Consider the following 72,089-nt stretch of genomic DNA (forward strand, 5'->3'; position numbering starts at 1 on the left):
AAAATTAACTAAACATCTTTCTTTCGATTCCCACATGTATACATCTTATCATCTTAAATGCGATATATAATATCCTTAGTTTGAGGAGGTTCGGGGGTTTCTGCCCCGGGAAAATTTTTGAAAACTAGACATAAAATTCTGCTTTTTGAGACCTTATAAAGCATAATTCAAACTACAAAATATCAGGAAAAAAATAGGCAAACCAAAACTTTTTATAAGTTTCACAATCAGTCAGTAAATGAATAAAATGCAAAATAGGAATTTTTCTTTTGTTCAACACATCGTCGACATTGATCCACAGAGAGATGAGAAAATACAAAGCATCGTTACTTGCTTACATCGGCTTTTGGTAAGATTGATTTTTGATGATCTCCCAAACTCAAAGACAAACAAATTGATTACTAGTAGAAAAAATGCATTGAATTTTTAAAAGAAAAGGTGTGGAGATTTAGAAGATAGGTAACGAGAGAGTAACATCCCTATCACTCAAACAATTTACTGTTAACACTAGATAAGAAATTTAATTGAAGCACTTTTTAAGTAGATAGTAGACTCAAAGACTTACCGCATTTTCCTGCGTATAATCCGCGGATTATCTGTTAAAAAAGGCAACATTTATGAGGGGCGGATTATACGCTGCCGCAGATTATCTGTGATTTCTTTTTTTGTTAACACCAATGCATTGAACCTCAATATATATAGTAGGGTTCACACCGATAGAGACCGTACGCCGACTGAATGATGTTTATTTTACAAAGCTTGCATGTTCCTTCTCGCTGCCTGCCTGTATGTTGGTTATTTTACGTTGCTTGAATGCTCCTCTTACCCGATTCAGGTCATGTAAAATAAACAAAAATACAATGAATTAGGAAGCCATTTGCACGAGATTAGACCGTTTGCTCCTTTGTTTTGACTCTGTTTTTCAAGTAATTAGCGTACTATAATCATGAATTCAAGAAGAAATCATTATATTTTAGATTATTTTAAAGCATTTCATTTGCACTTTCAAGTCTCTAACATTTTAATACTTGATCGTATCGTTGTACCGAATTTTTCTAAACTGGTGGTAAGAAACTTCTGTTTTAAGTTTATTTTTTTTCTCAAATACTCTAGATTTTTCCTTACAACAAAATTTTTCGAATACAAGTAGTGTGGAAAAAGAATCGAGGTAGAGTAATATTTTTTTCTTGTGCTGAACAGATTAACAGTGTGCAATAGAAGTAAGATAAATGCAAGGAATAACAGAAGAACTTCCAAAATGCTGAATTTGGAATCAAATAATTAACAATATATGAAACATGTGAATCGCAAAAAAAAAAAAAAAAAGCACAAGATGTTACAGAAACCTGAGAACCACGATTTATACATTTTTGATGCCGCAGGGGCTGAATTTGGAGGAATCAAGGACCTGAATTTGGCACAGTTTGCTCTTTCCCCCCCTTCTGTTCACATTCGTTAGAAATTTTAAAATTCAAGGTTTGTAACTACATTTTCCAAATGTTCAAGGTTTTCGAGCACTATGCAAATGAAAGTTTTCTTTTTTTTTGAAACATTTCATTTTTTTAGAAACAAATCATGTAGTTTTTCGGGAGTTGGAGACCTTCAACATAGCTGAGTCTCTAAGCTATAACTTGTTTAGCTTATCGGTAAATCCAGGCCTGCTAACAACACTAGGTAAATTTAGAGACAAGTGCAGGACAGGGGTGGGGAGTCAGGAGGAATGATACAGCTGCATTAATAAGCCAAAGTAAAATGAAAAAATAAATTTCTAGCTAGTCCGGTAGTTGTAGTAGTTTTAGACTCTTGCTTGACTCTACTCTGCATCTGCAACTACTTATCTGTATGTTGATACTACTGAACAACATACAGATAATTTTTCACGCTTTATTTCGGCAAATAAATGTAGCTGTCCCACTTCTACCACAGTCCAATTCTTCCCAACTCTCCGCCAATTATTGTAATTATTAATACGTAAGTAAATAAAACTTTGAGGGAAAAAGCAGAATAATTATAAAAAGTAATCACAAAAATAACGTAAAAACATCATATAAAATATTACTATGACCATAGCTTAATAAGGAAATGCTTTTAACCCAGTCACATCCGTTCCTTTTGTTACCCATCCTCTGGAGCAGAGGTTGAGAATCCCTGTTTTAGAAGACTCAAATTTAAAGACAAAAACAAAAATTCCCCCCCACCTCCCCCAAAAACAGCTCTGGGATTCATCTTCAGAACCAACAAGAGGCTGTGTCAGCCTATGGTTAGAAACTTGGGGCCTGACCCTTGGGGGGCAGATGTACACATTGGAGCAGTATTAGTGCATGAGTGAAGGGGACCTGCTGGCTCTTGTCGGACCCTGTTTTGCACTTATAATGGGGCTTCTCGTTCAGCAGAGCTTTCAACTAGGTATACGTTGTTCTAAAAAGACGTAAAGAAATCGGAAAAAGATTTTTAAATACACGTTAGCGCGGGACCCCTAGCTGCGGGCCCCTATGCGGTCACATGCACTGCCCGGCCTTGGAGCTGCCCCTGCCCAAGGCAAAAGTTTCCTGGTATCCCCCCCCCTATACACACAGAAAAATCAAGTTAGTTATAACATCAGTGCATAATACGCATGAACACGTCATACTTGATTTTTTTACATATTAATAAACAAAACAATCAGAGGGCTATACATAATGCAAATTAAAACACAAGCAATGAATCTGTTTCTAATATTTGTGAAACATTAATACCCGAAAACTTTTCGAAAAATGAAACAGTTAAAAATACAAAATTTATCTAGTAAAATGTTATCTCACTCGATAAAAAACAAACAATTAAAACTAATTCAGTTTTAATTGTTTGACTCACTCGTTGTATTCAGTTTTAATTGTTTGTCTTTAATTATTCAACTCATATTGATCAAACTAAGAAAAGGAATAAATAATTTGCTGATTATAAATAGAAAATATATTTATCGAAGTAAATTAAATCAAAATTAAATTTCGATCTGTACTCATTCAATGATCCTTTTTACAGGGTTCATACTCAATTTGGATAAAAAATTCCATGACTTTTCCATGACTTCATAAAACTTTTCATGACCTTGTTATACGAAGAGAATAGTACTATTTAATGTCACACTTGCCAATTTTCAGAAATTTTTTAAAAAATCAATATGAAAATTGATCTCACTTTTTCATATTGATTTGTTAGTTGTCATATTAATTGATAGTTGCACAACTATCTCAGCATTCAAAAAGTAGGCTTCATTTTACTTCCATACTGTTTTTTACCATTATAAAAGAATTACAAGACAGCCATAAAAATAATTAAGAACATCATTTGAATTGAGTAGAGTATTTGCAGAAGTTTGTTATTAACTATACTGTCACTGTAGTTAAATAAAAAAAAAAAAAAAATCTTGATTTTTTAAAAATTTTTTGCATTAGTTTTAAAAGAAAAATATCATAAAATACTAAACTATCACTTCAATGCCAGTTCTTGAAAGTGACACCTTTAAAAGAGTTGCATTTATTGTTCCTCCCCCCCCAAAAAAAACATAGGGGGAGGGGGAAACGATGGGAATAAATACGTACAGGATATTTCTAAATTGGAGCTTTTTTACAATGAAAAAGATAATATTATTCTTTTTTTTATATTTATGACGTTTAATTTAAAAATACAGTGGTTGCACTTCAATGTTTTCCACTCTTCAATGTTTTGCTAATGGCGAATGCTCAAAGTATTAAATTACTTTCTGAAAGATTTAAAAAGAAATTTCACTTCATTGAACATTCCCAGTAAATAGACAGTTGGTAGTTGATTAAAATATACACTACACAGTTTACATTTAATCAAGCAGATAAACAACAGTTAGTCAGGACAAAATATATGGATTAATTTCATATTGATGGAAGCTTTTAAAGAAAAGATCATTAATTATCCGTCTCTGACCTATTATTTTGCACAATATGCAATTTCAATGAAATTAACTATCAGATAAATATCATAACTAAGGCTCCAGAACTAATCTTCGGTAGCAGTCATCTGGCAATGAATGTCTAATCGCAGCAACATTAGCAACATCTTTCTTCAACTGCTCAATTTCATCTTCATAGTCTTTCATCCACTTTTTCTGCTCTTCTTGAGCTTCTCTCAGAGCATCTGCTCTTGCACCCAGATCAGCGTTGATCAGCTCACGTTCAGCGAGCGCGAGTAGGCGTTCTAAGTCGTCTAATTGGGAGCTGTCCACACTGTCTATGTCAACTATTTAAAAGTAAAAAAAAAAAAAAATATATGAATGGAGACATTTTACGAAAGAAAGATCTAATATTTCTAATTTAAGAGCAAAACACTTGCTAGAAGGATTTTTAATACTTTTATATTGGAGAAAATAAGAATGAAATAAATATCTTTCTGCTGAAGCATAAAAGATAATAAAATATCATTAATAAACACAAATTTGCAGGAACCTGCAGACATCTTTTTCTGAGATACAAGGAACCCCTTTCATTGGATGTCTTTTCATCCAAAAACTTACCTCTTTAGCATTGCGAAAGGGGTTCCTTAAAACCCCAAAACACGTGTCTGCAGCCGCCTGCAAAATTGAGCACATTAACGTTGTATTATCTTTTACTCTTAGGTTTATTACTTATCAAACAAAATTCAATCAATCAGATGCAAAAAATATTACAAAAATATTAAAAAAGGAATGTTTTTAAGGGAGAGAGAGGGTATAAATCTATAAAAAGATGCACATTAATTACCCAAGGCATCTAAAATATCGTTTAATTTCACAGCAGCAGCTCTTCCTTTATCAAGAGCATCAATAGCAGCAGTTTTAGCTTCATTTGCACTCCCTAAAGCCTGAAAGTAAAATGAAAGCAAGGAATGTTATTTTTGTTTATTGCAGCAGGAAACTATTTTGAAATGAAATGCAAGAAAGAATTAAAATGCAAAAATAAAACTATCATTTTCATAAAAATCCTAAGTACACAAAAAATTATCCTTACATCTTATTTCAGCGGTGCCCAACCTTTTTAGTTGTGTGGCTCACTAGTTTTGTAGAAAACACCATTGAGGCCCAATAACTACTATACATTACTTGCACAGCCAAAATTTACTTTCTGGCGGATGGGTGCATTTGCTCATTACTGTACTTAAGTGTGAATAATATACCCTATTAGGATTGAAAGTGTGTTAAAAACAAGAGCTCTGGAGATATTAATCCCCTTCTCCCCCCATGCTGTGCCACTGACATATACTGTACAAGAACAATTTTCAAAATTAATTTAGAAAACAACTTTGTACTAAAGTATAATACCTGTATAACGCTGACCTGTATAACGCAATTCTCTATAAACCGCTTAACTTTTCAGAAGTAAACAACAAGTTTTGAAGTTTAAAAAATTCCTCTGTTTTGCTTTGCAAACATGAAAATTTTTAGGAAAATTAAATTTTGAATCAGTTTTTCATCTTTTCATCTTAATTAACTTTTAAATGAAAATTAGCATTCGCAGTAAAATGAAAATACCAGATGGTTCTTGAAAATGCAGCTGTTATGCAAACAACGAAGCTAGAAGAAGTGCAGGATATTTCACTTTCTTGTAATAAAGAAGCATATTTATTTGTGAATGACTCATTGTATAATTAGAGCTTTAATACTGACTACAGATAAAACTCATTCTGAAGTGCTAATATATAGATATATTTTGAATATTAGTTTAAAATTTGTGAAATGACCTATATAACACTAAAACCTGTATAACGCAAAAACTCTGGTCCCAAGGTGTGCGTTATAATGGTCTTCTACTTAGCTGACATAGCTGTAAGAAAACTCAGAAACAAGTCATAAAAGTTCAAGCTCCCCCCCCCCCCATGAGATTTTCGACGATTTTTTTTCTCTATGAGGGAGTTGGTATCTGGATTGAAACTAGATAGATTTAGTCTTAAATAACACGCAACATTCAATGCATTTCTATATTATTTTTTTTTAAAAACTGCAATGGAAAGTCTCATTAAAATAGGTAAGTTGTTGAAAAGCTCCTTAAGTGTTTCAATTCACTGGTTTGTCACTCCAGTTCAACAAAGGAGGAGCATTTTTAGCTTGAAGCTAATACTAGTAGTTTCTTTGATAATTTTCTTTAAAGGTGTTTCTGATTCATTAGAATTCATCTTCCATTTTAGGGGAAAGTTCCTAGGAAATATGAAAAATTTTCATCTAAAAGTTCCTTATTGGATATTAGCCAGGGAAAGCTTTTAAGTGATGGTACACCTAATGAGTGAATTTTATCAAAAAACGGAAATTAAGACCCCAAGATTTATTTTGGTTCAAATCCTCGACCAGTGTCCACGGCCCAGTAACATGTTGTTCGCAGCCCACTAGTGGGCCGCGGCCCATGTGTTGGGAACGGCTGTCTTATTTTGTTTTATAGAAAAGTTTACCTAAGAGGGAGCCTTCAACTTAAAAAGGAAAAACTTTATTTATAAATAAAAAATAGCTTTACTGCTTTCTTATTCTAGCTCAATAATAGGAACGATAATTTTACTGTCTATGAAATTTACAGGTTGTACGCAAAATTCATCAAATCTCATTATCCTTTGATTTTAAACAGTAACATCCTAGTATGTTATTCTGAGATGGGTGAAATTATTCTCACTTTGGTAAGGGTCCAGGGGTGAAAGTTGCAAAAATTCTCAAGTTGAGAATTTTTCAAAGAAAAAGAAGGAGGGAAGATGTGTCCTAAATTTAATTTTGAAGTAAATATAAGGATTGTAAATTGAGTTTAATGCATAAAAAATAGAAACTTATTTTGTAAGAAAAGGGTTTAAAAATAGAAAATATAAATAAATATACAAAGTACTAATTGCTTATGAAATAAAAAATTATCTTATTTTATTTCAGGATGATTTATGTCCTATTATTAAGTGATGAGCAGTAATTTTCTCTTTAATATGATCATACATAATACAAATTAAAAAAAAAGCTAATTTATTTGAATGTTTAGCATATCTAACTTATTAACAAATTATTAATTGATTTATTTTTAATTACATCTTGTTCCATCTCACAGTGTCAATTTTTTTTTTTAAACCGGAATATAAACAAGTTAAATAAAATATGATAGCAGAGTTAAGATATATGTTTTGTTGCAGTAATTTGAGAAACTAGAGTACCCCATATTTATCAAAAATATTTGCCATAAATGATTTCAGGGGTGTCCCTACCTTTCAGACAGTGTCCTATTCTTGTAAAATTCAAAAATCTACTTGCCAGTTTTTAAATCTGAGCCAAATCAGGTTTATCTAGCCTCAGTTTTTATTATGACAAAAACTCCATTCTACAAGGGCAAATCAAAAAGTCTTTGCGCCAATTTTTTTAAAAGCAAAATACGGTTGTGAATACAAAGCAAACATATACATTTCTAGCACTGACAGTTCCTTGAACCGTACCAGCCATATCTGCTTTTTGCTTGGAAGAGCAGAGCTGCTATCAGTCGTTTAAGATGACGGTGGTTCTTCAGACGTCCACAGCTTATGAGCAGTGGTGTGTTATTCGTTTTCTATGGAGCAAGGGAGCCCATAGCAATTCACAGGGAAATGCACCTACAGTCCAGACTTTGTCCTAGTGATTTTCACATTTTCGTCCCCCTGAAGAAGTTTCTGGCAAGACAGAGTTTCACATGCGACAAAGAAGCCGAAAACGCTGTCCTATGATGGTTCCACAGGCAGACAGAAGAATTTACCACAGGGGGATCTCTGATTTTGTGCTGCGATTGGAAAAATGTCTGAACTGGTGTGGTGACTATGAGGAGAAATAATGTAAGTAAGAGAAATAATCACTGCATATATTTGTAAATACCTGTATGTACCTGTTTTTGGCTAATAAAAAATAGGCACAAAGAGTTTTTAATTTGCTCTCGTAATTCTTGAAGCAGAGGCACAATCTAACCCCTGCTGTCACAAAGTCACGATGGTATTGGTTATCAATTCAGAAATAATTTCTAATTATTGTGGATTTCAGATTTAGAAATTTTAGCTTTATTTTTGAAGGAGTAGTAACTTAAAAAACAGACTGAATAAGATATTTATAAATGAAACAAAACTAGAAAATCACTTGGAAAATGTATTCCTATTTCAAGTAGATTTGAAGATATCAATAGCAGTTTCTTTCTTACGGATGAGACTACAAAAGCGACACATTGATTACGCCTCCTTTAGATCCATTTAGGGAGGAACACAAAAGGTTAACTTTGGAGAATGAAAAATTCGCTTAGCAGAAAAAGGACTTGCTAAAGGTTAACTCTTAAATAGAATTTAGTGAAGCAATTTTTCTACGATAAAATATTTTGTGACAGGTCCTGTTAGTATAAGAAGTTGTGATGAATCTATTTCTGTGTGATGAAGTATTTTATGAAGGATCCTTTTACAGACCTAATTTTTTACTAAACAGACACCAGATGAGTTCTCAAAACATTATTACAGAACTAATGTGATTGTTTATTGCCTTTTAAGAAAAAATAATGAGTACCTCTTTTGATAATACACCATCAGTATCTGCTTCATCTTCAAAACCTCTCATTCTTTCGTCGGTGCTAGCAATTTGACCTCGTAACTGCCCAGCTTGACCTCTAAGCTTATTAGCATCATTTTTGGTTTGTCCAGCCTCTCTGAGAATACCATCTGCATCCTATGAGAAAAAAAGCATACATCCTAAATAACTTGAAGAACAAAGGAATAATTTTACAAAAGTTGAATAAAAACTAGACACAGCTTAGCAGTGTAACTACAGACGAAAGCTGTGTTCATCACAAAATTCAATTAACTGCAGCATCTTTCAAAATGTACCTTTGAAGCTTGTTCTGCTAGTCTTTTAGCTTCTCGAGCAATATCTCTAGCATCCGCAGCATCTTGTGTAGCTCCACGCAAAGCATCTTCAGCATCAAATGTTTTATTTTCAGCCTCGCCAACTTTCCTTTTAACCTGAGGAATCTTTCTTAAAGTTTCCTTTGCTCTCTCTTGATTTTCTTTTACTTGTTGATCAAATCCTTAGATTATATTAAAAAAAATCTATAATCAGTTTGACAATTCTGTTTACACACAAATACACTGCATAATCTTAAACACCCCACACCTGCTTTAATTTTTTCTTCTAAAATATGGATATTGGCTCTAATTGAGGAATAATGTTATGATGAATTGATGAAATGAGGAATTTAACTTTTAACATATTATTCCCATTAGAGATCAATTTGGCAGTAACACCAATAGCCACATTCACACGAAACTTGTATATCTCGCACTTCCCCGCTACAGCTCTAGGAAAAAGAAAAAGAAAAAGAAAAAAACTGGTTGGAAAATTCACCATTCACATATGAAAAGAGGTTTTACAGTTGTGACCGAGAAAGTACTTTTACCCAGTATCCTTAGCTGCTATACTCGGCAAGTAAACAAACTCGTGTCGCATAGTGCATTCTGGGTAAAATTCTTGCATTTATTCCAATCAAAAGCAGGAGGAAGAAAAATTCATATTTAGCTTGGAAATGTCCAGAATTTGGTTTTAAGCAGTTTTTTCGGTGTAGAGAAGGGGTCCATGTGAACAGGACTAATGCTAGTCAATTTTCCACTGCTATATAAATATGAAATTAAAAATTGAAATATATATTACACCTAATGAAAGATTCTATCTATTCCAGGATTCAGAGATAGTTGACTGGGGGGGGGAGAGAAAGAGAGAGAGAGAGAAAAAAACAGGACACCTGTTAGTCCAGGCCTGAGCAAGAAGGGGGCCCCCGAGATTTTTAAAATGAGAGATGAAGTATATGTAGGGAGGTAGGAGTAAACAATATGGAGGGGGGGCCCGTAAAACTCATTTGTAACAGGCCTTAAAATTGCTATGCACGTCCCTTGTTGAACTTCGTCTCTTAGATTGGCAAAATGAACAAAAGCCAAATTAATCATTTTTAATGCGTTTTTATTGTCTGCATGCATTTGATGCATTCTCCCCATTGTCTAACACTTACCCTACACAAAAGTGAGAAGGGTCTGTTTGACCAACCTGTAGAGTTTTGCCCTGTTAATACATTTTCCACTGAAAGCTACACCTTTCATATTGACAAACTAATCAGAGTAAGTTAGGTTAATTGGTACCTTTTAATGTATCGAGAGTTTCCTTTGCATCATCTAGAATCTTTTCTCCAGATGCAATAGCATCTAGAGCTTTTGCTAATGCTGCATCAGTATCGGTAAGCAGCTCATCTGTTATCTGGAAATAATAATAATAACAATAATAAAAACATGTATATGTTAAAAAAAACATAAGTCAAAACATTTTTTTCAAACATTGAAAGCTTAAAAGGAAGAATCATCTCATACACAGATTAGTGAAACAATAATTTAAACCAAAATGTTGATATTCAAGATCTTTTTATGTACAAAACTCACAATTTCTAATAACTTCGTTTTCATTTGAAAATTTAAATAAATTCAATACTGCTACATCAAACATATCTTCAGCATGGATTCACATAAAAAATTTAATATTACCCTACATTTTGCTTGCAAAGTTTTTGGCATGCATGTATAAGTATAGAAAGGAATTTAATTTATTCAATATTTCAGAGTTGATGGAAACTTAAAACTTATTTAAAAAATAAAAATAAAAAATAAAATAAAATAAAGTGCACACACAGACACACATCAATAAGTGGATAAAATAAATTGATGAAATTTAAAAACAAGAAACTTGATTTCAAGATTTATATATCATACAATCTAAATTTAAAGATTGATTACAGCAGAATAGCTGTAGCATATAAGAACAATTAACTAACTTTAGAAACTTACTTGCTGTTGTCTAATAGCCTCATTTAGCAAGCCTTGCCCATCTTTAGTTTGATCATCTAATTTAGATAAAGTATCTTTATGCTCATTAGCTAGGTCATCAGCTTGATTTTTGATTCTTCTGGCCTGAAACATATTAATTTCTTTAAAAAATGTTCTCAAAGGCAAATTTGATTTATTTATTACAAACTTAAAATCCAACAGACAGAAACAAATAATAAAAACTTGAGTATTGAGCATCTATGGCAACTTTAAAAACCTTTATAGAAGACCCTAACTCTGGTTGGAATGGAGGAATTTGAATTGCATTATTTGATGGCGTTAAGCCGAAAGTTTCCAAGGAATTAATTAAATGGTATATATCAATTAGTTTTCCCTTATAATAAGAAAATAATCCTACAAAAAATAATTACTAAGGTAGATTGCAATTCATTGAAATGTCAATTTTATCAATTATAACCAAGAAAAGTAGCATCATTGATAAAACTTATTAATTGGTATTCTGCCTCGATATGAACCCAATTGAAAACGTGTGGGAGCTGATGAAAAGAGAAGTGGCTAATGATGTGTTTACATACAAAAACCGAACTTTTAGAAAAGATCATTCATGTGTGGAATCTTCATCCTCAAATGCATGAGACAGTACAATCTTGCATTGATAATATGTCGTGCAGAATTAAAGCTCTCATAGGGGCTAAAGGTGGCTCAACAACTTTTCATTACATTTTCTTCATTTTTGTTCAAGCTTTAATAAATACATATTTGTCTAATAATTACAATGTTTCATTGGTGTTACCTAGAGATACTTATGTGGTGAATAATAAGAAAATACATTGTGTATCGTAAAAACCATATAGCTGTACAGTACCACCTGATAATTAACATTTTCCATAAAATCTTATGGCGTGTCGAATAATTTGGCCAGGAACTGTAATGTGTCTCAGTACAATTTAGTTGCAATAAATCCATACAATATACATACCAAATCTTTCAAAATATAGCTTAACGTTTATTCTTTAGTCATTCACATTCAACTAGTAGATGATTAAATATTTCAGCTTTAGCTACTATTCAAGCTTTAATGCAGAAAATTGACATAGATATTTTTGGGTCAGTGAAAGTGAAATGAATATGGGATATATAAGTAAAAAGTAAACATAAATTATATTATGTTTGAAAATTAAAAAAAAAAAATCATTCGGGCTTTTGAGAAACTCACGAACTAAATCTGTAAATACCTCATGCTTTATTCTAGCAGCTTCATTTTTCATGGCTTCAACATCAGCAGCAGGTACTACCAAAGAATTTGCATCTGTATATATCCCCAAAGCATCATCATAGGCTGTATTTGCTTCCTCTTTAGCATCTTCTGCTAATGATTTTGTGCGTTGGACAAAATCAACCAAATCATCTAGCCTAAAAAATGTATGACAACTTAAAAATACATTTAAGTCTTCCACATTAAATGACTTAATACACCTGTAACCAGGGCTGCAGAGTCGGAAGGAAAGTGGCCGACTCCAGCTCTGGGATTTTTAAATGTTCGACTTCGACATTATTTATTTATTATTTAAATTAATTTTTTTCAATTCTCTCCCCCCCCCCCGCCCCTCATAAGAAGGAGGAAAAACCTATAAACAGAGATTGAAATATTAATTTCTTTTCATGAAATTTTCGCATTGTATTTTATTTTTTGCCGAAGATGTATACAACATTAGAAATTGAATTTGAATATCAAATTTTCCAATGGTTAAGGTTTTAAAAGCAAAATTACTTAAAAATCCCATTCTTTTTTTAATTGAAAAGTATAAATTTGCTCCTTTTAATGTTTAACAAATATATATTGATCAAATTGTCTGCATTCAATTTTTGAAAGCTGTAACTTGAGAGTAAAAAAGTTTTTTTGCAAAGTCAAATAACATTTCATGAGAGGAGGAGGTCCATCCATCCAACGGGTGACATCCATCTGGTGGGTGCCACCCCAAGTTAATTTCAGAGTTTATAAAAAATATAAATACTACAATTCTGAAAAACTTCCCCAATAAATAGGTTATATTTCATTTATAAAATTTAAACATAAGTAGGGCACTATATTGCGGAGAGAGGCTGGGTACATGTACATCTGGAGCAAATTGTACACAAAATACAGCACGATACAGCTTTGTACAAATAGCTTTTACTATACCTGTAGTAAAAGCTTCTCTCAATTTCAAATTTAAATTTTACTGGATGCTTTATAATTAATCTTAATATGAAGATTTTAAGATTAACTGCAATTACTGAGTGTTGTAACCAAGAATTCATGTACTTGTTTTATTTCTTACATTTTAGTGAGAGAATCAAGCTTATAGATCTAGTCTCTAGATTACAAAAAAAAAAGATATATTTTATCCAACCTTTTGGATTGGAGCTTTCGTGCCAACACTTATTTGAATTTACCCAACACTCTCAGACGTTTCATCTCAAGCTACAAGTCCCACAAGGGATACATTTCTTTTACTATTTTATATTTGAGAACGAAGTAAATAATATATTAGTATTTTTATTTGAAAGTAATTACTGTAAATATTAGGCAACAAAACCGTTTGCCGACAGTTACTACTAGTTAAAGAAAGTCAAAAAAAAAAAAAAGATAGCGGGTTGGCGGAAGTAGCTATTACTGAAAGTGAAAGTTTGATAAATAAAGAAGCCAGCTAGTTGCCAATGACAGTTATTTTCTTATGAGTAAGTCTCGATAAAAATGTAAGGAGAGTAAGTGAAAATTGGAGAAAAAAAGAAGCTCGGAGTCGGAGTCAGAGTCGGGATGTTTTTCAATGACTCTGACTCCTTTACTCCAAAATCAGTTCGACTCTGACCCCACAGCCCTGCTTGTAACTATTTGATTGTATTGCTTTGACTTAATCTGACTGTTTGTAAGCATCACTTATCGTATGGATCACTTTCGTACGGATGACTTATTACGTAAGTGATCCATCGCTGAATCAACTTGGACGCATATAGGTTGAAATTTTCAAATGGGCATTGCACAAGTTTGAGAGTGAAATTCCTCTCTATAGAACAGGGATATTCAAACTTTTCACACTTGCGGCACTCTTTAAAGAATTGGAAATTTTTTCATTGTACCCTTGTCTATCTCTATTATATACATATCAAAACTCCCTCCGAGGTTTGGAAGCCCTTACTGAAACAAATATAATACCAATACAGCAACAACACTGACTTAACTGGAGAATGAAACTGGACAAGTTTCGTTTACGAAATGTTCAATGAGGATCTTTCGTATTACGGCAGATATAAGTCTAATGTTTAACTCCTGTTTCACTCCCTGTAACATGTCACAATCAATCTTAGAAAACGAGGTTGGGATCTTTTGGCATGAATCTTGCAAATCACATGGCCCATGGGGCTTGAACTCATGACTTTGATGCAATACCATAAAAAAAAATGCTTGGAGTTAGGTCCAGAGAGCACAGTGGTCACGGAAGAAGGTGACAGTTGTCATCAGAATCTCATCAAACCCAACCACTTGGAAGCTTATAATTGAGAAACTGGGGAATGTCTGTCAGATGATGGGGGTATTCCCTCTTGCTGGAAAATGAATGTCCACTGATAGTCACTTGTTATAGGGAGTGACAGAAGAATAAGTTTTAAGACTTGACAGCTGCCTCATTACGAAAGGCTCACTGATCGAAACATTTGGGGAACAAAACTTGCAGAGTTTCTTTCTCAAGTACAGTCAATGTTGTTGCTGTATAGGTAATATGCTTCTTTAACAGGCCTTCCAAGCCATGGAAGGAATTTAAAAAAAATCTGGGCACTTTGCGGCACTCCTCTCCAATTCTTGCGGCATCCAGTTTGAGAACCACGGCTATAGAACATAAAACATTAGAAGGGTTGAAAATAATGGTTGTATAATTTGTATATTAACAGTAAATATTTGTATATTAACAGTATATAGTATAATTAAGAAAATAATGGCCAAGCAGCAGAATGATTCAGTAAACTAAAATGAAAGAGAATTACTGAAGTAGTTTTAAAAAGTGTAAAAATGAAGGACTAACACAAAAACGTAGGCAACCGATAAAGGAGAGTTTGTTAGGTTTTTTCATATTTTTGTCTTGAGTCTTGAAACATGCTCAGATTTTTTTTAATGAGCATCGGCTCTTTATGCAACTAGATACTACTTATGGCAGTGATTTGACATAAGCGGCACCTCTTATAGTGATGACATATCTTTATGGAATTTACGGGATTGGCTAGAAATTTACGAGATATCGCAAAGTTTGGGAGAAATAGCTGAACATTTCATTATCACTGTCACACATGACCATCATCAAGGTCATGTGACACATCACTGTCAATCAGATGTGACCTTTAGCTAGACATAGATAGATATGGTCAGATTTTAATACTGTAGGCTGTAGATTGTAACTTACAGAAAATTATCTGAAATTTATCTTAAGTTGCCATCAAATTTATTGTCGCACAACAACCGGCACTAACTGCATTTGCTGAAACAAAGTTGACACATTTCTTTGAACATGTTGCTATTAAATTAATTTTCACACTATCAATTGCTTGGTGCCAATTATTAGATTTATAATTAATACCAATAAGAGAACTAAAGTACTCACTTCCGTCCAAGTTCATCTACTTCATTGCTCATCCTTTCATGAGCATTAAGTGTCTCTCTTGCTAGTCTGTAAGCCTCAGTAGATGCATTCAGAGCAAGATTTGAAACATTATCACTAACTTCCGCATCTTCTTCCTGTCTATACCAAAGAGTTAAGATTATTATTTACACTAACAAAAATATTTAAACAAAACATTATAGAATATCCAAAAACTTACAAAGCAGTTGAAACCATGTAGAAGCATAAAAATTAAATGAAGAGACAGACATAGTTCGAAAAATTACAAAATAAAAAAATTAGGAATTCCTAGTTGAAAAAAAAAAGGTGGTGAAAGAGAATATGCAATTTAGATTTATTATGTAGCATTAATTATAATTATAAAACAGTACATTAAATTTATGAATTTTATACTTACTGATCTGCTAATTGTCTTGCTTCTCGTGAGATAGATGATAGTCTTTCAGACTGCTGGCCAAGTCTGTCACGTCTATCTAAAGCAGAATTATATGCATCTCTACCTTGAATATCTAAATACTTTCTAGCAGCTGATGCAGCATCTTGAGCTTGACGAATGACATTTTCAGCAAGACTTATATTTTGTAAACCATGTCTACGATACTCTTCACCGTCATCTAGTCGCTCTCTAACCTTGCCAGCAGTTTGTCCTATTTCTTTTATCCTTTTACGGAGATCAGTTAGCTGACCCATTAAACTTGAATCAGCAACTTAAAATAAAGAAGAGAAATCTAATATATTTTTAAAACATTAATTGCATCAGTACCATTTTAATTCAAATAGGAAAAAATATAAAGTTGTTTTAGTTCAGGATAGGTATTTTACCTTTAGAAAGTGTTTATAAAACAAGTGGTTTCAGAAATAAGGATATAACTTCATACATTGTACATGACCAGACACATTAAAATACATGTACAAAAGTGATGACAAGGGTCTGTGTCCAGCCAGGGGCGGCATTTCAGCATTTCATTTGGGGGGTCAAGTTTCTTAAATATAAATTAGTATTATTTCAGTTTTATTCCATCAGTATGGAACAAAACACATATTGGCTAACAGCAAGTATTGTGTTCAAAAACAGTTTAAATTTTTATGACAAAACTTGTAATTTATTTGATAATACAATGTCATCATGTAAAGTATCTTGATACTACAGTTTTCATCTTTTAATAAAAATTTAATGCTTGATTTTCAAAAAACAGAATAACTGGAAATCTTGTTCCTAATCCAGCAATGCCCAGTGTCATGCTCTTTTTTCAGTAAATTCTCCCAAACCCCCCAATTAAGCTTCGAAAACAATTCTCTAACCTCCTGAGACACGAAAATGAATTTTCTCTACTAGATGAACTGATTGGAATAGTTGAAAAATGATTGAAGTAACAAAGTTACGTATGAAAACACTTTTCACATCTTGTGCTTCAAAATCACCCAGGTAACTTTAAAAATTGTGATGGTCTTTTTTTTCACCATTGAATAGTCTAATCTCTAAACAATTCTTCTTGCCTCATGCTATGAAATTTTACTCATAATTGAAACATTTTATTTTATATCCAATCCAGATAATATAGAGCCAACAGTGCAGGAATATAGAGATAACAATACAGGAAAATATTTATCATCAAATCTTGTGTTAATTTCATTAGAATCTGAATCTGTTCTTTTTTACAATATGTTAAAATGTTTGACTTTACAGCATCATGTGCATTTTGGTCACCTGTTCTAAATTCATTTGAATATTCTTTGCGCCTTTTTAAAATTGTCTTGAAGTAAGAATTTTTTTGAAAAGATCCACGCGCTCTTGGTTGAAATATACATCTACGCGAAATTTATTAATACAGTGAAACCTCCATTAACGGACACTCCCAAATAACGGACATCTCTAATTAACGGACATTTTTGCAAGTCCCAGTCCCTCAATATAGGCCATTCCATGTAATTCCCTCTGAATAACGGACACTCCGAATAACGGACAGTTATTTCACAAAATATTTCCCTTGCGACCGTAGCACTTCCGGGTTTTTTTCTTTTCACAGAATATCTTAGTAACTGCTTGCCTTACAAAGCTTTTCATCCCCCACAACTGATATTCCACCCCCCCCCTCCGTCATTTTCTTATCACTGTTTCTTGGAATTAAAAGGGTGGTAATGGGCAGAGGCAGCGATTAGGCTTAAAAGTTGGGGGCAGAAAAAAAGAACTAAAAGGCATGGTACTTTTTGCAAGAAGCAAAAAATTGTAAAAGAAAAGAAAAAGTCTTAATTTTGTTATGGCTAGTTTTGAGAGTATTGAAGCAGATAAGTGAAAACTGATGTCAGTCTAACAATTAACATACGTTCTTCTTAAGATTTTAATAAATTTTGTACACAATAACTATTCAAAAGTTAAGATAAAAAAGAGGAAACTGGGCGCTTTTTCTAACTAGGGCTCTAGGGAGATGCAATTGAGCAGACCGGCGCCGGTAGTAGTCGGCTTATGGCGCCGTGGTTTCGTTGGGTTGTTTAATTCTTAGACATGAAAAATATTTGCCTATATTCAAGGTCATATTGCGAACTGTCAATCATGCAATAGTGATACTTGACATAAAATAAATAAATTAACCATAAAAAGTGTGGGGGGCGGGGGTTGCTCCGCCGAATTGCCGCCGTTGTTAATGCAAAAAAGAGATGTCAAACTGTTTTAATTGATTACTTTAATTGATTAAATGCTTTTTAAGACAAGTGTGTGCTGTCAGTATACCTTTATAAAGAAAAAACAGATTAATTACACTTGACGTAAAATGTAGTAAACCTTTCGCAATTGTTTCGATTGTGTTCTACAAAGGGAACAGCCTATTTTGAAAAAGGTAAATTAAGTAGTTCCTCCTAATAGCGGACACCTCCCAATAACGGACAAAACTTCTGGTCCCTTGACTGTCCGCTATTCAGAGGTTTCACTGTAGTTTCAATTGTAGCTTCAACTAAAGCTTGAACAGTCCAAAAATTAAGGTTAGCTGGTTGAAGAAAGCATTGTTCAAAAACTCTCCTCAATACAAACAAAGCGAATAAAAATTCAAACGAAGACATATTAAAGGACATTAGCTTTTTAACTATTGAAAGTGTCGTTTTCCAAAACCATCGCTTTGAAATTATCGAGAAGGGTTTTTATGGTTTAAAAGACCATCTTGCGTTGTCTCTTGAAGACCCTCTTGTGTCACTTTGAGATTGCATAGTTAAAGTGTCCTCAGAAAAAATATTTGTTGATGTGAAATATTTTTTTTTCAAAAATAGTATGTATTTTTAAGAAGTATCTATGAAAGCATACTATGCATTGTGTAGTTGAAATGTGTTTCTAGCAGAAGGAAGTGATGAACACTAATTAATTAAACACACTTGAAATATGAGCGTAACAATGAACATAAAACAATAAGGCGTTTTCTTGGTGAAAATCATGCAGCTACACCACTGCACTGGCCTCTCATAACCATCGTTACAGAGCACACAAGAATGAAATGTTTATCCTATATGAGGAAATTACGTCCTCAGTTAAAATTAACCGTGATTCTTCATCAGTTTTTTCTGTTCTGAAAAGGCCAGTAAAGGCTTGATGAATTTCCAATTAACCATTCAAAACACGGAAAACACTTGCTCACGTCTGGAAATGTCGAGTTTCATCAACCAGCAAGTTTATTTTTTCATGAACATTGATTTACGACTTACGGAAATTAAATTTGCTAATTTTTTATCATTCCTCTCAAAACATTTGGGGGTGCGACTGCCCCTCTTGACCCCCTATTTGCCGCCCCTGTGTCCAGCTAGTCTGGTCCTAGGCAACTTAACAATCCTCAATGAAGATCAAGAGAGAGAAGCGATTCAGCCCAGTGCAAGTAACAGCTGTTTTTGGTAAATACTTCCAAACGCCTAAACTCGATTGCAGTTGCAATTTCATGTAACATCAAGATTAGTCAATGATTTGTAAAACATAAAACCGTGTCCACTGCGTTTGCCATCTCAGCAGAACTTCAGCCCACCAATATTCCCCACTTTAACAACTTTAAGTAACTGGATCATGTCTTCTTTTACTTTTCTTTGTACAAGACTAGACATATAAAGAATTTTTAGATTGGAGTCAAAATTTAAACCTGAAAGTTCATTATAATTGACCGAAAATCTCTTCCGCTTGCAAATTATTTAGACTGTCAAGAATAGAACAACAAAAAAACTAAACTTTCTTTTACTTTGTTCCCATGTAGCGTGGTTTTCAAAACCACGCTACATAGGTATACGCAACACAATACTCTAAATTGTTAAAATATTGTCATTACATACATAAAATATTCAAAGTAATAATGAGGAGAAAAAAGTAACTTTAAGTAATATACAAGCTTGTAATATGTATACAATTTCTTTTTTGTATAAATAATTATGATTAATAATCTCATTTACATACTAGCTGCTCGCTTTGCTTCATCCAGCAAGTTATCAATTTTTCTAACGGCTTCTCTTAGTTTCCTCTGAAAATCAAAGTCTTCCACATCTTCTGGATGATTTTTCAAATCCTCCATCAATTGTGCCAATTCAGTTAGCTTATCTTTGTACCGATCAATAGCTTCTTCTAGGAGTGAATAACAAGGAGGACAATCTGCAGAGACAAGTACAGAATGTATTTAAAGCAGCTATTTAATAAAAATAATTCGGTAAAAATAATAGAGCAAAACTTGAACAATACAGACTTCTGTAAGGATAACATAATGTTTCTTATTAAATAAATTAATCGATGAATCAATAGAAAATTTTTTTTCTAGCTCTTTTTTTCATACATTGCTAAAAAGAATAAAATGGAAATATTGAAACTACATAAATCAAATTATGTTTTACTTAATTTTAGTCCGCAATTTTCAACTTTTCTACTAAGATCAATATGCTCCAGATCACCAATTCAGAACAATTATTTAGGAAAAGAGATTTTTAGCTCATGTTCCTCATTTTTTTTTAAACACAAAAGAGTTAGCTTGTATCACATTAATTTTTAAAATATTACATTAGCTAACAGCACTATCCAATACTATAAAATAACGGATTACAGCTTTATTTTTTAAAATTTCACTACATCATCCTCCCATTTAATGCATCCCAAAACCATGAAGGGTTCCCATTATCAAGGAAAACTATGTAAGATACATACACATTGAAAAATTAAAATACATTCCCTCAGATTCTAAAGATATCGTCCCACCTGTCCTATCTTTGGGCATAACTGGCACAAAAAAGGAAGGACAGTTCTCAGGATAATGGGAATGTTGCTCAATAATTATAGCTCAAGAAAAATAGTATACAAATTTAATTTTTATTTACTTGTTTTAATAAGGGCAGGGGCATATTTTTACATTTCATAGATTGCTATTTTTAAGTTATTATTAGCAAGTTAATTTTATTTACTTATTTTTCTCTCCTCTCAAGTTAGGCAGTCTTTTTGTGACTTGTTTTCCGGTTTTTTAAGCCAAGTACACAAATTCTTCGGTATTTTCTTATAGAGTTTTCCTTACTTTTAACATCAATTTTTTCAATCAATAATGATAGACATTTAAAATATGCTTCATCAGTTTGATTCACGTATTTTTGTTCTCACACTAAAAGGTTTCTGGTTAACAAAAAATTCACTTGACCCTGATAATTCTTTCATGTTAATCGGATTTCATTTCATCCGATAAATTATTAACCTAGTGTTAACTCACAAGACGAAACAAGCATTTCAAGTTAAAGCAATGTTAAACACTAAGCGATTTTGCATTAACAAGGTTTGACTGTAGTTCCCTGCAATTCCCACACACATGTATGATAAAATTTTTGTTTTAAGTATGCTGTAACCATAGAAAAAAAATCATATGTTTTATCTAGGTTTCCATAAATCTCAGCACACAAAATTTTTATCACAGATTTTGCATACGTTCAACAGAGCTAAACAGCAGTTAAATATCATTTACCTTTACAAACTGTACCCCTACTGTACTTGTTATCTCTACACACAGAACACCTACGTCCCTCACGGTTAGGCCTACATTGACACTGTCCAGCAGTGTCACATTGGAGAGATGTAGAACCAGATGGATCACATTCACATGCTGAAAAGTGAAAAAGGCAATAGAAAATTTCTTAAGCAAACACATAAAAATTCAAGTGCAGTATACAGTACTCATTTAAAAAAAATTAACTGTAAAATCTAGTCAGGGGGTTGAAAATATTTTGCACTGTATATAGTAACACTGAAATAGGGGTAGAAGTGATCAACAGGACATTTTTCACAAAAAAAATATAGGACAGATATAGGAAACATTATATGAATAATTTTGCTATGAAAAAAAAACCTATCATATATTATTTAGTTATTCTTATCAATGATTTTGTTAAAAAAAATCCCTCAAACAAAATTATAACTTACAACTGAAATGACTTTCCTGTAGTTGAAAGAATAATTTTTGGAAAAACAATAAACAAATTCCCCAAAAATATATGATATATAGGATTACTTCGACCCCTGCTGAAATTGCATGTTCATCTGAAACTCTTGAACTATTAAAACATTGAAACAGTGCCATCTAGATTGTTGCTATTGTGGCGTTAGAAATAGATAAATTATAAGTTTTTAAAGGTTTGAATCACAATTTAAGCAAAATCACACGTCATAAGACGCTCTTATGGATCATTAAATAAAGTGCACCATTATTTTGACACCACAAACATATGGTATCTCTGTCATAATGTGGTTGCATCATTGTCCTAGGATTTAACTTTAAATAATTTAGTTTAATGGAGGAACGTATTTTTGTACTGTAAAATTCTCCTTTTAAATGGAAAGAAAAATTTGGTGAGCATTAAACACATTAATTGAGTCTTATTACCTTTACAGCCTTCTTCAGAAAATCCATAATGATATGGTGCACATGAATCGCAATGCCTTCCAATCACACCAGGTCTGCAGTGGCATTGACCAGAACGTATATCACAAGTTTGATTCACAGAACCAATCCTATTGCAATCACATGCACTGCAACCCTCACCACTGTCAATGTTCCAATATCCCTTACGACACTTATCACAACGTCTTCCGATAACATTAGCTTTACATCGACACTGACCACCAGTTGCTTCACATGGATTAGACCCTCTTTCTGGCACTAAAGTTCCAGGTAAGTAACATGTACACCCTATAAATGAACAAATAATTAAAAATAAATTAGTGTGATATTTATATGGACAATAATTCGTAAGTCCGAATGCATTTAAGTAAAGGGATTTCAAGTTTATGTTCAATAACAATCAAGCATATGGACAATTTTTCAAGGATCATAGAGAAATGATGATGATTAGTTTTGGTGCAATGGCTTACAGATGTTTAAGTGGAAAGATTTACAAGATATTGACTATCAAATTGGAAAAAAAATGTCTCTAAAAAATTTGAAATTCAGTATCCTATCCTCTCTCTATCACACATAAGCAGGTAATCAATTTGCTTCATTTATACTCATGTAGGGTGCAAAATAACTCAAACTTAATACATTAATTTCAAAATTTTTGATAATATTGATTAAATTAAAACATTGACACCATACATGGATAACAACATAAAATATAGTACCCAATACAAAATATTTCAAACATTAGCACTTGTTGAGCTTCTATGTCTCATCACAAATTGAGCAAGCTAAAATAACTGACACAATTTTAGAAACAAATATGAGCATCATCTTTTGTTACACAGTGTTAGAGATAAAGCAATTAAAAAATATTGTTTTGCATATTTTTATCACCATATTGTTTACAAAGGAAAATAAAATAACTTACGTTTGCAACCACCTTTTGGAACAGTCAAAGCATCTCCATAATAACCAGGCAAGCATTTTTCACAATTCCACCCAGCAGTGTTATAGATGCATTTCAGACACTGGCCAGTAGTTCTGAATAAAAACATTTATGAATTTCAAAATTTTAAACAACAGTTTTGATGGAATATTCTTCATAATAAATAAAAATAGAAAACAAACAACTCACGTGTTACAATTTCCAACCGCATTTAGATCAATGTTACCACTGCACTCACATTTTCGGCATGGTCTTGGAGGGCCAAATCTTCCTAAAGGATCTCCAAAATATCCATCAATGCATAGCTCACACTGATGACCTTAAAATTCAAAAAAAAAAAAAATAAAAAAATAAATAAATAAAAATAAAAAAATAAATAAATAAAAAAAATCAGGAAAACAAATATTATTTTCAAGTATGTATCAGAAAACTACTTGAACTAACTTGAATTATTAATCACATGCACATTCACAATAAGCTATGAAAAAACTGCAGATTACAAAAATATGATTCCTTTCACATTTAAATCCAATTTTCACAAGAAATTTTGCACTTTTATACAAAAAGCTTTTCTTGAGTAAAAATGGAAAATATATATGGTATCAAATTGAAGCAATATAGGTTTAATATTTTAGCTATGTTTACTTAATATCTCAATAGAAAATTGTAACTTGCAAACACATTAAATAAAACTAGTGTTTACATTTTTCAAAACTAAGTATTTCTATAAAGTACATTTATACCATCGAAAAAGCTTTAAAAAATTTAAGTTAATATTTACAACCAAAAACCTGAATTTGTTTTAAGTACAGTGAACGCTTATTTTTTAGTGCACATACCTATTTCTTGAAATCAACATTGGCTTCTTTTACACTTAGCTGAGTTAAGTGGCATGCACCTTAATGTTGGGTGTGAAATTTTTGAGATATAAAGATGAAGTATTTAAATTTCAACATGAGTCGTACATGATGTTAAAATGTCAAATAAAAGAAAACTAATGAAATAAAATAATGATATAATGCTTTTGCAAATTATATTCATAAAGAGAAAACAAAATATATTTAAAAATAAAATAGGAAAATGTATTGCAATTACGTCCCACATGGTACATTCCGTAGTCTCAGCTTAATGTGACCATAATCAATCTTATCAATTGCTTACTGTTATCAAAATTAATTGGTCAGGATGTTTTTGATCAATTTGATATCGCTTCTTAAGATCATTACAAAGCTTAAAGTCATCAGTTTTCAAACCCCATTCTTATCTGCCAATGAAACATTCAGTATGTATTCAAAAGGAACCTGTTCTTTTGATGTGCCTGCACTGTTGTCTGAATTTCTGAAAGATTTCCCTCTTTACCACAGGGAAGTTTCAATAATGTGCTACAGAGTAGATAATAACACATTCTAGAAATTTATAGAGATACCCACACCTGCAAGGGTCCTACAGTCAGTCCGAGGTCCCATTTAGATACATTTTTTTTCTGAGCCAAAGGGGTCACAAACATTATTGTACATTTATTGTATTATAAAAGAATATTGTGATCATGGAATTATTCGTGTTTCGAAAGAATATTATCATCATGAAATGCCACCAATAGTATTCAGCGCCAGCTCTAGTTGTTCTGCCGCCTAGGCAATATTCACAAGTGCTGCTCCCCCCCTATTGAATAATAATAGTAATAATATAAAATAATGATATATTAATAAAATTAAAATAATAGTAAAGTGCTTAAAATTAAAGCGAGTTTCTAGTCAAATTCCAAAGTGGATTTTGCATATCCAAACACTGGTGCTTAACTTACACACTCGAAGTTACATTTTTACTTACTTTTACGAAAAAGGAAGTATTGTATTCGTGAAAAAAATTCATTCAAAATTCGGCCTTTAATTCCATTTTACTCACCCACGAATTAGCGTTGATTTTTTTTTCAACCCGACCACATGCGAATAAGCGCTTAAGAGCGTATAGACACCCGAAATATCCATTTTGACATTCCCCGAGATAATTACAATGACTTTTCTTGTGACGTTTGTAGGTACGTATGTATGTCGCATAACTCAAGAACGGTATGTCCTAGAAAGTTGAAATTTGGTACCTAGACTCGTAGATGGGTCTAGATGTGCACCCGCCTTTTTGGTTGCATTCAAATGTTCCAAAGGGGGTCTTTTACACCTTTTTTGGGGGAAATCTATGTTAATTTTAATGCAAACTCAAGTGTTGTTATAATTTATGCAAACACTTGGCAATATATCACCAAGCTTTTGGTCACCAAGTTATGTCACCGACTCAACAACAGATTTATTAAAATTGTGAATAATGGAGAAAAAACTTTAAATTGGTGTAAAAGGAAGTCATGTGATGCACACATCAGCTCGTTTAACATTAAAGTAGTGCATCTTATGGCACTGAAACAAATATTAATATTTTCAAAAGACTTTTAAGTCACGCAATTTGCTGCCTCTGAAATTAAATTGAATTTCTTTTTAAATTCCGAACTATGTTTTGCATATCCAAGCACTAATACACACTCTTATTACTTTTTTATAGCATTGAAGCACTGAACCTTATGGTGCTGAAACAGATATTCATTTTGTTTTTTTAAGTTTTAATTTCGAAATTCACCGCCCCTAAAATATACTGCCCTAGGCAGCTGCCTACCCCAGTAGTCGGGCCTGATAGTATTGGAATAAATAGAAGACAAGCAAAATCTTAGCATTAATTACTAAACCCTCTTACACTAATAAAGAAAACAATCAACAATTTATAAAACCTTCTTTGGAAAAATTGCAGACAGTTAAACAATCATCACTCAATAATTTATAATTTTTTAAATAAAGTTCTGAATACTTTTTCCATTTTAAAGGAAATTAAGTGCCAATTGCCTATAGGATTAAGATTACCCTGACTTAAGCCTGGAGAAAAGGCAAAGTTAAATATGAGGTGAGGTTTGTAAAATTTTATTTTGAAACAGTATGTGTGGTATAAATTGATAATTTTATCTGATTTCTGGATTCATTAATTGTTGTTTATCTATTGTGATCCACAATGATCACATCATGTGGAGACTACTGTATGTCAATGATATTTTAGTAAGTATTATCTTGTTGCACAACATATCTTCATTGTGCTGAAGGGGTTAATGGGGTTTCAAGAATTATTAAAAGGATCAGATAAATATCACAGAAATAACAGAAAAATGACTAAATTGACCATAATTATACAATGCATGCGATACATTGAACAGGCTAATATAATAAAATTCAACATTTTTGAATGATTTTACTTTTCTTGAAATGTTTTAAAAGTTGAAGATTAAAAAGTTTCAATTAAAAAAACAACAACATATATCTTACCTGTGTGACCTAAAGGACATTGTTGGCAAGCAACTTGTCCTCCTGGTAACACAACACAAGGTCCTCTATCGGGGCACAAACATGGTTTGCAATCTGCTGTTGTACCTTCACGAGCATCACCATAATATGAGGGTGCACATCTCTCACAATGGTGTCCTTCAGTGTTATGTTTACAAACACATTTACCTATAAAAGATAAATGCCGTTAAAATATATCAATTTTCTGTGATTTTTCTTTCAAAGTTAATTTACATACAGTGAGAAGCAAAGCGATGCAAGTCGACTGTTTACTTGGATCGCAGTAGTTTCAGAACCAAGAACTGAAGATGTATGAGATAGAGCCCCACAACCACCGCGCCCAGCAGACGACTTTTTAAAATATTTAAAATTGAAGCAGTGAGAAGCAAAGGGATGCAAATGGACTATTTTAAGTTTCGAGTAAAACATGTTTAAAGATCAGATCCTAGGTAGGCTTTCATTGAATTTTTTTTCTAAATCATGCTATACAGCAGCACCTACCAGGGCTACTAGTACAATCTCTTGCCCCAAGACAGAGGAGGGGTTCACCTACCATTTGTACTGGTTATCCCCTTCTCACTACCTCATATGTATATTAATTACAATTATTACTTAGCTTTACATTTAAATATCATTCTAAACAAGTCATGACACAAACTTACAAAGTGTGTAACAGCTATTTAATGCCTAGTACAGTGAAACATGCATACAACGATACTGTCTATAATTATAAACCTGTATATAACGATATTTTCTTTTGTCTCGACCAAATTTTCACTTACTCAATGTGTTTTCAACTTTGCTAAAGCAATATACACATTTTTGATGCACCTGTATATAATAATTTATGTCTTTTTTTCAAAAACCAAAACTAGTGTATTTAATTATCACAACCTTTTCTATCCTAGAAACTACATGCCGAATGAAAGATAATAAAAGTTGGAAGCAAAATTATAAGAAAATTCAGTGCAATTGGAGAAAAGCTAAAGTCTACTGATAAATAATTGACAGAACAAGTTTATCCAAAAGAAAAATTTGAAATTTCTTTGCTGAGAATAACCACCAAAGCTATGGGGCAACTTGTAAAACTGGTTAAACCACAAATAGTGGTTGGTACGGGGGACCCTGGAGTGAAAAGTGAAATAAATAAATAAATAAATAAAGGTATTTGGTAAGGAGTTTGTAGATTGAGAGAAGAACAAGTTCATAAGAAAGTTTTTTAAAAGGGAACAATACAGTTTTTTCTAAAGTAACTTTTGGGAACACAGAAAACGTGCTTGATCCACATAAAATCATTAAGCTCTTTCTATCTCTCGACTTATATATATACAGTTGGCTCTATGTTAAACAATGCTCTATTTAACGATTTTCTCTACTTAAAGACGGCTTTTCACAGTCCCCAATGTTCCACTGTAGCTTTAAAAGTATTCTATTTAAGGACGCATTCTACTTAAGGATGATTTTTTAAAGTCCCTTGAAAGTCGTTAAACAGAGAGTCAACTGTATATCATTTATTTATTTCTTTTTTGAAGCTGAAAACACTACAGTTTCAAAACAATTTTATTTCTTCAGAGTGTTACAAAACAATTATCATTGAACCATTACCTTTGAAACCAATTAGTAATCTTTACTGACTTTTAAATGGTGATTAACTATGTTTTGAAACACAAAATTAGCACTTGTATAGCAAAAGATTAATTTGTTTTCTGACCCAATCAATCAGTTCTCAAAATTAACTTGCCTGTCACAGGATCACATGTATCTGCATGATTATGACAAAAACATTTGACGCATCGGGAGTAAGGACTATCCCCTAATGGATCCCGTCTATAACCAGGGGCACAGAATTCACAGGATAAACCAGTATATCCTTCTGGGCAAGCACACTGCTCAATCCAAGTAGCCTGAACATTTCCAGGAACACGTAAAGCAGATTCCAATACAACATCATCAAGGTAACCAATTCCTATTTTAAAAAAGTGCACATTTAGAAAGGGATAGGATAATAATAAAGACCTCAAACGCTAAATACAGGGTTCATACTCAATTTGGATGAAAAAATTCCATGAATTTTCCAAGACTTCTTTCATGACTTCATAAAAATTTTCATGACCTTGTTACACAAAGAGAATAGTACTATTTAATGTCCAACTTACCAATTATTTCTATGTATCACCTGACTAAAGTCTTTATTTTCTAAAGTTTTCAACGAATTAAGATAAACTCTGATAAATTTAATGCTTTTTTTAGAAGTGGTTGAAATAAACTCGGATGCAATATCAAAAACATGCAAGTTCACTACTACATAATATAACAAACAAGAAGTGCTGAAAATAATGGTGAATACAAAATTAGTGACGTCCCAGCAGCAAAATCTCATAACAAAAAAAGGTGGGCGACTGTTACAGAAGTGGATGCAATAGGATTCCTAAACTCAGATTTGTTTTGGGGATTGTTAAATTTTTGAGTATTAATAGCTTTTACTAGCAACACTGTTAAATCCCTTAAGATTTCTAATGCTTTTTTTAGCTACTGTTACTTTATTACTGTCCAAGATATTTTCCAATTACTTTAAAATTGATTTCCAGGACTTTTGATGAAAATATTAATTTTTCATGACTTTCCAGGATTTCCATGACCCGTACGAACCCTGTAAATAAATAAAACCTTTAACCTTTAATTATCAACTACGGAGATAAATGCAGTACAGGGATAAAAGAAGATAATCTTTTGTCTTTCTGACCATTAAAAGCAATGTGATTAATAACATACATGCACTCAGTAAAATACTACATGTTTGAAAAATTAACTATGGCTCCTCAATGCGTATTAATACATAGCAGACAGTAGAAACAGAACAGAAATAACACTAAACATTACGTCAGGGTAGGACAAAAACCAAATATTAACCAATAGTTGAGGAATAATTTAAGTTACAAGATATTTTATTTGTTGATTTATAATGATTAAACTAACAGTTTGCTAGGGTTTTTGAGAGGAAAAAAAAAACGTTACTCCACTTTAAATTTTGTTCTTATTATTTACATCTTAAACCAGATTTTGAACAGAAATTATTTTTTGCAAAATTTTCTCTTGTTCATCATAATTTCAAATGGATGATTTATCGATGCATCAATAGTAACTATGCATGTAAATTTTCTTCTTTTTCCATAATTAAGGTCAGCCAAGACACTATTCTACTGCTTGTTAATCTTCAAAAGTTGATGTTAACACAAACAATTATTTTAAATAGAGCTCATCAATTCAACAATTTGTTTTGCAATGCAGTTAATTTTCTTTTAAAAACTACTTGATTCATTTCAATCTCATTTATTTCAAATCCTTGGGCTTGAAAGATATTTAGAGCTTTAATGTGTGCTAAACCATTAGAATTAAAAAATAAATACAACTAAGAATAATCCAAACAATTTAAAGAAAATTAAAATACAAGAGATATTTAGTTTAAAACATTTGTTAAAATTAATATCAACACCAAATTTGAAAAGTAAGAAACATGGAAGAAGCATTTTAAAAATCAAATGTTTAAGCAGGCACACCTAAAATCATTTTTAAAGCTATCAAAGCAATATGTATCAAAAGAAAACTTTAAAACGAAGTTAATTAGAAAGAAAATAAACATAAGTTGACAAACCTTCTCTAGAAAAAGTAGCTTTGATTTTAATTGCAGTCAGATTAGATAAAATTTTCATGAAATCAAAAGCGCTAACTCTGGGAGTCCAACCAAAGCTTGGATTTTCGTGCAAACGGAATTTGTAGTTTTGTATCTTATGAGATGGAACAGGATTTCCTTGCTCTGTTAATGGTGCACTAATGCGCAATCCAGCGCCTTCTAAAATAATGTCATGAGCACTTATACGAACATTTTCAGGACCAATTCTCAGAGTAAAAGACAAGTAGTGATTGTAAGATGCCCTTTGATTCCCTAGATAGTTATCTGAAAAAAAGAAAAAAAAAACATCAGTTCAAAGCAAATTACATATGTTAATCATTTTTACATCAGCACTGTATAGTAAATAGTCTTGCATATCAGTGGCCCTCAAGTAATGTGTCATTAGATTGCAGCAAAATAAACAAGGTATGCAGTTTTTTTAGAGATGTGGGGGAAAAATACTTTAAACTGACACTAAAAAGAATTCTTTACTATTCTGCTGCTTGCTGCAATAATAATAGTAATAAATCTTGTAATGTTCAATGAAAAACATAACTGATTTTCATTGTAGAATAAAAAAGTTTACTTTAGCTGTAACCCAGCATGCCACACATTTTCGAAAAATAATTTCAAGATTAAAAGCTGTAAAACTACTGAAAATCACAGAAATGTGCATGAAAGACATACATGAATACACGTGGGTGTGAATTTTGATAGGTCCCTAACTTGAACTCAAAAACATAAAAAATATAAGTCCATTAAGTCTGTTTAGTTGAAAGCATATAATTCACATATTCCATTATAACTATAATTATTTTTTTTAAAGCTTCACAAAGTATAGCAGAAGCTTTTGCCAGTAGATATAGGCATCACAAAAGTAGGTGCTTAGCTTTGCATGAAGAAGTAGGATGTAAGCAATACATTATTGTCTTGTGTAGTATTCCTTTAAAAATGACTTACTGTTTTATGCAAGCATTATAGAGAAATATTGCTTGAATAAGATAAATAAAAATATTAAAAAATGTTACAATGATTAAAATTTAAAAAAATTTTCAAAAAAAAAATCTAAATCCCTAAAACTGTATCTTTGGCATATTGCTTAAAAAATAAGGCTTGTCAAGAAGGAAATGTACCTGGAGCTATAAAATATATGAATTCTCCTCCTTGTCCACGAACTTCTATTATTTGCAGATCAGCATCATAAATAACAGGGACTTGCCGGCCTCTAAGATCAATCGCTGACCAGTTTTCATCATCTAAAGATTCAATAAGTAGAAAAATTAAAAAAAAAAATACTTTCATAGATCATTCATCTAATGCAAAATTGCAAACAAATTTCAAAACAAAACAAGTAAAATAAACTAAATAAAAAAACGACCTACACAAAAACTCCGCAATTAGAGCACTAGGATTTCACAACCAGGATTCACTACTTTTTACATTAAAATCAATTCAACTTTTCAATCTAATATATTATTTCTCTAGCCTGTTTTTCTGTTGGTCCTTGAGATCTTAATTATTCCTTTATCAAATTCTATGATTTACCTTCCATTTTAAAGTTTATTGTGCCGGCTAATGATAAAAATGAACCTAAAACTGTACTTGGGGTTCATGATCAATTTCAGAAATAAAATGAAGGAGTTTTGAAGGAGTAAAATGAGATTTTGAAGAAGTACTAATGGGATGTCATTAAGTGATGTCGCATTTTTTTCAAGATATTTGACCCCCTTCACCTTTTGTCAAAGTGTCACACTTCACCCAACTGCTCCTCTTGACACATGTCATATTTTTTATAAACATATTGTTACAATAACTGTGTGATGTCACTTTTTGTCACCCTTTCCCTTCCCCTTGTCACAATTTCACGAACACATCTCCCCCTCAGGTCATGACATCACTTGTGAATGACCCTTTTTCCGATATCATAACTACGATTTACCAAACAATTATTATTTTTTAACACAATCACTTAACTAGTACACCTACTTAAGTATTTTTAAACAGTTGAATAATAATTAGACAAACTGACTTTTGCTGCTGATAGCAAGGTGGAGAAAAAAACAATAATCATAAACCTTGAAAAAATAGCCAAGCTTGATTTAATCATGTTTTACTTCACTTATTAAATGTAATAGTTATCTATTAATATTTTCACTTTCAACTTTTATGACTTCTATGATCAACTTGTAAATCACATCATAATGAAAAAACAAAATACAAGAAATTACTACAGTAAAATTGCCCTTGTGACAAAGTTACATTGTCAATCGAAGTATTTTAAGTTGCTGTCATAGAGGAAGATTATGAAGTCTTGAATTAAAAAAGAAGGAGTTTTGGTTGCTTGGTTCTATCGAGTTTATTGGCGAAAGAGCTTGAGTAGGCTATACTGAGCCAAACAATTATAGAATAGTGGAAAAAAGAGCCAAAAAAGTGATTTTTATCAAGGAGCAAAGGACATAAAACTTCAAAATAAATAAACACATAAATGAAGTTTTAAATTTTGAATGACGAGCTGAGAGGAATAACTGAGAAACGATTTTGAGTTACATAAAAAATGTAAACAACAAAACAAAGACAAAGACAAAAACAAGGACATAAGGACAAACCCTAAATTAAAGAAATAAAGTCGATCTCCTGAAGGAAGGAGAACAATTAGAGATGAGGTGTGTCCCCTAGGAAGGAGTTTGAAGGGCCCATTAAAAATATTTCCTAAATGAAGAAGCATTGGAGGAATTTTGAAGGAGCGTACGAACCCTGTGTTGCACCCCTTAAATTTGAGACTCAAAATTATCTAAAAAAGCTCCTTTCAGGGATGCATCCTTCAATGGATTAAATTCCCTTCATAGATTGTCAGAAAGAACAGCCCTTCAGGCATTTCATGTCCTCAGTCAGTTGAGCATTGAGCTTTCAACCGGGGTTCCAGGGTCGAGCCTCTGCTCGAGTGACCTGTCGCTATATCATTTTTAAAATATGCATTTTGCATATAAGATGCTAGGCATAAAATTAATACAGAGGGAATGCTCTTCCCATATTCCTTGATAGTCTTCATTAAGCATACTGAGCTGATTAAGAATACAAATTATGCATTTTCAAGTCATTATCACATTGAAGTTCGTGAGTTATTAAGATCGGTAATTTTCTACCAAGCGAATATGTGAATTTTTTCAAAGGGTGTTTTTAATGATATTTTTGAAGCAGGGCTATAAATTTTGAGCATGAATGCTTCTCAGGGTCAGCTAGTATTTGCAAGGTCATAAAATAAAATGCATAAGAAATATATCTATAAAATTTCTTCATAATATACATGATGAGTTTGGGACTTCATCATGCATGTTGGACAAAATATATTAGTACACAAATAAAATCAAGTGTTTTAAAACTATGAGACAATTTGATAAGGAGTTTGTAGAGAGAGAACACAAAGTTTTTCAGAAAGTGCAAAATAAAAGATTTTTTTCAAAGTAAACATCTTTCTAAGTCTTTCTAAAGAAGCGTTACACAGGAAGACATGCATTGATCCATATAAAATAATTAAACTTTTTTTTTGAAGCTGAAAACACAACATTTTCAAAATAATTTTGTTTTTTCAGAGTGATACAAAACAATTAGCTTTAAAACTGATTAACAATGAGATTACAAACATCAAAATGTTCAGTTTATAAGAACATTCTTATTTTGACGTCACTACCTCATTTAATGTCTGAATAGATATAATTCCTGGACAACCGCCCTCATATAAAATTTAATGATTACTTTTAACTGCATAACAGGGGTGATAGTGGACTCAAGTAAAATTTTCTGAAGACAGAGTTAAATTTTCAGAAACTATGAGGACTCTCCCCCCCCCCCCCCCCGGTACAAACTCTTCAAATATGCATACAAAAATCATTAAAAATAAAAATTTTAAAAATTCTATTTTTTCGAAAATTACTTTTCAGTTTTAGATGTGTTGTCAGCACAAAATTTTCGGATCACAAACACCTCTGCAGCACATTTCAGAAAGAAAAGTTACCCGTAATATAAAGTTCAAGCATATTCATTTTAACTAACATAAATAAATAAATAAAAAAATAAAAGTATTAGAACTACATAACTCTAACCCATTTAATGCCTAGTACGAAAATAACTGGATAACACATCCCTTATGTATGTATTGGAAAGGGTTCAAAGGCGGGCCACAAGGCTAATAAATGGACTTTCTCATTTAGACTATTATTCCAGGCTTAGAATGCTAAAAATGTAGTCTTGAGCAAAGAAGAGACCGAGGGGATATGATTCAGTTGTTTAAATTTATTAAAATGAAAGATATTACGGGGTTAAAGTTTAGCACTGAAAACAGGACAAGGGGTCATTGTTTTAAGCTATTTAAATCTCAGGCTAACATGGATATTAGGAAAAATTATTATTTAAGTAGGGTAGTGGAACCTTGGAACAGCTTGCCAGAAGAGGTGGTAATGAGCAAGGGAGTAGATAGTTTTAAGAGGGCCATTGATCTTCACTGGGGATTATAAATTGACTAGGACCAGCCTAGCTGGACCCAAAGCCTGTTGCTGGTAGTCACTTTTGTATTTGTATTATCTAAAATTTAATAATTATACTTAATAGCACAATTTAGGAAGAAAAGTTTACTACTAATAATAAAGTTTAAGCATATTCATTTAAACTAACATAAATTATCAACAATAAATAAATAAATAAATAAAAATCAAGCATTAGAGCTACACCAAATAAATAAGACACATTTGGAACTCACTGAGATCAAACTTTGATTCAATTGACTTTTCATAAAAGCCTGGAGCACTTCTACATTCATCGGAGTGTCCGTAACAGAAACAAGAAACACAGCCAAATTCATTTCCTAATTGCAGGTCGAAAAATCCCTTCTTACAACTAGGAGAAAACAAAAAGTTTATATTAATAGCAGTCTCTGCCATTGATGGTTAGGATTGCGCTCAGCAACAGGGGGGGGGGGGATAGAAAGAATGCGTTTCCTTGTTACTTTGGAAAGGAACAGACATGCAGTGGAGCTAGAACATATGAGTATGACATTCCATTAATGAGATACTAACAGTACTTTCTTAAATAAGCCATTTACCCTAAAATTTAAATATCACCAAGTGCGGTTTATGACACCTATATAATATAAATAAATATAACTTAATCAAAACTTTAATTTACTACATAACGGGATAACAAGAATAGTGGTACATGCTGTGAATTCAAAATTTTTCATAGAATCCCACTTAAATAATAATTTTCAAAATTAGTTCAAGACAGCAAACAAGTCTTCATTAGACATTTATTTGATCAAATAGTAATCAGATTAAGTCATTAAAATTTTAAAATAGTGTGAAAAAATGTAACCCATTATTGTGCTTTAAACATTAGTTACTAAACAGAATAGGGCTCAGCAAAAATGAATTCTAATTTTTAATAGATCTGTACTAGAATAAGCAATTCATGAAAAATAAACTTCAAGTAGACATGGTAGTGGGAATGATTAAACTAACACTGCTAAAAAGTTTCTATCTATGCTTGGATTAAAGATGTTACGTTTATTTTTATAAAACCTCATATACATACCTGTCACATCTTTGGCCAACCGCATTTTCCTTGCAAGGACAGTAGCCTAAGGAAGGATCACAGCTAGGGGCATCTGGAGCAATACCAGCTAAATTGCAGCCACAAGGTCTAAGGAAATAGATATAGGAATGAAAATGACAAAGGCAGACTCAATTTTCCATTACAGTTAAATTAATGAACTAGTAATAACAATGAAACTTAAAAAAAAAAAAAACTTTTTCTCATAATAACTACATGAAAATCAAATCATAAACTAGGGAGAAGGTTACATTAAAAATTAACATAACACTATTAAAAGAGAAAAAACTTCAAAACAACAGCCAGTTTCACAGCCATCAAAAACAAAAGAAGTGTCAAGGGACTGTCCATAAAAGATGTCACTTTTTTCTTCAGCATTTTTTATTTCATTTGTTACAAAGTGCCACACTTCACCCTTACCGGTTTTCCTCTCTTTGTCACATGTCATGCTATTCTCCCCTTTGTCTCAAACTCACAATTTCATGAACTCCTCTACCACTCTCAAAGTGTGACATAATTTGTGGACGGCTCCTAAGCAGATAAATTTTTCTATTTTGTGCTGAATTTTAATAGGTAATACATTTCAGACCCTCACAAAGAAAAAAAATCTTGATTTCAAACATAATATCATCAATTTCAAATCAGAAAAATTATAACGCATAATTTTTTTCTTCTAATATTCATCCAACATTTAATCCATCATCTTCACACAGTTACTCCACTTCAATTCACCGAGTAAAGTTGTACACAAACCTATCCCAACTGCCTGAAATAAACCATACCTTACCCTTATTTATTGAACCCCATGATGCTTACCATGATGCTGGAGGACCTATTGTTGTTGTCAAAGCTTAAGAATCATTTTTAGAAAAATTTGCTATTTTTATAATGCTCCATTTTTACACTAAAAAAAAAATGTGACACATAAATTACACAAAGCTACAAGAAATCACTCCAAAGCTGCAGCTAAGCCAGAATTGCAAGCAAGCACTGTAACGAGTTGCTAAATATTTTCTTGCAATACATGTCTTCCGTTTTATTGCATAAAAAATAGTACTTTTAATGCAATATATATCACAATACAGTGAAACCTGTGTATAACAATACTGTCTATAATGATAACCTGTCTATAACAATATTTTTTTTTTTTTTTGGCCCCAGCAAAATGTCAGCATGAATAATCAAACTGTCTATAACGATAACCTGTCTATTATGATATTTTATTTAGGTCCCAACAGTATTGTTGTAAACAGATTTTACTGTAACAGCATCATTAACTATAGCTTAAGTTACAATGTAATGTCTTACCTGCACCCTTGTGCAGTCATGTCATAAAAATTAGGAGCACATTTGCTACAAGTCCTAGTTCCAACTCCAGGTTTACAAGGACACTGGCCATCTTCTGAGCACTGAGAGGCAAGAGATCCTGGAAAAGAAACGCCAAAAACGCTTTTAAATATAAAATAATATCAACTGTAAAAAAAATAGTACAATGTGCAAATTATGCATGGATTTACCCTTTTTGGAACAGTAAAATTAATTCTCAGACTATCCCTGCAGCTAATTTTTTACTTCAGTATATCTTAAAAAATACTGTTTGTTGATTGGCATTTTAACATTTACTTTTTCATACATTGTCACAAAAGTTAGATCCTCTGCAATCTTCTTGGCAAAATAAAATTTAAAGAACTACTTTCATTATGTGAAAATTGGTATTTCTAAATCACTCTTTTTAAACACAATAACTTAATATCTTACATCTACTTAAGTATTTTTACTAATTTTGGAAAACATATAGTTAGACAAACTTACTTTTAATGTTGGGAGTGATATGGGGTAGGATGAAGCAATACTTATACAAACACCAAAACTGGAAAATGTCTAATTTCACCAGTGATTCACTGGAAATATTCAGTCTTTCATGTCGTCACCGATGTTGTGAATGTTTTTAAAACAGAAGTTCCAAAAATAAAATGTAATAAAACTTCATCGATGATATGGGATGGTGCAAACTGCACCATAGAAATGTTTAGGGAAGGGGATGTTTTGAGTTGTATTTTACACTTGGGGGGGGGGGTCTTGCAAGATTTGGGGGGGGGGGGGGTGCCCTTGCTTTTAGGACGGTGGGCACCCTTGCCAGAGATATTTTTTGACTGAAGTTCACAAAATGCAATTGTAGGTCATCTTTGATGATAAGGGAGGCACTGCAACTTGGAACACTCCCCAGGAATTTTTCAAAATTGCTGTTTCAAAAACACAATTTCAGACTTGATCTTTGGTGATAGATAGAAGGGAAGTTTGGAAACTATTTTACAGTTATAATATTTGTTTAATTGGAAAACCAAAAAAAAAAAAAATAAATAAAATAAAATAAATAAATAAATAAAATAAACAAATAAAATAAATAATAAAATAATAATAATAATAATAAATAAATGAAAAAAAATAAAAATAAATTTTAAAAAAAGTTATACGTTTTGAAAGGTTGTCATAGAGAAGTGCAGTTTTAAACTAAAAATGGATGATTTTCAAAGGAGTTAGTATCAAAATGCACGAGTTTTAAAGGCCCTTCAAAAATGTTTTCTATATGAAGGAGTATTGGAGGAATTTTGAAGGCTCAAATAAAAACATTTTTTTTAACAATTCTATACATAAAAGGTACAAATATATCATTTTGTACTTTGATAAAACAAAAAATTCTCTGCATATGAAAATGGATAAAAAATAACAAAACACACAGACATGAAATGAGACATAAACACATTGTACAAAAGAAAGGTTTGGAAAATATTACCAACTGCATGACAGTTGCAAGCAACACATTCTTTATCTTCCTTTCTTCTATAGTGAAGAACTTTACATCGTTCACAGTTGACGCCCTCAGTGTTGTCTTCACACTCCTGACAGTGTCCACCGCTTCCAGTTCTATCAAACAAGTCTTGATCAAAGAAGCATTTATTTGATTTCCCATTGCAATTGCAAGCTGAAAAAATATGTTTGACATAAATATGACTTTCATAAACACTCATGTTTCAGTTACAATACATCAAGCCAAAACAATTTCTTTGTAGAGGGAAAACTTCTTGATGAAAACTGTATCTGTTTTCAATAGTATGCAGAAAAATGAGATAAAAATAGTTCTGAATAAAACCAGAAGTTGGATTAAAATTATAGAAAGAATTTATATTAAGTATATAATATATATTATATATATAATATGGGGCCATGGAGGCCTTATCGGTAAGGCATCGGACTTGTGACCGGAGGGTCTCAGGTTCGATCCTCGCTGGTTAAATAACCACTGTCGTCATTAATGATGACTGGACAACGTTAAATATGCTCGTGGTCACAATGTCCTCCAAGTGAAACAATACCTGTGGGAGTGCTAGACCAGAAAGTTATTCGACTTCTGGTCTGGTTCTAAATTATCGAACTGTCCATAGACATTCTGCCATCTATTGTGTTGTCTGAGCTAAATCGGACTTCCACATAGAAATGTACGCTTGATTTAAACGGAAACCATAACCCATCTGCCTTAAAATTGAGTAACATCGCTACTCCGGCTCGGGTTCCCGAGTGGCATAAGTAACAACAACATATATATATGTATAGCCTGGAGCAAAGGAGAGTCAGAGGGGACATGACTCAGTTGTTTAAATTTATGAAAATGAAAGATGTTAACAGGTTACATTTTTGCAAGGAAAGCAGAACGAGGGGTCATTGTTTTTAAGCTATTCAAATCTCAGATTAACCTGGAAATTAGGAAAAATTACATCTTTAGTAGGGTCCTGGGAACTTGGAACAACTTACCGGAAGAGATGGTAATGAGCAAGTGGGTGGATAGGTATAACCCATAACAGGGGAGGTGAAAAAGTAGGACGTAACTGGGGACATGAGGTCTCAGAGACCGCTTTATTTGCAAATTTTTAAAAAGTCGTGTAATTATGATATATTCCTCTAATTTTGCGCAAATGTTCTTTGAACTTTTATTAGCAAGGCGATAAAATATTTTTGAATTCCTAATTGAAATATACCTTTTCTGAGGAAATTTTGCAGAGTCTTAAGATTTTTTGAGAAAATCATATGCTGTAGTAAATAACTATCGACTCGTAATAAGAACGAATCTATTATTTATTGATGATTTCATTTTAGTTCTTTAATACATACAAAACATTTTAGTACCAGAAAATTGGGTATATCATGTTACCGAAATTTTTGACAGCCCTTTAACTGTTAGTATTTTGAGTCATATTTCGAGGAATAATTCAGCCTTCATTGTCCCTAGAACATCATTGTATAACGTTTGTGAACATTTCAAACAGCTCTCAACCTCATCTAGAATATTTTGCATTTCTTCCACATAACGCAGATAAGATTAAATGAACCTACATCCGCGGTTTCTAATGTTAAGAGCCATGTTTACAACTGCCGAAAATTGTAACACTGAAGGGCAGGTGCAGTCTCACAGACCGCTTCTAAGAATGCAATGAAATTTAAACCAGATGCACTTGCCGAAAGGAGCAAGCAAGGGGATGTTCAAGGTCACAAAACAAAAAGCTTTTGGGAAAAACCATCCAATTGGACTAAAAATGAAAAAGGGGTGATCGGAAGAACTTTTGAGCGGTTTGTGAGACCACACCTCCCGTTAAGGGTTAAGAGGGCTATCGATCTTCATCGGGGACATATAAACTGACTAGGACCACCTAGCTGGGCCCAGAACCTGTTGCTGGTCGTCACATTTGCATTTGTAAATCCCTCAAGTGGGTGCCCAGGACTAAAAGTAACAAATCCGATAGTTGAAAATACAAATAGAAGACATCAGAATTTGGTTTTGATTTTACAGACACTCGTACATAATTAAAATTTATTTGAATAATAATAATAACCTTTTACACAGGTAAGAGCAACTTTAATTTTCACAATAGAAATTTAAATTTGAACTAGTGTTTCCACTGTGATCGCATTTTTAAGAAATAAGCAGAAAATTATACCTAAACTATGAAAAATAATGATTTTTTTGTCCAAATAAAAAGAGAATGATGCTTAATCCGAAAGAGCTTACAATATTTAGCTGAATCTTTTGCGAAATCTAAGCTAAAATATTTAAATTACTATTAAGTTTAATAATACTTAGTCTTAATGGGCATTATATGCTTCCAATAAGTGTATCTATTGGAGGGATATAGTAGCAGGAAGCTTGTGCCATTTTAAAAATCGAACATTTATCCTCCCAGTGCTGAGCTAAATTCTAAGATTTTTAAATTCCAAATTTAATTTAGAAATTTGTTTTCAACCGGAGAAGAAACACATTGAAACACTTGGAAAGATATGAGAACATACATTAACATTGAACATTTTTGCATTTTTCTATAAAGCTCTTTTTCCAATTTTAGCTTTATTGCTAAAAAACTTTTGAACTCAGCTTAAACCCTAGTTCACACCCATGCTATTATGTCCCTCTAATTAATGGGAATTATGTCCTTCTAATGAATGCATTATTGGGAGGAGGGGATCAAATTTCAATACTCTCAGTGGTGCTCAATGCTTAATCACTAGTTTACGTAAAACATGAAAGACAAAAAGTTAATTCTTATTTCAAGAAATTGGGTACACAATACAAGTATTATTTTTTCATTTAGCCATCAATTTCTATTAAAAAAGCCTTAACTGTGCCTTAAATCATTTTCTGCTAGAAAAGCTGCAGAAATATGATTTTAAGCAATATTTTGGCAAAAAAAAAAAAAAAAAAGCTTCAATAGCATATTCAAATATATTTTCATTCGTAAAAAAACTTTAGGTTGCGTTGTAAGGAAAAATTTTGTTGCTTAAAGAATCCTGAGAGTCAAAAATGACTAACTATCATAGCTTGCAGTGTTAAGATATATTTTGAACCAATTTCTTCACGTCCGTTAATTAATAAACCTAGAAAAATAAGTACTATTTAAACCCTGGGATAAGTGTTTTTCAATGTTGTGCCGTTCATTTGGCTCGCAATTCTACAGCACATGGATTTTCATACTCATTATATTTTCTTATCCACTAAATCAACATCATTTTATTCAAAACATTTGCTAAAAATACTTCGTAAATAAAAAAAAGAGGAAAAATAAACACTTTTAAATTACAACCTTGAAGAATAAAATGCTTTGTCCGCTTCAAAAATTACTTAAACTGATATCAATATCTTGGAGGATTCAAATATTTGCACATAATTGTATTCATTGCGCATATATTTTAATGTATTCTTGACAAGAAGTGATCCGCTTGAATTCCACGAACTTATTCAAATTTATTTTTGAACTAGTGACACAGAGCCGCATTTTAATTTAAAATCATAAATCAAAATTGGCGCAAAAGTGCTGCTGACGATAATAATGTAAACAAATGTATTGTTGCCAAAAAGAACAGAAAAAGCGAAGGAAAACTTTTTGTGGCTTTACTACTAGCGCCACTAGTTCGAGACAAGAAAAAAGTTACCATAATAACACTATAGTTTTTCTTTTCTGAAGGATTCTGGAGATCGCGAGTGTGGTCGGTGTATGAGGTTATGCGTGTAGAAAACCACCATCTTGGGGTGTTCAATTTTCAATAGATTTTTTCTGTATTGACCTTTGAGGTCTTATGTCTTAGTTTTTTTAGCCCAATTTAGGCTGTTTTTGAGTTCTCGTTTTCACAATATTATATATATATATATATTTATATATATATATATATATATTTTTCTTCCTTTCCATTTTCCTTTATTTTTTCATGTTGCTGTTTCATTATTCTGCTAGTGGGGAGTAAGTTACTTCCATGTCCGAAAAAAGAAAAGCCAATCCTTCAGAGGACGAAGAACGTACCTCGGAAAAAAATGTGAAAAGAAACCTTAATGTCTTCGAAGCTGACTTAATTTTAGAGGACAAAGTAGAAGCAGCCTTTAATAATGGAGCGACAAGCATAAAATTGTGTGTTTATGGTATCAGCTCCCCTATCCCAAGAAATAAGGGAATTAAGTTCCATGAAGAAATAGATAAAATCACAGACAAGACAGATGACGTCCAATTCTCAAGAAATAACAACATTATAATAACAACCAACAAAAAGAGCACAGTTGACAAGGTAAGTCAATTAAAATATTTCTTAGGAGTAAACACAGCCACTAGACTGATTGAAGACGCCGTAAGCACCAAATACATCATTAGAAACGTCGACACTGAAACCTCATTAAAATATATCGCTGAAAAATTAACCGAAGACGGTATCATAGTCAGCCAATTAATCAGATTTACGAAAAAAGCCTCTACAGAACCCATTCCCGTCGTACTGATAAAAGAAATAGGCATAACAAATAGAGATAACATAAAAATAAGCCGATTACGCTTTAAAATTGAAAAATTCATCGACAAGCCTAGTATATGTAGAAAATGCCTTAAGATAGGCCATCCTGAAAAATATTGCCGAGGAACCCAAAAGTGCGTCAATTGCGGCGGGGAACACCCCACATGCGATATCACTCCAAAGTGTTTACGCTGTAAGGGAAATCACTCTGCTCTGGATAAAAATTGTCCAGAATACGAAAAGTACATTAACAAGAAAAATAGCAGCATAACTGAAATAAAGCCCTCTTACGCCAATGCAGTAAGAACAAACACTAACTTTGATATCCCTACTCAAAAAACGGAATCAAAAGAAAATAAAAACTACGAGACTTTATTAAATATCATCAAAGAAAAAGACTCTGAAATAAACACATTAAAAGAAGAAATCAAAAACATAAAGACAGAACTCTTCGCGTTAAGAAACGCTCTCACCGGACTTTTCGATAATACTGAAAATGTTATGGGAGATAACGAAAAACAACTAATTGAACAATATAGAGCTCTACGAAACAAAGACATTTTACTCAGTTCATGCTCCGTCTTCGACTCCTCAAAAGAAGACCTTTTTTACGACGTTGGTAGTCCTATGCAAGTCTCTAGTCCTCATGTGGACGAACCAGGAGGAAGCACGACGCCTTAGCGGTTTTTTTTTTGTTTTTCTTATGGGTTGTTTTTTGCTTAATTGGAATTGCCGCAGTGTAGGCAAAAACCTTTGTTTTCTTAAACTTCTTATATCTTGGTCTAACCCCAGTATCATTTGCCTCCAAGAGACTTGGAGTAGCGACGACAAAATACCAGTATTGTCTAATTACATTTCATATGCAAAAGAAAAACCGTTTCCTCATAAAGGAGGAGGTGTCTGCATCTACGTACAAAAAAATTTATCTTCCCGTGAACTTTTCTACGATACAAGAAATTTAACTCTAGAATTCAACGCAGTTGAAGTTTTTGTCGAGAACAAATCTATTAAGATTTTTAACTGTTATCGTCCCCCCGGACACTTCCATGATAACATTATCAACTTCTTTAACAACATTTTAGATAATAATATTATTTTTACCGGAGATTTTAACGCCAGAAACACATGCATTGGTGACAGAATCTCCCATCCTAGCTCGAAAAAATTTTTCGACTGGATTCTTGAAAAAAATTTATGTATAATCAATAGTAAAGAACCAACCCGCCGCAATAGAGGCAAAGAAGACGGAATCCTCGACCTCACAATAGTTAGCACCGACCTAATTCTCTTATTTTCTTGGTTTCGAAGTAAAGAAAGTAGAGATAGCGATCACTTTCCAACTTTTTTGAAACAAAGTAACGCAAAAGATACCAAACTCATCAAAAAACGATATACAAATTGGAATATTGTCACTAATAACATGAGTAATTTTATTGCCGAAACAAATATAAATCCAACACAAAGCGAAGACATCATTAAATTTAACCAAGGTATTCTTAAAGTCGTCGAAGAAAATACAAACACTATCACCTTTAAAGACACAAAAACTCATCAAAAATGGTGGAACAGAAGATGTGCTATAAGCAAAAAGGAAAAAAATACAGCGATGAATAAAGCCTATCACACGAACAACATCACAGATTGGCTCAATTATAAAAAGAAACTTGCAAAATTTAGAAAAGTAATCAAAGAAGAAAAAAATAAATTTTGGGGAAATATCCAACACAACCTAAAAACTACCAAGGACATTTATCGTTCGGTCAACAATTTAAAACGTTATTCTACGAGACATAGTTACGTTAGTAATTTAGTTCTGGAAGACAAAGGCAATTTGATTAAAGAGCCACAAGCACAAGCAGACCTATTTGCAGAACACTATTCCAGAACAACCAACCCATCTTCAGATTCAACTCCCACAATTTGGACTAAACTTCCTCACAGACCCTGCATTTCGAAAGACTTCACCGCCCAAGAATTAGATTTCGCAATTAAGAATTTAAAATTCACAGCTGCAGGCACAGATGGAATAAACAACAAAATTTTAAAGAATTTACCAGCTACAGGGAAAAATTTGCTGAGAGAGTTTTTTAACAATAGTCTATCCACCGGTATCATTCCTAATATCTGGAAAATGTCCAAAATAATTCCCATCTGCAAACCAGGAAAAGACAACAAGAACACAGAAAATTACAGACCGATTGCCCTTACTCAAAATACCTGTAAATTAATGGAAAGACTAATCCTTGAAAGATTGATATGGTGGGAACAAACATACAATATTTTTCCTAATTTTTTATTTGGTTTCAGAAAAGAAAGAGGAACTGAAGACTTTCTAGTCAAATTGATTACCGATATAAAAGACGCCGGAACAGACAAATATACCATCTACCTCCTCTCATTAGATATAAAGGGCGCATACGACAACATCAGAACAAACATCTTAATAGGAAAACTGTTGAAAACTAATCTTGACACAAAAATAATCAAATGGATAAATAATTTTCTAACAAACAGGTCTTTTAAAGTGAGTTGGAGAAACTCAATGTCAACCACCAAATCCCTCGCGTATGGTTTGCCTCAAGGCTCAATTTTATCAGCTTTTCTCTTTAACTGTTTTTTAATCGACTTACATCACATTCAAAACAAAGAATGCTCCATCTACGCTTATGCCGACGATATCACCTGCATAATCAAACACAAAAAAGAAGATGAAGCAAAGATAGCCCTTAATAGAACAGTACACCAACTTACAGAGTGGGTAACAAAAAACAAACTTGAGTTTACCCCTGCCAAATGTTGTCTCCTCAATGTTTCAGCAACTAGATCAAAAAATAATTTCGACGTGAAAATGTACAATACTATCATACCATGGAATAATAACCACAGAATCCTTGGATTATGGATAAATAATAATCTCAAATGGAAAACTCACACAGATACAATCGAAAGAAAAATCATCAAAACAATCAATGTTCTTAAAATTCTCAGCACACAAAGTATCGGAATGAATAACAATAACCTTATCTCAATAGTTAAACAAACCATTATCTCACAAATTGATTACGCCAACATATGCAGGACAAAAGACACGAAAAGAAGCAAAAACAGATTCTCCACTATTGAAAACAAGGCACTTAGATGCTGCCTAAAAGTCAACTCTTTTACCCCAAACGATGTATTACGACATCTCACACGCCTTGGCTCGTACGAAGACAGAATGACCTGGAACATTGTCAAATATAATCTAAAACAAAATTACAAAAGTGATCGTCGAAGCAACTTTAAAACCAATATAAAATTAAAAACCAAGAGCGACATAGAAGTCAAAGCACTCAGTATCATAAAAAATTATAAATCAAATTACGTCAGTAATCAAGACAACTTGCTGGGAAATCTTAATATACCACCATGGAAAGAAAATAACCTAGAGTTTATCACAAAATCCGAACATTTTCAAAAGGCAACCTGCATAGAAGAAATTAAACAATCTTTTACAGAATATACTGAACAACACAGCAACTTTGATATCTGGGCAACAGACGGCTCAAAAATAGAAGACAAAGTGGGTTTTGGCATTGTAAACAGTAATAAAGTTAATAGGAAGATAAAACTTCTAGACATTTGCTCAGTGTTTACAGCGGAAATGATCGCCATCTATTATACCGCTAAATTTCTCATCGACAAATCAAACCCCACCATTATCATTACTGACAGCTTAAGTTCAATAGAAGCATTAAAGAACAAAAAGAAAAAAGAAGAAAAACTCATTGTAGCCACAAGAAATATCTTACAAGAAGCCAGCAACAACAAAAAAATTATTGTAACCTGGGTCCCTAGCCACACAGGAATTTATTTAAATGAATTAGCCGACAAATTAGCTAGAGAAGCCGTCATGGGCCATAATACTCCAATGCTTTCGCTAACAACCTGGAAAGACTGTAAAAACCACATCGAATCAGCTCATAAAAATGAACTAAAGGAAAGATGGATGAACTCAAAATATTACAACAAATTCAAACTAAGAACTATCCCTGATAAATCAAGCATCCATTGGATTAAAAACAGAAAACAAGAAATCTTTTTAAATCGACTAGTCCTTGACAGTTTCCTCTTGAAAGACAAACTCTTTAAACTAAAATTTGAAATATCCCCAAATTGTAATTCCTGTGATACTCCCGAAACTATCTGGCACAGATTAAATATTTGTGATCGTTATAATAATCAAAGAAATCTGCTCATCCAACTTATCCCTAAACACCTTGTTTATTGCTCTGACGATTTTTTAGCCTCTCCCCTTCTCGCTTTCTCTCCAGATTATTGTTCGGTTCTCTCCTCGTTTTTACTAGAACCGTAATCCCTTTTGACTTTTCGCCCTGTTTATATTCTGTTCATCTCTCCTTGCTTTTATATCTCGATTGGGTTTCGTTCTTCATGTCTCTTAGGTTTATGCTAATTTCCTAAATTCCCACAATCATTCCTTATTTGCATACATATTTGATCTTTCCTTTTATATCATATTGTGTAACTTTTTCAATACAAGCTTTGTATCAACCTTTATATTAATAAGAATCCTTACAATTTGACGTTCAATTTCCTCAAGCCACTATTCACTAAGAATCGATAGCACTCCTTTTTTAATATCCCAGTCCTTGTAAAGAAGAAATATAAAGATCCTCCCATGATTGGTCAATCTCCTCTATTCAATTTTCGCTCAATTTAACTAGCAGAGGCAAGGCGTTTTTCACGCAGTCCTCTCATCAACCTGGAGTCTGAAGACTCTTATTCAACTTCAACTTCAACTTCATAACACTGTAGTGCCTAGAAAGAGTAGTGTGCCGATCGACGGGGAAAAAGTGAGGTCAGATCTGAGGAAAAACCAGATGGCGCTGCGCTCGAGGTGTACGTTATGCTCTTCCATCAGACTCGTTTTAAATCAGCGATTGCATGCTCATTTCGCAGTTTAAAAGCCCCGTTTTTCGGATTTAACTTATTTCTGCGCAAAAGACAAATTCTGTAATAAGTGCTATTTGTTACATGGGTGTTCATTTATTTTTTGAAGAATATAAAATTACCTTATGCTAATTTATCTTCAATGAAAATAGTAGACTATAAGGGGCCATTCATTAAGTATGTAAGGGTACCGAGGGGGAGGGGGGTTGGAAAAGCCTCTACGTACCTTTGGGGGGGGGTCAAACTCATTCTTACGTAATATTTTCCAAGTCGGTATTTCACATTAGAAATTGCGCGATCAACAAGTGATTTGGCAGAGATTATGTTCCATTTGCGTATGGAAGTTAAAAAACGTGTTAGGATAAGATGTTTTTTTATTTGTTTTACAAAGAATGAATAGTGTAAAATATAATAAAAGAGTCGCATTATGTATGGCATGTTTTATTTTTAATTAATATTACATTTTAAAAAAATCGAAAAAACATTCAGTTTAGATTCCAACTTTTCAGTAACTATTTATTTACGCAAAAAGTTAAATTTAATATTGTGAATTTAATACGATTCCAGTGATGTAACGATTCCAAGATTTGTTATTTTCTCATTTTGAAAAACGAAATGGAATCTTACGTAAGAATAGGGGGGGGGGGGGAATCTTACGTACCTTACATGGGGAGAGGGGGATCAAAAATTGCCAAAATCATACTTACGTAATTAAAGAATGGCCCCTAAGTATTCAATAACTGCGCGTCTCTTATTTCTCTACTAATAATAAAGCTGGTACCTTCTATCCCTCGCCAAGTGTTTAAATTTGCCACTTTTCTTAAAATTTCGGGAGACTTAAATACCTTCTCGATAACGGGGGACGATAACAAAAATAATTATCAATTTCGTACAGGATTTTAAAAGGCTAAAATTAAAAAAAAATTTTTTTAAATATAACTTACGTGATTATTGATTCCGCTTGTCCGAAAGTCGAATGGTCGGTCGCTAACAGTTACCAGGCGGAGCGTTGCTGGAGATTTCCAACCTATTCTCCAGACCTATAAACTGTAGAGGTGATGCTACCATATACCGTGCCCAAGACGGGCTCTTTCTCATTTAGGGGCCTCATTGACTTAGGAGTCGCTCCATTCTGCTTTAAACTCATGCTGGCTACATGAATGGGGCTTGAGTCTCCCAAGTGGCATTAAAAACAACAACAAATTCCGCCCTAAGCCATCTCGATTGATAATACATTTGTCTTAAAATATAAGTATCAAATTTTCAGTCAATTGTGTAAAACTTTGTTTTTAAAACATCCTTGTCTTTGTGTCTACTTCAATAATGATCTTTTTATCGTTAATATTATTTTCCACATAATTTTCATTACATACAAAAACTACAATATTTGGAGATTTTTTAAATTTCATACAAACCCAATATTCGTTAGGCAAATTAATACGAACAATTTCATTTATAATAGATGTATACGTGGTTATTTCAGTTTCATCTGCGGAAAGATCAAGTTTTATTTTTTTCAAACAGGGAACATTTTTCTTAACTGCATAATTCCTGATGGACCTTTTCTTTGGTAATTTTTTAGTAAAGTATGTTGGCAGACTTGGGAAAATTGTCGGAATTGCCTCATCTTTAAAAAAAGTTTTTCCGCGAGGAATCAAAACTTCCTCACCATTTATAATATGCTTAAAATGCGCTTCAATAAAATGTTTTTCGAAATGCAGAGCACAAATTGAGCAATATTTATCAAAAACTTTATCTAACCTGGGAATTAACGAGTTCCACTTTAGTTTTTCTTCATCTGCTGGAGCTTTAAAAAGCGCAACTTTTTCCTTGCATGTTTTGTACCCACTTTTGCACCCTGGTACGAAACAAGATAAAGCTTTATTTCTTCCAATGTTCAACTTTGATGTCTCCATTAAAAGCCTTAAATGCTGTTTCATGAAATATTCACGAAATAAAGGTAAAAAAGGGAAACGCGGAACTAAATTGTAACAAAATCCCGCGTCTACTAATGTAAACACCGCGAAATTGAACGTACATCTCGACCGCACTGCCATCTAGCGGTTTTCATACAATTTGTCTTCAAGAATCGTGGGGAAAAAAGCGCCGGTCGGCACACTACTCTTTCTAGGCACTATAATAACACGAATAGAGTTTAGACAGAATAGATGCAAAAAATCTTTCTTTTCGTCCTCCGACTCAAAAAGTTATAAGTTTGGCGTTTTTGTCTAAGCGTCTGTCTGTAGCAGTGGCGGCGATCTTTTAGCCTCCTTGGGCGGCCATTCGGGGGTTGGCAACCACCCCCTCACTTTTTATGGTTAATTTATTTTATTAACCAATTTAGGAAACAAATAATGTAAGTCTAGTTGAGACAATGAGAAGCAAAGGGATGTAAGTGGTATTTTTTTGCTTCTTACTGTCTAACGTCTAAGTGTTTGTTCAGGGAAAGTTATTGTGTACATAATTCATCAAAATCTTAAGACAAACGTGAGTTAAGTTGTTAGATTTACATCAATTACCTCTGATCTGCTCTCAAAACTAGCCCTAACAAAATGTTGTACTTTTTTTCCTTTTCTTCCCATTTGCTGGCTCCTAAAAGACCTATGGCTTTTAGTTGTCTTCCCTCTACCCCCCTCCCACTTATAAGCTCTAATCGTCGCCTCTGGTCTGTGGCATTGAAGTCACACAAACACAAGGGACGGAACAAGAAAGTTTTCATGCCTCAATGAAAAATTTTGTCTCTTCGGTTGATTTTTAACTAGCCTCCTATGTATGCATGCATGTTTGGGGGGGGGGGGGGGCGGGAAGGGGTGTCACAGCATTTTTCTAAAAAACAACTTTGAAGGTTCCCGAAATTATTCCTTTCCTTTTCCGTTGAAAGGTATTCAAAAATTTCATATCAGAAACTCGATTTCGTAATAATTTCGAGGGAATGTTTCGGAACCCCTGTCCCTAACACCATCAGACGTAAATCTAAAATTGGCTCTTTGAAACTTCATTTCGAAAGATTACCAAAGGATGGTCACTGTACTCTTTCACAATAAGCAACAAAAAAAAGGGGGGGGGAGACAAAATGGTAAGTGCATTTGAGTTTGTCACCCTTTTTCTCGTTGTTTACTCAACTCTTAATTCCCGGAAGAAAAAGAAATAAATGATTTAAGACAACTTATCCGCAGCGATTGTGATGTTCCGCCCTCCCCACCTTGAGTTCAGTTCACATTCTTATTAGTTTTGCATGCTGTTTTTATGTCGAATAATCGCAAAAAAAAAAAAAAAAAAAAAAAAAAAAAAAAAAAAAGGAGGTAATAGTAAGTGAGTTTGACATTTAAATATGAATAATATGGTAAGTGCTCCAGACATCCCTATAAAAAAGAATGATACAAAGGTAAGCAACTTGTTCAAATAATTTCAACTTTCCATAAACTTATCTGATTTTAAGTCATATGACCTCCTAGGCACAATGTAAAGAATTTCCAGCGGGTTCCTTTGAAATTGGTTGATTAAAATAAACTTTTAAAATTTAACGTGAAAGTTCACTAAAAGACCAAATGGTCGTATTCTTTAATTCCTGCAATTATTTTTTTAAAAAAAGCTCATTTACAAGCAAATTAACTTTGCTTTTTTTTATCCATCATTTCTTTCTATTTTTAATTATTTTTCATTTTGTCACAAAAAGTTAAGAACCGATCAAAGAAAATACTATAGCGATTTGATTTCCCAAAAGTTTTGTAATGTAGTTACTGTCTAATGACGGATTGTATGCAACTGGCAAACGTTCAGTGAAGACAAGTCTATCTGAATGAGGGGGAAATGTAAAAATTTGATGCGCGTGTTGTGATCATTTGAATGAGAATCTGCTTCATTTAGAGGCTGATATACATTTGCAAAAGCTAACATCCCTGAAAACAAATAGATGCGTCCAACTCCGTCTGTAAACCGGATGTTTGCTTTTCCATACAATCCTTGGTCAGACAGTACAGAACAAAAAATAGTCCTAAACTAAGTTTCGAGGGATTATGAACATAGTTTTCGGGTTTGAAATTCTATGTTTCCAAAAGATTACGAAAATATTATTGTTCGATGATCTATAGAAACCGTAAATAATCTGCTGTCAGGTAACATAGAATAAGAGCCCGTGATATATATTGTTCGAACAAATTTTTAAACTTTTATAGAACTTAGGTAAATTTATTATTTTTGAAGGGAAATATTGTCAAAAGAAATAACCGAAATCAGTGACATTCCCAGAAATTACTTTTGAAGCCGAATATTATTGCTGTGATAAAAACGCAGTTTCTAGAACTATCCTCCGGTAAAAATGAAAAAAAAAAAAACCTTTGTATCCATTATTTTGTTCTATTTTAAACGATCAGGGACAGATTTTTTTTTTTTTTTAATGAAGTTACATAAAGCTGAAAAGATACATATTTACTTCAAAGAATACTAAAGGTACTTCAGAAACAAAATTTCACACTAATCAAAATCGGCGAAATCTTCATTAAAATATTCCTAAAAATCTTTCAATAATTGGAAAAATAGTTACTATATAAAAAACAGTTAATTTTTTGAACATATTATACTTTACGAAGTTACATTAATTTTTCCTTTTTGGTTTCTCAAACTTAAGATTTTTATCACTTACAGATATATTTTCATGATAAAATTGTTACTCTTCACTTATTATTTTAGAAAGCATCTCCAACAATGTTTTATGGTTTTTATCAAGTACTTTTACTTAAATGTATCTGAACAATATCGTAATATCAAGAACATTTCATTTAAACGCATTTCAGACGTTCTGTTTCTCCGCCCTCCTCTTTCATTTATTCCCCTTTTTTTAGTTCTCAGAAAATAAGAAAGTCTTCTAAATGTTACGCTGCCGAAGCTCTTCCTTTCCTCCCAAACTATTACAAAGCGTCTCATATTTTGTTTTCAGGCATCGATTTCCGGAAGAGAGCTCCGGAATACTTTACCCTCCAACAACATAGGAGATTATATAATATTCCATTTTGGGGACTTCAATTTTGAAAAATTGCTGGTCCCTAACTTTAATAAATATGATCTACATTCGCGTATTTTGGACTACAATTTCGAAAGATTTCCAGAGAGCGGTTGTCGAAATCACTCTTTCTGATATTTTCAAAAATAAATAAATAAATAAATAACGAAAATTTCATTCTTGCTGCTACAATTTTTAAAAGTTTAAGGAGAAGAAACCTCTGACCCTCTTTTGATAATATTATTGAATTATGCTCTTTAGGACTTCAATTTTAAAAACTTTCCAAAGGAGAGCCCCCCCCCTCACACTTTTTCTCTGACATCATTGAAGATTGTCAACAATTGCGTTTTTGAAACTTCAATTTCAAGATGTTAGGAGGGAGATGTAAATCGATTCGAAAAATAGATCGGGAACAATCCTTGAATCATGTCATTTTCCCCGACGTCAAAAAATATGGTATATAATCGCGTTTTTAAGAGATCAATTTCGAAAGTTTTCCAGGTAGGATACTTCAAAACCAGAAGTTTTATCACCTCATTCTCTCCATATACAATGTAGATATTATGTGTTAAATATGATTGAAAAAATGGCTGGGAAAGAGAAGGATGCAAGGGTGGATTTCAGGGGAGGGTCAAAGGGTCAGCTGACCACCCTGTGACAAGAATTTTATTGCTACTTTTTTCAAACTTTAGTTTTTTGGATCCGAAGAAATAGTTAATGTAATCAATGCTAATCTTTTTTTACCACATGTGTGTGTTTGCCTGCGTTTTTTCCAACTAGTTTATATCTGTGCTTTTATATACATTCAAAGCTTATGGTAATATGACCAGCCTGCCTGCCTAGAGAAATAGGCAGTTGAGTTTTGATGAAAATTTGGGGGAATATGACCCATGGCGCAGGTTACCGCATTAAAAATGGGAGCGGTAGATTCCATATTGAGGGGGAGCGCATCACCTTTGGAGGGGAAGCACTTCTGCTTAACTGATACTTTTTGGTATAAAATGTACTATATTACACCAAATATACAAATATTTATGCAAAAAAGCATTTTTAAAAGCCCATGAGCATCATAAAAGCCTAATAGGAAATTTTACAGCAATTAATTAATTAAATATAGTATTACTTTCTTTTATGTTCTTACACACAATAAGCAAAGTGCGACATTTTCTTATAGTCAAATTGATACGCAAAAATAAATAGATTAGAGAATTAGCGAGTATTTTTGAAGTTTGAGATTGAAATCTTCATTGTCTTAAATGAAAATTACAAATAAGTTTTAAATTCTCTATTATTTCTTGTGAAAATCATGAGAGATGATGAGAGATTTTGAAAATAAATACAAATAAAAAATGCCTTTTTTTTTTGAAAGAAAAACGAAAAATTTACATACCGTGTAGCGTAAATTCAAAGTCTTGCCGCGTTCTGGATTTCTTTTTCCCTTTTTGAGCGTCAATGTTTATAAATATTAAAAAAAGTATTAATAAGCACTGTGTGGTCCTCATCCTTTTCTTGCTGAAATAATTACTCAAATATCGAACAGATGTTGATAAAATTCACTCACAACACATGGATTTCCATTTTGTCCAGGCGTCAAACTGAACAGCTGATACTCAAAACATCACAAATACACAGCGCGGCTTCTAGGAGAAGAAAACAGAACTAAGCATTTCAAAAATTCGCGCACACCTGTAGATTGCTTCTAACAAACCACATCATAAAACTGTCCCCTGAATTATCATTTTCTTCTGTAAAAATCAGAAAGCACGTGGAATAAAGTTTAGCGGTTATTTGAATAGCATGAAATTAGATTACTGTAAACCATGTGGAGTTCTTTGGCATCTTCTGTCTAGCAGACGATATTAAGATGGAACGCCAGCAAGTTTCTTCCCACGCAACTTCAGGCTTCTTCTTTCCCTCGGAAACACTGTGCCAAGATTAAAGCTTATGAAGGCGTAGATATACCGGGGGAAATGGTATTTTATTTTCAAAAATATGTGAATACGTTATGTAACTGTTCGTTAAAATGTACGGTTTTAGCTCAATTAAAGGACATGTGTTAATAGTAGAAAGGAAAAAATAACCCCAACTAATAATTTAAAAAATTACATCGTATTAATATTTTTATATTTTATTACTGAACTCTTTTTGGGAATAGCGTGCATTATTAAGAAGATATTTTTTAAATGCTGACCCACAGATCATAGCAGTGCATTCATATTTATATTTCGAAGCAGTTCATAATGAGTATTATTTTGGAGAAATAATAAATCTATTTTTGCCCTATAAAAGAAGATTGAAACATAGTTATGGCAAACCGAACCTGACAGCGTTTGTATGGTTTGTTTAGAATCTGCGTAACCTTCACAATGCTGCCAGGTTAGATTTAACCCAAGCATGGAAAACAAAAAGCTTCCCCTTTTTACAACCTTTCCCCCATTTTTGTTTAGCTTTATTTGCTTGAGATTTTAGTAAACACTACTTCAGCAAGAAATTATTTCATGATGATATCTTTCAATTCAATGTCCGCATAACGTGAGATTTTCAAACAAAGAAATTTTCAATTCAAATGACCGATATTCGTTTCCCCGGAGAAGAAATTTTGTTGAGAAATAGTAATAATAACAATAATAATTTTTAATTACCACCCACCCTAAAATATTTTTTGCAATACTCTGCTTTGATGAACCATAAATAATAACCCACGTTGCATTGTAAATTTTGATCCTTACTATTGTGCAATATTGCAGAGTAAATTTGAATACAAAGAATGTAACAAATACAGCAAATGCAATAAGAGAAAGAAAAAAAAAGATAGAAGGAAAATTAAAAATTAACTGCTAGCTAACAGATTAAAAAGAACTAAAATAACTAAGAAAATAAATTATTTTTGTAATCAATTGATAGATAAATATAGAAATAGACATGCAAAGATAGATAGCTATAGAGAAATAAAGATAGATAAATTAGATAAATTTAAATAGCTATAGAGTATTAAATATTGAGTGAAAAACTGCCGTGGGCTGGTAAAGGGAATTAACTGCAAATGTTTCATTTCTCAATTTTTTGAATTTTTGTCATTTAATGCACATTATGTTTACTTATTGCCAGATTTCTGAAATGCTCAACCGGGACACCGGAATGCCCATCCCCCCTCACCAGCGTTGTAAGTACGCAAAAGAGTACGCACCCTTGACTGGATTTTAGAGTAATTTACAGGGTTGTTTATTCTCATTGATGTGAATCAATGGTCACTAATTATGAAACTTAAACAAGGGATTAAAAAATGACACAAACAGATAAATTTTAAAATTTTACTTGTTACATGTTAATATATCTACAAGTTATTTTGTAAGAAGAAACACCTCGGAATGAGGAATAAAAAATTGAACAATATTTACATATGCCTTTTATTGGCAGGGACTTTTTTTAGAAAGTCTTTTTCAGTTTTAATCTTGTTGTAAAAATCCTCACAAGCTAATTCGCGGTAATAATTTTTCAAGTCAGTGTTGCAAATGACAAAGTAATAGACCTAGATAATCCTTACCAGTTAATTATTTTTAGACTTTTTTTGGTCATCTGTAACCAAATTTATCTTTTTCCGAGGCATGAGGTAAACAAACCAGGACGTCTGCCAAACCTATCTTTACTGTACAAGCTTGCTTGTTTGGTTTCCGCTGAGAAAAAAACGCGTAAAAAAAAAAATAAATAAAACTCCGTCAAATTCCAACATTTTCATGTTGTTAGTATTGATTCCAAAACGCGTTTCTTCAAATGTCAAGAAAACCCATTTCTGCAGATATTACGCTTTACCTGCCCACGGCAGAATAAATTGCAAATTGTCCGGTATCAGCGTATTTAATAATGATGTGATAGGCACAAAATTATTTCGTTTTGGTTCAATTAAAACGTAAAACCCAAGTACAATGTCGCAAAGCAGATGATCAATGGAGCAAGGTAATATCTTTAGGTTTCGGTTTAGTCTCCCCGAACTAATGCGGAGAGAAAAAAGACGAGCAGTATCTTGATGAAAAAGTATGTAGGCCGGGCTGCCGCCTTCTCCGCCCGGGAGGCCCAAACTTAGTATGGACCGCGGCGAATAAGGAAGAGCTCCAACAGGTAGATTACAGAAACCTGTTCACTCCATCGAGAGCGTAGGCTGATGAGACGGCTTGCGAAATGAGTCTGCGAATTTGTAACCAGCGGTGAGAAGAGCGGAAGTTGGAGATTTTGAGGTGTTTTAATCAGTTCATGATTTTATTTTGATGGCTTTGAGATTGTGGTAAAATAGAAGATCTCACATATGTGGACAGCTAGAAGTTATTTATTTGTTTTTAATAGGTTTTGAAATGATATGCTTCGGAAAACGAGATGTATCATTAGTGCACCGTAACCTTACATTGTTATCGAAAAACTGGAAGCATTTGCTTTTAAATTTCGGTTCAATAACAAAGGTTTTTTCATAGGCATCAATTCGTAAAATTTAGTGACGTACAATTTTTTTTCTTTTTTAGTTTCTAAATTTTTTTTAATGTTTCTACTGAAACAAGCAAAGTAGTTCGAAAGCGGAAACTAATAAAAGAGTTTTAGGCAAAGTGAAAAATAATGACAAGCAATGGAATGTTAAAGGAATTAAAACAAGAATTGATTAATTTTTGCAAAATAAAATATAAAAGTTGAGACTAACTTTTGATATGTGGAAATGCGTGAGTTTCTCGATATGTTCTGCAAAACAATTTTTAAAGGAATGAGACAAAACGAATTGAACAAAATGTTTTTGTTTAAAAGATCTGAAATTATTATTCAGTTCATAACAGTTCAGAAAACTTAGCACTTAACTCGATGGAGAAAATTCGATTTTTTAGGAGTTCGGATCAAACTTGGGAACTTTTGGACAAACGTTGTCTTTACTAATAATAAAGTTGAAAGTCCCTCCGTCTGGATATCTCTCTGTCCGGGTCTCTCTCTGTCTGTCAGGATCACTGTGACGCGCATAGCGCCTAGACCGTTCGGCCGATTTTCATGATATTTGGCACAAAGTTAGTTTGTAGCATGGGGGTGTGCACCTCGAAGCAATTTTTCGAAAATTTGATGTGGTTATGTTTGTAATCCAATTTTAAGAACATTTTCCAGAGCAAAATTATCATAAGATGGGCGAGTAAATTACGAAATTATCATTACGTGGAACCGTAACATGGGTACAAACCAATTGACAAGAAAATCCACCATACATTAGTTGTAAATATGCAGGCGAACCAAAAGACCTTTTAATTTTCTATCACGTGCAAAGCCGTGCGGGTAAGGGGAATAATACACCCGAAAATCAGGGGTGCCCCTCCCCAAGAGCCAGGGCGCACCCCCTCAGATCGCAGACCCTTACCAAAAGCAAGAGAACTCCCCCAAAAAGGAAAAAGTACCCCTTAAAACACCCCGCTAAAAATGTCAATCGCACCATCTGCGCCATGACTCCCCCTCCTAGGTGGGCATCGCTGCGAAAGTCATTTTAAATGCGTTGTTAAATATATTTTGAAAGTTGATTGAAAGTGTGAAACTAAAAGACTTACGAAGGCATTCATTTGCTTCTGTGGGTGTTGCTGGTGCCCAAGGTCTCTGATTGAAGAGGGGCAGGCAACTATTACAGTCATCCCCCATGGTGTGATGTTCGCAACGGCATACAAGACGCAATATTCCCGTGGCTTCGTCAGGAGCATAGATGCAGTCACTTGCGTGGCCGTAGCATCTGCACCTGTATTAAATGAGAGGAAGTCCTTGGTCATTTACAGTGGTGGTAAAAAAAATTGCATCACCCGCGCCGCAAAGGAGAGGAATATCATCCCGACTGCATTCAACGCACAGTCATCAAGCATCCCGTATCCCAGATGATTTGGGAATGTATTTCTGATCAAGGAGTTGGTGGGCTTCACTTTGTGCAAGGAACAGTAAACGCTCAAGTGTGAATTGGCATTTTGGAGGAGAAATTGCTTCCTACTATCCGGGATCACTTTTCTTCAGTTCCAAACGTCATTTTCCAGGATGATTCTGCTCTGTGAGTTAGGGCTAAACTGATAAGTAACAATTTAAAAAACTTTATCCTGCCATTAGACTTAAATTGACATGGGGTTAAGTAACTTTTTTTTTTATCTAAACTCGCACGCAGGTTCAGAAATGGAAAAATGAGCATGAGGTCAGCAGTTTGCCTTGGCCCGGAAACAGCCCCGATCTACGTAAACAATTATCGGATTCCTGCTGTTAAATGTTTATTTCATAAGTTTTGCAGAATCTCACATAGATTCATCGTTAATCGGTCGACAAAAACTTCTCACATAATCCCATTGTTGTAAAAATGCGAGGGTGATGTAATTTTTTTTAACCAGAACTGTAACATACTAACAGAAGAAAAGACGTTACGATAATCACCGAATGGGAGTAAAACTATAGTGAAATCATGTGTGTTTTAATCATGGGTGGATTCAGCGCCTAGTTTTGGATAGGGTCATTTCAAGAAAGGGGGAGGGGGTCATAAATATCATTTTTGGGCATAAATCGGGAATCTGGAGCGAAGTTTTCGGAATACAATTCCTCAAAATGCTGAGTTAGGCTATCTTCGGTCCTCCGTAGGTCGTAGCTCCAATGACCCACTCCCTTTTAGACCCACGACTGGTGTAAACGTTTCTCATTATAAAGGTGCTAGATGCATCTGCACCGGTTCTGCTCGTGCTTTAAAAATAAATAAAAAGCTCTTAGAGCAAATTTAAATGTCCCTTCCCTCTCTGACATAAAAAGAAAGATTATTTTTTCCCTATCAACATCCCCCCCCCCTCTAAGGCATTTTCCTTCTTACAATTAAATAGTAGGGTTGTGGATCGCTACAAAATAAAGTACTTTTAAGAAATCAAAATAAGAAAGAAAGAAAGAAAGAAACAAAGGATTTAAAAAGCGTAACCAGAACAACACTAATAAAACGGTTATAACTTGAATGGGGAAGAGATTTTTGAACTTCACTTAATTCGCATGTAACGATTTTTTATTTTAAGATACAAGGTTGAATCTTCGACTGTAGATCGAATTAGATCTGAAATAAGAAAAGTCTATTTTTCTAATGGTGTCAAAAAGAAAAATGTGGGACAATTCATTCACTTTTTATTAATAGTTTTAATGAAGAAAGTAGTGCCTGAAGTGCAGCGAAGCATTGTCAACATTAATATCTCCCGACATAATTAAGGGAACAAGGGACTTTTGAATTTTACTTTTCAATTTTATAATTTTACACCATGTATTTGAAGTAATAGAACAAAAATAATATTTTCATATCAATATTAGACATTTTAAATGTTAATTTAAAAATTTTAGGGTTAAAAAAGGTGTTTTGTGAGGCATATGGAACGCAACATGGGCAGAATTGAAAACACTCCAGGCGCAATTCATGTAAACGAAAACCAACAATATTTTTTTTCCAGATGTAGTTTATCCGTATGAACATAAATGGGCATTGAATTCAATCTATGTGCGTATATAAACTAGAAAAAAAAAAGCAAATTATGAATAGAATTTTACGTTTTTTTAATACGTATGCTACTTTGCTAACAGCGTATAAATAGTAAATTTTTGTATTTGGGTAAAGTAATGCCCAGTTTTATGAAGTATAAGACTGTTAATGTGCTCAAAAAATTTTGAAGCGATACAGTGAAAAATAATGCGGTGGGAGCATTTCGAGCCAAAAATGATGATTAAAAACGTGTAAACAAAAATCAGCTGATACTTTTATCCCTTTAAATACCACGCCCCTTTTTTAAAAATGTAAATAAAATGCGTAAAAATCATAATATCGCAAAAATGAAAATGGATTATCAAAGCTGGTACTAAGCTCTATTTTTTTGGCGCAAAAACAATTTTTGTGAAATTTGGTTGATTTTCCGAATGTATAAGGTCCCTTGTCCCCTTAAGTCAGAGTATTGTAACAAATTGCATAGAACGCAGAAAAATCTGCTATTTCGAACATATATAATATTAATGTGTGTAAGTAATTTTTCAATCCCCATATTCGGGAATTTATGTGAAAATTGGGACGAAATAATAATTAAAAAATTCGAAATTTTTTCAAACTGGTCTGCAAACCTTTTCCGGGTTTAAAGAAACAAACTGAAAATTTCAGCGAAATCGGTCGGGTAGTTCTTGCGTTTTGCGCGTTCAAGCAAACAGACGCTTTTTGGAGATTTCATTTTATACTAAGTAGAGATTTACTTACCGAGCTCCGACTGAAAAATCGCTGATGGCGTAGTAGTAAGACTTCAGAACTAAAGGATCCTGAAATATCTCATCACCAAACGTATTCATCTTATCAAGAGTAATTCTAATAGCTGTTGCAATTACCCATTCCTAAAATATTAAAGGCGACTTTTAGTGTCATAATGAGAGAAAAGAAGATACATTTTAATGCATAGAAAATGTATGCATGTACTAATTACACATTTAATGCAACAATACTTATTTTTATGATTATTCTGCCAGAAATTTGCTATTCCATTTCAATAATTTTTTATTTAGATTTCAAGTTGGTGTTCTGCTAACTAATGGTGAATTCACTTTTTGCGATAGCAACTATGGGCTATTAGAGTGAGTCTTATTTTTAAAGGAGCTATTTTTTCATGAGACACCCTCTCATTTTGTTCCTTTGGATGAACAAAGAATTTATCTCTCGAAAAATAAAAATTGAATAATATTTAGAAATAGCTACCATTGCTACAAATGTTTCGAATCTTGCCTTTTTTTGGGTGTTTTTTTTTGTTTTTGTTTTTGTTTTTTGCATCGATTATTATAATATTCACTTATGCGACTTGTTTGTTGTTAACTTTAGTTAAGGATAATTTAGATTGTTATTGGCTTTGCATTTATTTTATATTTTATTCTATCATGATAATTAACTGTAGCTACAGTCAACTCTCAACCTCTTAACTGTTAGTTAACAACGCAAAGAAATATAAGTTGTTAGTTAACAACTCGGAAAGAAAGAAAAGTTAAGTGTTTTATATTTCAGTAATCAAGGAGAAAATTAATGGAAACTGTCATTAGATTATCTGTTTGATATTGCTCTTGCTGGTGATACTTTACGCATGATTTCAATTCCAGGCGATACACAAAAACCAACATGACAAGGCAAAATTGGTAACTAGTAAATCTTTAGTTGAAGAAGAAACTGAATTTTCGCAAAAGAAAAAATTTTGAAACAAAGAAAATCATGAAGAATCTGACTCAACTTTCGTGATAGTGCAGTTGTTTTAGCTTCTGTAGTAATGGAATGTATACTTCGACTCATCCTGAAGAACAAGAATTTACATTAAAGTTTGTATCCATATTTGGTCTTATGTTGTTGAAAAGCGTTTTCACCTCCAAGAAGGAAAATGCCAAAATTTGAGCTGTTGCTTCAAATAATCTTATTTGGCATCTACTTGTCAGAAGAAAATATTGCTCTCATTTGCTTTAAGGGCTACATTTCTGAAGAGACAAACTACAAAATGGTTTCTTTGTTAAAGAAACCTAAAACAACAATTCCTCCAGTGACACGTTCCACAGAATATGTTGTAGAACTAAAACCCAAGGAAACAAATTATAGGATTTTATTACTGACATTCAGATTTTTCTCCATAAGAGTCCTTTAATCAAATTTTAGAAGAGATATTATCGAATGGTTTGTATGATGAATAGCAATCAGCGAAAAGCTTATATATCTCACATACTAGTAACTAACTAGTAACTAAGAGAGAAATATTACAACATTGGTGAATGTAAAAGATTGAAATTGTATACATATGATATGAATGCCGTAATCGAATTTATGCATGCTTTTTGCTTGACATTATTACATACCATAACAACCATGAAATGCTTATTGTTTTATTGTTTGTATAGGAAATGGGTATTTGTGTTATGTTTCTTACCTAAGCAACCCAATTTCATGTTAATTTAAAATATGACAATGGAAAATGGGGAATTTATTAGTACAAAATTTTTTTCACAATGAACGTAATCACTGGCAGCAATCCCTAAATTTTGTTCAAACTCTATGAAACTTTTATGTGTGTTTTTTTCTTCAAAAGGAAGCAATTAAAGGGGTGCTCCATAAGAAATTCAAAATTTTTTTTTTAAGTGCACTATAAGACGCACTCTAATGGGTATGTTCCAATAGAGCAACCGGTTAACCGGGGACTAACCAGGCACGAGCAACTACTTAGCCGATCGTATATGAAAAAATTCTACGGACACTTCTGACTGACGTCATCAAATCTACCAACTGCTTAACCGGCAGCTCTATTCGAACATACCAAATAGGCTGTCTCAAGAGATTGCTCCTATGGATATAAAGTCAACAACTAAGGTAAAAGTTATATCTTATCCTAGTCGTGAATTTACATTAACTAAAAATCGTCTGCGAGACTTCACACAACGACTCAATTTTCTTTTGTTTATCTCGATAGCTGGAGTTATAGTGCCTAGAAAGAAGGAGATTTCTCTAGTTCGATGGAATGGTTTTAGTAGAGCTTGTAACACGAGCAAAATACACGGTATTGAACCCCCAGTTAGATTGATCGTGCTGTACTCGAACGAGTCATATGTTTGATTCAGAAGAGAGGGAACTAATTCCTTGTAAACAAAGGATGTGAAAAAATGTTTTGATACACAGGCGTCCCTCGTATAACAATGTACTGCTACAACACGGATTCGATATTACACGGTATAACAAATATGAATTTAATACTTCAATATTTGATATAACTCGAATGTTATATTTATGAAAGATGGAATCTCATTTTTGTTTAATACATTCTGTTAATGATTCATAACTCTAATAAGTTTTTACTTTGTTTTTATGAAACATGGTTTCAATATAACACGGTACACATCTCTTGATTGAAATTATTTCTAAGTCTCGTATAACACAGTTTCGATATAACACGGAACATGGTTTCGATATAACACGATACACCTTAGCCTGATTTTTCTCATACACAAACATAATTAATACTAAAAATAAGTAAAAATGTTATTTTTAAAAAAGTCTCGTATAACACGGTTTCGATACTACACGGTACGAATCAACCGTGTTATACGAGGGACATCTGTATTTTTATGTTTTTTAAACAGTTCTATGTAGTTTTGCTACAAAGTACATTTCTTCTCGTAATGACCGGTAAGTCAGCACATTCAAGTAAGATAAATAAATACCTTTGTGTTGGACAGTAAAGTAACGTAAAGTAACAACGTCAAAAAAGCACAAATTCTCAGATTACTGCAGACATATGTTTCGGCGTTTCAGGGAACGCCTTTTTCAATGCAAAACGTAGTGAGCTTATGGATGAAAAGACAACCGACAAATAATCTGCCAATTTGTGCTTTTTGGACGTTGTTACTTTACGTTACTTTACATTCAAGTGTTTTCTTTGCTTATTACACATACGACCCGGATTACCGGGATTTTCGATCATCCGGCTTGCTTTTGGTTCCATTAGTCCGGATAAACGAGATTGTACTGCGACAGGAATCACATTTACCTGTAATTGTGGATTATTTTCAAAATCATAGGCTCCCGGTCGCCCTTCTAATGTGCTGAAAACAATGGTTCCGCCCGTCAGGGGAGATAGGTCACTGAATTCTGAAGTGCACAGAGGCAATGTTTCATTACTTCTGGATACATAACCGCTATCTGTTACACCGTAAGTCTCATTACAAGAAGCACTGTAGTACTGGTATGGAACCCACTCGGAATTAAGAGCAGTTCGCTTGTAGATTGCAAAGCTTTCCGGCCTGCTGCTGTAGAATCGTATACGTACATAAGAAATGTCAAAGGATTTTTCTGGAAGAGATAAATTAAAAGTAAATTCTTGAGTCAGAAGAAAAAATAACATTGACAGTGTTACTTAAGAAATATCATTATCGAACTATGTCGTTACTAGAGATCTTAATGGAAGTCCACTTTCTAAGGACTTTCTATCGGAAGTTTTATTTTTATTTTATTATTATTATTATTATTTTTTTTAGTGTAGTTGAAGGATGAGGGCTACACTGATTCAAATTTTCATTGATAGAAGATTTTAAGACAAAAGTTTCTCTCAGAATAAAATTTTATCATAACTTCTTAATAACAACACTATAAAAAAAAGAGAAAGAAAAAACCCCTGCCCGGTTTACTAGAGAATCTCTAGGAAACTGGGATTCCATTAAGGTTTCTACTCCTTCTTAAGTAGCACTTTTTTAACAGAGTGTTAGTAGAAACCTCTTTATGGAAACCCAGTTTCCTAGAGATTTTCTAGTAAACGGGCAGTTTTTTTAAGGTAGAAAATCTGTTGGAAACTGGATTTTGATAAAGTTTTCTAGTAACGATACAACTTCTTCATAATAACATTGGCAGTGTTAAGCCCTGGTTACCTAGGAGCGAAGTCACCGATCCTCGGCGTCGCTCCTCGCCGAGGGGAAAACTTGATTCTTCTGAGCACGCGCGCCGGAGCTAAATCAACGTAGTGAATGGCCACGCCGAAATCACTTGATTTTGATTTCAGCGTCACGGCGAGGAGCGACACCGAAGATCAGCGACTTCGCTCCTAGGAAACCAGGGCTTTACTTAACACAAAGCTGTATCGTTACTTGAAGCCTTTATGGAAGCCCAGTTTCCGAAAGGTTTTCAAGTAGACTGCAGTTTTTGTAGTGAAGAAGGTTCATACCTGTTTCCCTCAGTAGTAAAACTTTGTTACTTCTGCTTTTTAGAACCTAAACTATTGAATCAGTTATAGAGGTAACTGCATTTAAAATTAATCATAAATATTGTATATTCGTGTTTCAGTTATCGGGTGCAGCAGTTGTAAAAGTTTTAAACGTTGAATGCTTAAAATGTGATCTAAAACCATCTAATCCAAAAATCTCTTTCTGTTCATGTTCTACGTTAAAAGTGTACTCAAATCTGGATTCTAGTTCAAGATTTATATTCGAGATTCTGTTATTAAATTTTCCCAATAGTTTAAAACCAAATACCTTTTTCTTCTTGCGGTTGAAGCTATTAACTTTTAAGCATGCCATTTAATGTGTGAAGCTAAATAACAAATATATTTGAATGTACGACTATGTTTAGATTATTATTATAGTACCCGAAAATCGCCCCTCATGGTATGACGGGTGAAAATTGTTTCTATATTTGAACGAAACCATTGCCTGCTTGGTGATATTTTGATAGTTGAATTTTTAACCTTAACTCCAGTGGATTAACCCTAAACTCTAGTAGATAGCATTCATTGTAGACCACTTCTTCGTTTTTTCACTCTCCTGAAATGACAGTTTTACCAGTAAAATGGTTAAGTTACCGGATCTAGTTCAGCCTTGTAAAAATACATTTCCCTACATTTAAAATACTATCAAAAAATATTATCAAATTATCATGCCATGGCGCTAGTTTCATTGTTGATGACGTCAGGAGCGTTACTCGATCATTGGATGAGGATAGCATTTGTATTATTGCACGGGTTGTTTGACAGTATGAGGGGATGTGAGCTTGGAATAAATGTTCGATACATTTATTCCAAGTGTTCTAATTTATTACCCAAACTTCTAAGAAACTCCATTGGATGCAATATTTTTTCGGGCTTCAACGTAGTAAATGACGAAACGATGCGTAGATTCGTTCGTGCGGAATAAAGCAATTTTATGTAGTTTTATGGCTCTAAATTTAAATTTAATACCTTTTGGATTTTTAAACCTTTCAAAAGCCCAGTGTTTACACGTACGAAATTTGGCGAATATCTGACGTAAATTTCGGATTTGTACCGAACATACGCACACACAAACACATGCATCCATACGTCATCTATTTTTATATACACAGACAAATACTTGTATAATTTAATGAGTTTACAAACAATGTGCGTGGTGTCCACATCAAATTTTTTCCTCTTAACTTTAACGGCAAAATAAGCTAAAAGGGTTTATTTAAAGTTCAATTTTAAGGGATTTGAGAAAAAAGAGGGAGCAAACCTCTGCATCGTTTTTGCCAATCTCTACATAGTATAAAATGAAGTCTCCAAAAAGCGTCTGTTTGGTCTGAACGCGCAAAACAAAAGAACTACCCGGCCGATTTTCCCAGCATCTTTCTTTTAGCACCGGAAATATTTGTAGACCTGTTCGAAAAAAATTGATGAGTAGTTCTTTTTTTATTCCAATTTAGGCCCAATTTTTACGTAAATTCCCGAATATGGGGGAAAAAATACTTGCACATATATTAATAAAACATATCGTTGGAAAGTGTAGAATTTTCTGCGTTCTACGCAATTTGTTTCAATGCTCTAACTTAATTGCGGTGGGAGTTATTAGCGTTTCTTGCTCGAATTTTTTTAGGCTTAGCTGAAATTTAGGCACTACTTCCTTCATTTAATATATCAATAAAAAGCGAAGGAACTGTCTCACAGTTTTCTTTTTGACACCATTGGAAAAAGCGAAATTTTTTACTTCAGATGTATCTCGACCTATGGTCGAAAAACTAAGCTTCTATTTCCAAAGGAAAAAAAGTTATAAGACGTTTTAAATCAATTTCAAAAATTTTTATCTCCATTCAAGTTGTTAACCATTTTATTTTCGCGTTTCCATGGTTACGCTTTTTGAATCCATTGTTTGTTCCCATCTTTCTCATTTTCACTTTAACTTATTTTACTTTGTGTTCCCACGTTTACGCTTTTTGAACCCATCTTTTTCATTTTCATTTCTTAAAAGCATTTTATTATCTGTCGTCATTTTTGGGAGGGAAACTTTGCATGAATTTTTTTTTCTTTTATTTAAGCCTGATTGTTGAATATACGTCACTTGACACAATATTTATTTTCAAGGTAAACCGGGCAAAGCCGGACAACGCAGCTAGTAAATTAATAAATCAACTTCCACGAAGAGCGAACGCATTTCGTTGAATAAAAATCCAAATAATATTTTCGTGTAATATTTTGTGATACCTAAAAAAGCTTTTTTTGCTAATTTGTCAATCAATACTTGAAAGTTGACAACAATTTAAGCACTGCAACATTACTCACTCACTCTCTCTTTAGTAAGATCGAATAAATTTTAAACGGCGTTTATTTTTTAACAATCATTTCCCTCATCTTCAAAATCTCCTCCGAAACCACACAAAAAAAAAAATCCGTGACCTATTCGAAGGGATCTCTTCCAAAAGTAAGAGAACATGCCAGACTTTTCTTAAGCAATCGATAGCGCAGGCTCCGGACGCTCTGGAGCCATTCTACTAGCTTTCTTTTATGATATTTGTTGGAGTGCTTTCCGATTGGCTCTCTGAATGGACAAGCGGCATTTTCTACGCTGCAATTTTAAGATTCAACGTTGCTGGGAATGACAACAATGGATGAGCTATCTAAAATGAGGTGCCCCGGTAAAATGCCAAGGTTGAAATTTTAAAGGATTTTTTTTCCGTGATGCTTTAAAAGTTTGTTTATACGTGAAAAAAACGGAGAAATAACATGCACCGGTGATTTTCAAACCTCTTAAATATAAACACTAAAGTATCTCCATTTCCTACAAATAACTAAAATTAAAAATTTAAAAAAACCCCAACTGGGTCGCAAATGTAGAATCAAGAGGGAAAATTGAAAATCCTCTTCAGAGCCTTATACTATTAAAAATCAATTAAAAGCATTTTATTTATTAACAAATAGCAACTTGCAACATATAGAAATTTTAAATCATTGCTTTTAATTTCTTTGTCGGCCAACAATGATTTTGGTTACAAATCGCTGAATAAAGGCTTAGCCGTATTTAAAATCTGCTTTAAAAAAGCTTTATAATTCGAATTCTATAGAACATGGAAGTTCCAAACACATTCTATCAGACAAAGAAAAAATACTCTTTATTTTGATACTGAATTTAAAAATTTTTAAATATATTTTCACTGCAAAAATCGTGAAAAAACTTTTAGAGGTGTTTAATTTGATATCTTCTTTAATTAGGGTCATCCGAAGACGCAACCTAGCTAAGAACACTCTCGATCAACTCTCCTTTCGAACAAAAAAAAAAAAAAAAAGTTTTTCAAAATCGGTCTATCCGTTTAGGCGCGAGAGTGCATCAGACAAACACACACACACACACACACACACACACAGACACGTCAAACTTATAACCCCCTTCCTTTGTGTGACGGGGATTAAAAATATCCATGAAAGAGCCAACAGAACTCTTTAAATCATTCCACTCACTGATATGGTTCTGTATTACTTTAGTGTCGCTCTTCCAGAAGATTGATTTTCTCAAAAATAAAAATAAAGCTCGTTTTTAAACTTCTTTAATTTCTTTCTCTGTATTTTGAACAAATTAATACAAAATAACTTTTAAATTTATTTCTCAGAATTGGTTTTGAGTTTGAAGAGGTTTCAATTCAAAATATCAAGCATTCTGCAGGCTAAAAAGTCAAAACGCACACATCTCCCCCTCCCCCATTTCCACCTTTTCCTTAAAGTTAGTTTTTTTTTAATGGAATTGATCACTTTTGTGGTCTTTACTGTTTTAGTACATTTCACTCCTCTGAAATTAATTTCAGTCGTGGAGTAAAATTCATTTCCGAATTTCACTGATTGTCAAGGCATATTTTTATAATTTAGCGTCTTAAAAAAAAAAAAGAAAAAGCTCTAGCTAGGACAGTCCTGGTTTTCAGACAATATCCCGGCGTTCCGGTCGGATTACTTCATGTCCCGGAAAAAGATAAATTTGATTACAGATGATCAAAAATGTCCGAAAATAAACTGTGAAGGATTATTCAAAATGATAACTTTGTCATTTCTGTACCTCAGAGCCAGACTGACGTAAGTCCGAAAATTGCGAGTTTGTAATTATTACTACATTGTATGTAGAATCCTAGCACATATCGAGCCACGTAAACGTAATTGTAAAAAAAAAAAATCCTGTGTAATTATTTACCAGTGTTAAAAGAGCGCTTCCTATCCTTTGCATGCGCCAGACAAATGTTTTTCCTATCTCCTGTGAAGTAGCTATTATGTGACTTACGTTAGTCTGGCTCTGAGGTACAGATTTGTAACATTGACCTGTAAAATTAATATCGGATTAGCTTGTGAGGACTTTTACAACAAGATTAAAAAGAAAAAAAGACTTCCTAAAAAAGTCCTAGTCAATGCAAAGAACATGTAAATATTGTTCAAATTTTTACTTCTCGTTCAAAGTTTTTCTTCTTACTAAAGTAACTTAAAAATATTAACATGTAAGAAATAAAATGTTTAAATGTATTTGCTTGCGTCATGTATTATTTATTACCAGTGGTTTAGGCTCATAATTAGTAGCTTTTTGAATACTTGCCACGCTCTTGGGGGGGGGGGGAGTATTCCGGTGTCCCGATTGAATATTTAAGAAATCTGGCAAGCCTAGGCTTAGATCACTTTGATGTTTCATGAAATAAAACTAAACTGCTGCTTGAATAGCTGTATAAATATTAAATTAACACACTCATGCTTATGAAAATTATTTCAATAATAAACACAATTACTGAAATCTATGGTGAGGTTCACTTGTCCTGGATACTCAGGCCCTTCTTCCATGGTCTCGCTCATCCACCAAGTCAAATTCCGATAGGTGTTGAAGTCTGTCATGTGATGAGGCAAGTGTGCCCTGTGAGGCATGGATGCGTCGCAAACTTCACACGGAGATCTCGTCCAAGCAGTTCCAATTTGCCTACAGAATTCTTGAGGTTTCTTGACTCCACAGGTGTTTGTTGCCTGCATGTTTCTGTAAGCAGCTGCATTGGAAAACTCAGGCGTGCACCGCTGAGGTTGATTATTTTCGTCATAGCAAGATGATTTGCTGAAATGTATTGTACAATGAGCATTGGTGATGCAACAATGGGGTCGTTTCCAAAATTTTAAAAATATTTTTTTCTGAAAGAGTATGCTTAAAAACATAGGATCTGACCGTTTTTTAAATAATTTGTTTAAGTTTAATATTTTTAAAAATATACTTAAATCGGAGCGCTTTCATAGTTTACAGCTTCTGCCGATAACATCACAAATGATGAAATACCATTCAGGGTTGCCATCACAGAGCAAAATATTTAATTCGCATCTTTATCACGTGTATTGGCAACGATATGGTTGATAACAAGCGTAGAGCGCAATATTTAATTCGCTTCTTGATTATCATAACGTGGAAACGTGATAGAAAGATGCGGCAAAATGCATCATTTGTGACGTCATCAAGAACACGCCTTGTTTTAAAACCCGGACATTTGAAAAAAATAATTAAAAAAAAAAACTGTTGGGAAAACGGAAGTATTTTTTGGATCGATGTTATTTTTTTTTTTGCTCATTCTATCCATTTCAATGACTAAAAGAAGTACTTTTGACTGAAGGAAACTACCCAATTAATTTTATTATTTCAGTTTATGATTCAATGATTCATCATTAGAAGTTTACAAAAAGTTCCAACCCTCCGTTACGATTTAATTATTAAAATCTACTCATCCTTCAGTCAGTGCTGTTGGACACTTAAAAGATTTTTATTATAAGCGTCATTCCACGGTGACTGCCAATACACTTTGACTCTATTTTTAACTTATATATTTAGCACTGTGTTGATATTAATTTTTGTTTCTTCTGAAATTGAACTAATATATCACGATATGGCACATCATCACCCACACTTGTTTCAGAATTGAGGAAATTTTTTCTTGTACGAAATTAAGGGGAATAAAAAAAAATGGGACTGATGTTACGCTGAAGAGACATTGCAAAAAGTGACTTATATATAATTTGAAATTCTCTTCAAATTAATAACGTAAAATCTAAACAGATTTCTTTCCTTTAAAATAGAGATTTTAGACTGATGACACTTGGTTT

General features: G+C 33.0%; 1 protein-coding gene across 1 annotated transcript; it reads right to left on the reverse strand.

Moving 5' to 3' along the window:
- Positions 1–3,153: 3,153 nt before the first annotated feature.
- On the reverse strand, positions 3,154–54,742 carry LOC129225990 (laminin subunit gamma-1-like). Its single transcript, XM_054860567.1, has 23 exons — positions 54,611–54,742; positions 38,746–38,934; positions 37,260–37,377; positions 35,934–36,041; positions 35,104–35,240; positions 31,484–31,606; positions 30,333–30,635; positions 28,422–28,646; positions 26,663–26,848; positions 23,496–23,625; positions 23,289–23,401; positions 22,346–22,651; positions 21,431–21,568; positions 19,897–20,088; positions 15,877–16,186; positions 15,462–15,599; positions 12,066–12,243; positions 10,831–10,953; positions 10,135–10,249; positions 8,833–9,032; positions 8,516–8,674; positions 4,752–4,851; positions 3,154–4,251 (listed from the first exon to the last, which is right to left on the reverse strand). Exons 1-23 carry the CDS (start codon positions 54,720–54,722, stop codon positions 3,998–4,000), a joined length of 3,957 nt encoding a protein of 1,318 aa, XP_054716542.1. The 5' UTR covers positions 54,723–54,742; the 3' UTR covers positions 3,154–3,997.
- Positions 54,743–72,089: the final 17,347 nt, after the last annotated feature.

The sequence above is a fragment of the Uloborus diversus genome, chromosome 1 (assembly GCF_026930045.1).
Source record: "Uloborus diversus isolate 005 chromosome 1, Udiv.v.3.1, whole genome shotgun sequence".
In the NCBI taxonomy this organism is placed as follows: Eukaryota; Metazoa; Arthropoda; class Arachnida; order Araneae; family Uloboridae; genus Uloborus; species Uloborus diversus.

Coding starts and splice junctions, on each gene's coding strand:
- LOC129225990 (XM_054860567.1), bottom strand. CDS start 54,722: ATGAGGACCACACAGTGCTTATTAATACTTTTTTTAATATTTATAAAC. Junction 30,636..31,483: donor CATATATTTTATAGCTCCAG/GTACATTTCCTT, acceptor TCTTTTTTTCAG/ATAACTATCTAGGGAATCAA. Junction 8,675..8,832: donor TAGCAGAACAAGCTTCAAAG/GTACATTTTGAA, acceptor TTTTTCTCATAG/GATGCAGATGGTATTCTCAG.